At 64.3% G+C, this 60948-nt stretch overlaps 3 protein-coding genes across 4 annotated transcripts; 1 reads left to right on the forward strand and 2 right to left on the reverse strand.

Moving 5' to 3' along the window:
* Window positions 1-8054: 8054 nt before the first annotated feature.
* TRMT44 (tRNA methyltransferase 44 homolog) lies at window positions 8055-17736 on the reverse strand. Of its 2 annotated transcripts, XM_056132850.1 has the most exons (11): window positions 17339-17736; window positions 16551-16659; window positions 15588-15807; window positions 13390-13458; window positions 12748-12855; window positions 11941-12012; window positions 11442-11548; window positions 10851-11034; window positions 9597-9915; window positions 9054-9170; window positions 8055-8515 (listed from the first exon to the last, which is right to left on the reverse strand). In XM_056132850.1, exons 1-11 carry the CDS (start codon window positions 17730-17732, stop codon window positions 8247-8249), a joined length of 1968 nt encoding a protein of 655 aa, XP_055988825.1. In that variant the 5' UTR covers window positions 17733-17736; the 3' UTR covers window positions 8055-8246. The 2 variants fall into 2 exon arrangements, with proteins under 2 accessions (XP_055988825.1, XP_055988826.1); XM_056132851.1 differs by lacking the exon at window positions 13390-13458.
* Window positions 17737-19022: 1286 nt separating this feature from the next.
* Window positions 19023-33146, forward strand: ACOX3 (acyl-CoA oxidase 3, pristanoyl). Its single transcript, XM_056132812.1, has 18 exons — window positions 19023-19124; window positions 21623-21859; window positions 22002-22241; window positions 23066-23140; window positions 23245-23334; window positions 23713-23856; window positions 24122-24210; window positions 25842-25938; window positions 26692-26874; window positions 27341-27463; window positions 28406-28526; window positions 28863-28985; window positions 29069-29182; window positions 29937-30052; window positions 30775-30949; window positions 31092-31159; window positions 31554-31640; window positions 32059-33146. The coding sequence occupies exons 2-18, from the start codon at window positions 21704-21706 to the stop codon at window positions 32176-32178; spliced, it is 2121 nt and encodes a 706-aa protein (XP_055988787.1). The 5' UTR covers window positions 19023-19124; window positions 21623-21703; the 3' UTR covers window positions 32179-33146.
* Window positions 33147-43569: 10423 nt separating this feature from the next.
* HTRA3 (HtrA serine peptidase 3) lies at window positions 43570-60716 on the reverse strand. The gene is made up of 9 exons (XM_056132963.1): window positions 60323-60716; window positions 53335-53434; window positions 52048-52270; window positions 51434-51628; window positions 51211-51243; window positions 50637-50751; window positions 46149-46197; window positions 44393-44488; window positions 43570-44118 (listed from the first exon to the last, which is right to left on the reverse strand). Exons 1-9 carry the CDS (start codon window positions 60714-60716, stop codon window positions 43953-43955), a joined length of 1371 nt encoding a protein of 456 aa, XP_055988938.1. The 3' UTR covers window positions 43570-43952.
* Between the last annotated feature and the right edge of the window lie 232 nt (window positions 60717-60948).

Raw genomic sequence — 60948 nt, forward strand, 5'->3', positions numbered from 1 at the left:
TTGTGCGCTAATTTTGTGTCCTGCTGCTTTAAGAACTTTTTTTTTTTGGCTTTTCAGGTCACACCCAGTGATGCTCAGGGATTACTCCTGGCTCTGCACTCAGAAATCACTCCTAGTGTTGCTCAGGGGATCATATGAAGTGCCAGGGATCGAACCTGGGTCGGCCACGTGCTCAGCAAATGCCCTGCCCGCTGTGCAATTGCTCTGGCCCCTACAGACTGGTTTATTGTTTCCAAAAGCTCTTTGGCCGAATGCTCCGAGCTGTGTGCAGCACCATGCCACCTGCAGATGGCAAGGGCGGCTTCTCTTTGCCCATTGATTCTCTTCCCCCCCTTGCCTTGCCTCCTCACTACTGCAGGACTCACAGCTTGGTTTGGCACCTTGCAATCCTTGAAGCTGTCTGGCCAGTGTCATCACATGAGCCTGAAGCCTCACTCTGAGGGTGTCATCTAGTGGAAGGGACTCTGTGCATGCTCCCGCAGATGTGTGCCGAGTCCTGGACCAGCTCCACAGCCACATGGAGGGCCACACCTCATGGCCACACTCGAAGCCCTGTGAGCGGAGCGACTGGCTGCTGACATGCAGGCCACGGTGCTGCGTCCCCAGGCTCTGGGACAGAGACCAGGCAGCTGACACGCAGGCGAAAACTCTGCGTCCCCGGGCCCTGTGAGTTAGACAGTGGTACCACAGCCCCCCAGCCATGCTTCCCTGCCTGAACATGGCTGAATCTCCCTGGAGTGGGAGGGGCAGGGGGACCCAGCACGTGGATTTGGGGGGTCAGCGATAGGTCACGGTGGTGCTTTGGGCATCATGGAGGCCACAAGCCACGTGAGGTGGGGACCTGTGCTGGGAGAGTCCATCTCCCAAAAAGCACAGACCAGAGGGGCTGGGGAGACAGATGTTCAGCTGAGCGAGTGGCGGATACGGGAGACCCAGGGTCCGTCCTCGACCCACTGCCCTCTGACAATGGCCAGAGTGACCCTCAAGCACTAGCTCGCCTCCCCTAAAAAATGCAACTCAGGGAAGGGTCAAAGAAATGGTTCTGGTCTACGGCCATACCACCCTGAACGCACCCGATCTCGTAAGCAAAGAAATGGTGCTGGGGCTCCTGGCATGGCCCTGCCTGTGTTCGGTCCTGCATCAGTCCCCAGCACTCCGCTTCCCTGCAAGCCACAGCAGCCCGAAGCAGCACCGTGTCCTGCGCTAACCTCCAGTCACCCACCCCACTGGCAGAGAACCACCGGGAGGGGCTCTGGGCCCCACCTAGGGAGCCCCCAAAAAATGTATTTTAAAATGCAATTTAGAGAAGGAAGGGAAAACGAGCCCTGCCACCAGGCACTGAGAGGGCAGCGGGCCGAGCGCCAGGGGGGCGCAGGGAGGCGGGGTGGCCAGACTTGAGGGCAGCTGGGGCTCCAGGCTCCCAAGGAAGCTGGGGTAGGTGGGAGCTCCACGGGTGGGGGTGAAGGGGTCCCTCGGGTGAGGTTGGAGTCGCTGCTCTCCTCAGCTCTCGTCCAGTGAGGCTGCCCGGGAGGGCAAAGCTGGGAGCAGTGGGGCGACCCCCAACCCCTTGGAAACTCACAGATGCCTCCTGCAGGGACCCTCACTCTGCTGAACTGGGGGGCACTCCCATGCCCATGCTGAGTCCCCACTCTACAGCTCTGGGGCATCCCCATCGGCCCTCAGCCGCCCGGGTAGTCAGTGACACTCAGCGAGGGACACACAAGGTCCATTCAGAGCCTGTCTTTGGGGGCCGGGAGTGATATGCAGCAGGAGGGCGCTTTCCTTGCGCGTGGCTGACCTGGGTTTGATCCCTAGCATCTGATAGGGTCCCCTGAGCCCACCAGGAGTGACCCCTGAGTGCAGAGTCAGAAATAAGCCCTGAGCACCACAGCTGTGCCTTCAAAACCAAAACGAAAACCAAACCAAACAAAACAAAACAGAACAAAACAAAAGAGCCTGTTCAGCACGGTGGACGCCGCCAGCCTGTGGTCCTTGGAGCAGAGTCGGGGGTGGGAGCAATAACCCAGCAAGGCACGAGTCCCCCCTGCAGCAGCCACGTGGACGGCAGTCCGGGAGTGCAGGGGTGCGGGTTGTGGGCTCCTCCCGCCGCCTGGTGGGTGGACTCTAGCACTGACCCTGGTCACATGCTGGGCCACCTCCCCTGCTGGCTGCTCCCTGCCTCAGCCACTGCCCAGATGTCTCCCTCCAGGCTGAGCACAGCACGCCCCTCCTTCTCCGGATGCCTCCTCCGATGCCACAGGAGAACCCTTGACCTTTCCCAGAAATGCTTCCCCAAAGAATGCTCAACTGCTTTGAAGTGCTCCCTCTTCGGGCTTGCTCCCTCTTCCAGGAAGCCCTCCTGCACTGGCCCATCTCCCTGTGGGGAGGAACCTATCCTGCAGGCTGAGACTTGGTCCTGCTGTGGCTCCACAGGCAGGCAGCACCCCAGGACTTACCGATGCATGGCACAGGGGACAGAGGCTGCTGTACCAAGCCCTGTGACGGGCCTCTACTTGTTGCTTCCACGATGAGCCTCAGCACTTGTGAGCAGCCCCGAGGGTGTCTGTATCCCTCCAGGAGGCATCTTGCACCCTCCTCACACACTGGCTTTGTGATCTGGAGCTTGGTCCTGCCACCACCCAGACCCTGCTGGGCACATGCTGGTTGGCTCCAAGAGGAGGGAGGGCAGGGGAGAGGAGGAGGGAGAGGAGACAGGGCCGTGGGGAGCAGACAGCATTGCTTGAGTCTCTCAGCAGCAGAGGGCTTCCCCCACAGGGACGAGAGGGGCGCAGGGGATGGGGCACACATTCCACACCCCATTCCGACCAGACAGGGGTGGTACAGGAGGTGCAGCTCTTGGGGGACAACACCCCCACAGTTCTTGACACTTATCCAATTATTTGTTTTCAGTTGCGGGGCGACACCTGGCAGTGCTCAGGGCTTAGTCCTAGCTCTGTGCTCAGGGCTCACTCCCGGTGGTGTTGGGGGCCATGTGGGATGCTGGGGATCGAACCACTCGGTGGGCATGCAGGGCAAGCCCACTTGTGCCCACTTTGAGATTCAGGGTTCACTGGCTGCAGGGTGGCAGGCAGAAGGTCGTGGGCATCTGAATGCTGCAGTCGGTTTCAGCCAGCAAGGTTCTGCACCTGTCGGGGACCCTGCTCCCCTTGGGCAGTTTTATTTCAAAGGACTCTTCTTCAAAACGTCAATATGGTCTTCAATTCTATCGTAAATAATCATTTAAAATGTACAATTTCCATCATAAACATATTGTTGTTTGGGGTCAGGGGTGTTTCTCATTGGTGGAGTACAGTCTGGCATCCTGAGAACCTGGGCTGACCCCCAGGAATAGCCCTGGGGGACCCAAGCTCCCGCAGGTGGTTGCCACATGTCAATGTTTCCTGTCCCGTGGGAAGCATCTGTTCATCTGACCCTACACTGTGTTGCATGCTTCTGACCACGCTGGCAGAACCCCCAGGAATGCGGGTTTGGTGGCGCACCCCTTCTGCCTCATGCGTGCCAGCAGGAGAGTGTCAGGGCATGGGGCACAGTCCTACTGTTCCTGTGTGGGAAGAGACGCGCCTAGTTTTCCCTTGCTCACTTTCCAATGTGGTGAATTTTCTGGGTTACTTATTTTGTTGTCATTTTGGGGACCAAACCTGGCGATGCTCAGGGTTACTCTTGGCTCTGCACTCAGAAATCACTCCTGGAGGTGGCTGGGGGACCATATGGGGTGCTGGGGATGGAAACCAGGTCAGACCCGTTCAGGGCAAGTGCCCCCCTGCTGTACTATCTCTTCAGCCCCTTCATGGGTCACTTTTATCTTTTTATTTATTTATTTTTGCTTTTCGGGTCACATCTGGCGATGCACAGGAGTTACTCCTGGCGGTGCTCAGGGATATGGGATGCTGGGAATCGAACCCGGGTCGGCCGCGTGCAAGGCAAATGCCCTACCCGCTGTGCTATCTCTCCAGCCTCAACATGGGTGACTTTAAAAGTTGTGCCCCAAGCTGGACCCCCACGTCCTCCATTCCTTGGCCATATGTCACCACGCTGACACACACCAGGCTCTGCTCCATTTGCTAACATTTTGCTTAAAGTTCGGGGCCTCAAATTCCTAAGAGATGAGTTTGTGGTTTTCTGCAAGCATGTCTGGCTGGGAATTGGGTGATGCTGGAGCAACATGAAGAATTGCTCGGCCTTGCCTGCTTCCCAGAGGGGCCAGGCACACTTGGCGCTGCCGCTCATTCCTTCTGGTAGAATCTGCCAAGGGCTCCGCCTGGGATGGCTCCCTTCAATCTCCCCAGCAGAAAAGTGGCTTTCCTTTGGAGTTCCCTGTGTCCAGAGGCAGGTGCACTGCCTGACACTGCTGTGTGCATCGTGGTTAGTCTCTGCATGTGTCACATCTCCGCTGCTGCGTGCATCGTCACAGTGCTGGGCTCACTCGCTATTTCCTGTACCCCGGGGCCCCTGTGCTGCACAGTCCCCTGATTGGGACATGCAGTCAAGTGGATGAACAGGCAGGCCTGGTGCAAGGGTCCTCTCTCTGGCAGAGATGTTGGGACATGGGAACACGTCACCAGACCAGCACAGACCTCTCCGCTCATTCTGCTCCAACACTGTGTGTACACGCATCTCTTACACCCCAGAGTGGCTGCTGCAGCTGCAGCCACCACATATGCATTCCAGCTGGGAAGAAGGGAAGAGCAGGAGTGAAAGGAGTGTGTGTGTGTGTGTGTGTGTGTGTGTGTGTATGTGTGTGTGTGTGTGTGTGTGGAGGGGGGTGACCCCGCTGTCTGTCCTGCTTCAAGGAACTCCTGGGGACCTTGCAACCTATGCTGTAAGCTTGCTCCCAGGCCCCCCAGGACTACTCCTGCGTGCACGTTAGATTTCTGCAACCCACACTTTGCCAGAACTGAGGCTCAAAGCACAGCCCCCACACACCTTGCCGTCGGGACACACTCCCGGCGTCCTGTGGGGAGAGCACCCCGGCTGGCGCTGGCACCGTCCCACAGAGCCCGCGGACTGCTGCCACCTCGCCTGTTTAGCGCCCAGAAACCCAGAGTCAGGACCAGCGGGCGCAAGACTCGGCGCCTTCCGCCCTCCTCTTAGGCCCCAGACGGGTCGGCCCCGCCCCCTGCTAGCCCGGCCCCGCCCGCTCAGCCCCGCCCCGCGCGCTCAGCCCCGCCCCGCGCGCTCAGCGCTGCTCTCCCGCCAGCCTCGCGCCCCAGGAGCCAGGCCAGCCTTGGCGAGCGCGGGCGTGCAGAATCCGGCGCATTCCAGGCAGCCATCCCCATGCCACCTTCCTTGGAAGCCGCCCGCTTCCCTTCCCGGCACTCCAGGCACTGCAGCCAGGCGGTCTCCAGGTGGGGTGCGCTGACGTGGCCTGGGGCCGCGCAGCTCTTCCCTGGCCCGGCCGGCGGGGGCGGGAGGGCCGGGCAGGCTCCCCACCTTCGGGCGCCCCTGGAGTCCACACACCCCTACGCCCAGGGAGCCCCCATCCCCCTCGGCGCCCCGCTGCCCCAGCCCTGGCGCTGGGGAGAAAGGGGTTAAAATAAGCTCCCAGAGGCCGGAGCCAGGGCGGCGGGCGGGCGGGCCAGCGAGGGCAGTTTGTCTTGCACGCGCCGGGCCAGGGTGGGGGCACCGAGCAGAGCCCCGCCAGGAGGAAGGCCCCCAGACCGGAGCGGTGCCCGTGGGGAGGGCTGGCCCGTTGGCCGCGGTGGAGCTGCACTTCCAGAGTTCGTGCGCTTGCAGAGGTGGCCGGGACGGAGCCTGGACGCTGGGAAGCCGGCGGGGCGCCTGGCCAGTCCCTGTCCTCCGGGATTGGGGGCGCGCAGGCCGGGCAGCAGAGCCGGCTCAGGGGCTCCAGCCGGCTGCCCCCGCCACCGTGCTGCGGCCCTGGGGACCACCGTCCCCAGCTCCCCTTGCGCTGTCCCTGGAACACCCCAAAGCCTCCCAACAAAAACTGTCTCGGGTTCATACCCTGGACGGGCAGCACCCCCAGGCAGTGCCCAGGGCTGCCCCTCGGGAAAGGCTGGGGGCGTCGGGTCACCCCACAGCCCACTCCTGCCTGAGACTTGATTCCTCTGGGGGTCTCGGCAGAGCCTCAGACTCACCTGGCCCCGCCCCCGTTTCCAAGGAGACTCAGGGCCTACCTGCCACTCATCAGACTCCCAACAGAGAACTGTGGCATTGTAGGGGGCTGCACAGGGCCAGACAGGACGCCCCACTGCCCTTTCCTGCCCCGGGTGCTGCATCTCCGTGTAAGGGGCCTCCAAGAGGCAGCAGGGCAGGGGTAACTGCTCCCCAGGCAGGATGGAACGCAGCCCTGGCCCCCAGTTCTGGAGCAATGGGAGGGGCGGAGGGGCGGGACTGAGGCTCCAGGCTGAACCCTGTTTGGGTATCATTACAGAAACCAGCACAGCTTCAGAAAAAAAAAAAAAAGCAAACAAAAAAATCAAAAACGTGAGGCAAGAGGACAGAGGAAGGAAGGGGCCCCTGGCAGCGCTGGTCCCCCAGCGCTGAGGGGTCTCCGCTGCAGCCCCATACCCTCTGTCTTCCTACATTCCTACTTTCTACCGGACATTTCAGTCGGATCAGGACCCCCAGGGTGCAGTGTGACCACTGCTGGTGGGGCTCGGGATGGCCTGCAAACACCAGCTCTGGGGGCCTTGTGAGAGGTCCGTGGTGTCGCCACAGGCCAGGACGTGGAAGCAGGTGACCACGCCCTGCATCCTGGCAGGAAGCCTTGGGTCCTCGCGTCCTCACCAGGGTCACTGCAGCCTGAGCCGGAGAGTGGGGGGCAAGAGCCTCAGTTCCTTGCTGGGGTGTCAGCCGGGTTGGGTCACAGAATGCCCAGGCCCGGGGGAGGAGCGGAGAGCAGCACCCGGGAGCGCCCTGGCAACTTAACACACCATCCTTAGGAAGCACAGCAAGACGGTGGTGCTGCCACACCTGGCGGCAGCGCCGGGAACTGACTCCGCAGCCGCCAGCCTGGAGCGCCACCTGCTGGCCACACTGACAGCCCAGGGAGGTTGTCCAGGATGCGCTAGGAGGGGGGGTTGGCTCCACACTGCTGAGGGGGAAACAGTCTGGCCCCCAGTGCTGCAAGCTGGGAATGTGTCCCCAGTGCTGGGATGGGGGGTCTGCCCCCACGATGCTGGGAGCCTGGGTCTCTGGTTAGGCTGACTGTGGGACAGAGGGATGTGGCCTAACCCGTCTGAGGTCCCAGACAAACACCTCGGAGCTGAATGTGAGCACCCCCCAAGCTGCCTCATTCACCAGCCCAGAGCAAGAAAGGGAGTCAGGGGTGACCCCCACAGCAGGTGAGCATCCCTGGGAACCAGCCCTGAGGCCCACAGGCTGGGGGAAGCTGGGGCTTTGAGAGAAGCCTGGGGTCGGGTGCGTCTCACCTGATGGGCCACCCAGGAGGCCAGGAACCCCCAAGAACCAGGAGGGCTGGCACCCCCTCCCCACCCTCCGCTGTCCCTGTGTGGCTTAGGCTGGGCCCGGGTCTGCCCTCTGCCAGCCAGGGGTGCCCCATAGTGCTGGGAGGGATCCCCACTGCAGGAACACAGGGCAGGGCGTGAAGGCAGCACTCTGAGGGCAAGCAGACCTGAGGCCCCACCCACCCACTCATGCCTCCGAAGCAGCCGCCGCCACCGCCTCCTCCAGGAAGCCTGCTATGCCCCACCATTCCTAGGAGAGGCAGCCCGGGTCGCTGGTGGAAACCCATCTTCACACAGGGCCCCTGAAAGTTTGGTTGCAGCTGCCATTGGGGTCTCGGACAGGCCCAGGCAGGACACTGGTCACTCTACCCCAATATGCAGCAGGCACACTGCTGGCTGTAAAGGGGCAGTGCAGTGTCCGACCTCAGGAAGTGGGGGCCCTGCAACCTCACGGGCCCCCAAGCCTGTGCAGGACGGTGCGGACCCCGGCTCTGATCCTCCTATGCCTGACCCCACAGACACAAGGCAGGACCCGCCCCAGCACCCCGCAGCGCAGCCCCAGACCCAGACACGACTCAGACAATGAACGCAGCCCCTGGGGCTAAACAGGCGTGTTTTCCAGAGGAGCCGTCTGGGTCCAGGGGACACATGGGAAGGCCACGGGCCCATTCTCACATCCACCGGGGGCTGAGGGAGGCAGCGGCCACCACCAGGCAGCTTCCCAAGGACAGGCAGGCACGCTGGGCAGACACGTGGACAGCCTGACGGAGTGTTACAGCAGCGCGCGCGCACCACCCATCACGGGGCCTCCTGCTGCTGTCGCCGCTTCCGGGGGTCCTGAGCCGGCCGCAGCTCCGCAGGCCCGTGGGCAAAGGGGCAGCGTGGCGCGGGCAGCACGCAGCCATCCGGGTGGTGCGAGAAGAACCAGCAGAGGCGGGTCTTGCGGGCAGAGGGGAGCCGCCTGCTCCGGCTGTTTTGGACGCTCCCTCCCTCTTCCTCTTCCTCCTCCTCCTCCTCGGGCAGTGGCTCCTCCCTCCAGTCTCGAAGGCGGACTTGCCCGCTGCGCACTGTGGGGCACAGTGGAGTGACAGATGGGCCCTGCAGCGCCAGGACTGCGGGCCAAGGGTGGGAGGGATGCGTGGGGGGCTGTCAGGAGGAGGTGTCGAGCGGGCCTGGGTCACTGTCCCAGTGGGGCAAATCTGCTTGGGCAGCTGAGACCTCCCAGTGTCCCCAGAGACACAGCAGGGCCGCAGAGAAGAGCGCAGAGGACGCTTGCCCCGCGGGCTCCCCACACTGAGCCCCAAGGCTGGGCGTGTGTGCTGAGCCCCCGCAGGGCTGGCACAGACCAGGGGGGCACAGCACTTCTTCATGCCAGAGCAGGGCCAGGGCTTGCACTGGCTCATCTGCGCCTACATCCACCCTTAGGCATGGACAGTGCTGCCAGGTGTCAGGCAGAAGCGCAGGGAGGGGGGGGGGCACGGTGGGAGCGGATGGTGAGGGGGCAGGGCGGGGGGTCGTGTTGAGAGGGGATGGTGAGAGGGTGCAGGGCAGGGCGGGAGGGGATGGTGGGGGTATAGGTGCGGTGCGGGGCCGCCGCGCAGGTACCTGCAAACACCTGGTGGTGGTTCCGCAGCAGCGTCTGCAAACCCCCACACTCCCGCCGCAGCTGCCCCCGCGTCTCCCTGTCTAGCTCACAGGCCACTTCCGCCAAGGGCAAGCTCCCTGTGGAGGTGGGGTCCCCGCAGGAGAGGGCGCCGTGAGCAGCCAGCGCCCAGGCCCAGGCCCTAACCCCACGCGGATGCCAGCGGTTTAAGGGCAGAGCTGGGCCCCGGCCACCCCCAGGAGCCCCCACTCCAGGAGAAGCACGAGTTTAGAAGTAACAGGCTGTGAGCCTGGAGGGGACTCCGCACCATGTGCCCCCCTAGCCTGCCAGGTCTGGGGGACAGGCCCAATCACGCGAGGGGTCCAGACCCAGACGGACGGCCCTGCCAGGGGCGGGATGGAGGCAGCCCTGACCGCAGGCCCAGCTGGGCGGGTGGGGCTCCGGGGGCAGCCAGAGACCCAGCGGGCACTCAGTCCCCCGGGGCCCAAGGACACGATGCCCCTCACAGTCCTGAGGCCGGTGGTGGGTGCGGGTCTGGGGCTTACCCCCGGCGTTCCAGGTCGGAGTCCGGCTCAGGGCGGCTCCTGGGTCCCCTCGGGCCAGCAGGAGCCGGGCCACCTGCAGCACCACACGCTCGGTGAGCTCCCGGGGCAGGGCAGCGCCGTTCCGCACACGCTCCACCTGTTCCCGTGGCGAGAAGGCGGGCAGCCAGCGGCCGGGCCCCTGCGGGTCGGTGGGGTCCGAGGGCAGCGCAGTGGGGTCCGGGGGGCATTCCTGTCGGCTGCGGATGTAGCGGGTCCTCTGCTCATCTATGGCTGCCTCCCTGGAAGCCGGGTAGGTGCGGGCTCTCCCGATGAGACACACCTGTGGAAGAGCAGGAAGCTGCCCCCACGGACTCTGGCCACAGGCAGAGCCCCACGGGGTCGGGCAGAGCTGGGCCCTCCCACCCCATCAGCATGGCTCCCCCAAACTGTCCCGAGGGCAGGTGCCCACGGGGACAGCACGGAGGGTTGACCTACGGCTGGGAGCAGGGCTGAGGGCAGCTGACTGCCATGCGGGTTGAAGTGTTAAGGACGGCTGACAGCCTGACGCGGGGAGCAGGGCTGAGGGCGGCTGACAGCTGGTGTGGGGAAAGCCATGAGGCTCGATTAAGCCTCAAGGTGCCCCAAGCCTCAGGCACCAGAAAACAGACCCCAGAGAGATGCGGCACTTGTCCATGGGTGAGGAGGATTTGGGGCACCAAGCACCAGCGCCAGATGTGGGCACCTGGTGTCCAGCAACTACACAGCCATTTCCGGGACTCGGTGCCGAGCTGCAAACCAGGCCTGGAGGGGCCAGACACCATCCAGGGAGATGCAGGCCCCAAGGAACTGTGGGTTAGCCCGAGCCCGGCCACCTGCTCTCCAGGGCCCAGCAGCAAGTGGAGGCGCGGCAGCTGCTGAGCACTGCAGCTGACCACTTGGCCTCTCTGGACTGTGGTGATCGTTCGGCCCGCCATGCCTCTGCGTCGTACAGCTGTCAGGCCTAGTGTGAGGCTGACGGTCGTTCCCAAACCCTGATGTCACAGCAGAGCATGGCTGCAGAGCACGCTCAGGGTGGACACCTGCATCCTGCATGGTTTAGGCCTCAGGGTGCTCGGCTCCCCAACAGCGCAGGGCCCTGGGCACGCACCTCGCTCTGTCCACGGAAGCAGGGCGGCTTCATGGCGCCCGGAAGGCGTCCCCAACTCCCAGCTCAGCCGGCTCTCAGGGACCCTCAGAGTGGGGGGCTGAGAGCAGAGAGGCCCGCACGGCACGCACCCGCTTGGTGGACGGGATCCGCAGACTGTCCTCCTCCACGTGGAAGCCGCAGACAGTGCCCACCTCCTTCACAAAGTCCAGGTACTCCCGGTATTGCGTCCTCTGGCTCTGCCGCCGCCGGAACCGGCCCACGAAGTCAAAGAAGCAGCAGGGGAGCACAAAGAAGCGGCAGTGGAAGGAGGACCTGGGGGGGGGGGGGGGTGGCGGCAGGGGGGTTTAAGAGTGTGCAGGGGCCGAGGGTGCCAGGAAGATGAAGGCAGGGGGAAGAGTGAGGAGGGGGAAAGGGGGAAGAGGGAGAGAGAGGGAGGAGGGAGAGGTACGGGAAGAGAGGGGGCAGCTGCCTTGCTTGCAGCAGCCCTGGTGAACCCTGGTACCACACGGCCTCAAGCACCCCGAGGTGCAGCCTGGAGGCCCCTGACTTCGGGGGTACTGCAGGGTTCTCATATGAAACTGGCCAGCTGGCCAAGAACTGCCAGGAGCCCCCTCAGACCTCCGGCCTCTCCCACAGAGCCAGCTAATGCTCTTACCAACCCCCGAGACATGCCAGAGACATGCCACCCGCCCGGCCGCCGTGAATGGCTGTTCACCCACCGGGCTGCGATGACGGGGATCCATGGCGTGAGCTCATCCGAGTGGTTCCCGATCAGCCAGTCCACACCCGGGAAGAGCATCTCGTCACCCGGCGTGATGGCGGCCTCCTGGTGGAGCAAGCATGAGGCTGAAGACCACCCCGGGGGGCAGAGCTGCGGGGGTGAGTGCGCGAGTGTGTGGAAGTGCGTGGCGTGCAAGGGCCAAAGGGCGCAGGTCATGAGTGCTGAGTGGGTGTGAACGTGAGAACAAGAGAACGTGCAGGCGAGTTGTGAGCGAACACGAACAAAGGAGCCAGCAGTGGATGCGTGGGAGGAGTGCACACACATGCGACGCAGAGTCGAGAGTTCCACAGTGAGACACAGACGAGACCATGACAGGAGTGTTTGGAAGAGAGCTGTGGATGCAGGTGAGATGCGTGTGGCCGAGGGGGCCGCCCCGCCCGTGCAGGAGGGGCGTGGGGCTGGTGGCTCAGGTGGGCTCTTTCCCACCCTTCCCGCACCTCGAGGCGTGTCTGCGGGCCATATAGGTCCCAGATCTTCCTTCTCCGCACGTCGATGCCACGGCCAGGGTGCTGGGGGCGGGACGAGAAACCTGGGTAAATTGCAGCACCAGCGAGTTCAAAGGCCTCTGCCCCCCAGCAGGGCCTGGACACGTGCATCCCGAAGTCGGGGGAGCCCCACACCAGGCCAGTGACCCGCCTGGATCCCTCCATCACTGCCCGCTGCGCACACCCCTCGGGCCTGGTGTGCTCAGGTGTTCTCCCAGAAGGCGCCGGCCAAGGGTCCCAAGAGGGCATCCACCCTGGCATTCCTGCCAGCCCCGGGCCCGCAGGGCCCACGCCCTGTGCCGCCTACCCTTGCTGGCTCTGCTGACTGACAGGCCCCCAGCGGGCCTCAGCCCCACCTCTCCACAGCTGCGTGCTCCAGCCATTCGCCCAGCCACATGGGGCCACGCTGCCATCTGCTCCCCTGCAGCCTCCCGCCACATCTGTGTGGGCCATCCCTGTCGAGCTGGGTCACCATCCCTGCCCGCCTCATAAGCTGCATGCCAGGTCACCAGTGAAGCCCTGCCATAGCCCGGCCCGATGTTGATGCAGCGTTTGCCCGGGACAAGGCTAGAGGCCACGCTAGAGGTGCAGAAAGGGCAGGGCTGCCCCGCCCCCTCAGTGCTCAGCAGGGGCCCATTCCGGCAGCCCCAGGCGGCTCACCCCCTCAGTGCTCAGGGCAGGGGCCTGTTCCCACAGCCCTGGGTAGCTCACCCCTCAGTGGTCAGCAGAGGCCCGTTCCCACAGCCCCGGGTGACTCACCCCCTCAGTGTTCAGGATGTGGACCAGCAGCCCATTCCCGCAGCCCAGGTCCACGAAGGACTGCTTGGTGTCCAGTCCCTGTGCGGTGCGCTCTTCCTCCCACAGAACCTACAAGAGGGAAAGCGAGTAGCTCCCGGCACTCCTGGGACTCCCCACGGATCACGTGGGCCTCAGGCTCTGCTCCCCCACAGCACCCGGGTCCAGGTAGGGACCCCAAGCCTCCAAGGCAACTCTCCATGCTCAGCCTTGGATCTGCCCAGAGCACCTGCAGCTTCTAAACAGACCCCGGGACCAGCCCACCTGCCATTGCAATGGCACAGCTGAGATGGCAGGGGCTGCCCGGATCAGGGTTGGCAGCTGGCAGGGGAGGCGATGCTGGTCACAGGAGGGAACACTGGGCACCAGGCTGGTCAGTAGGGGGTTGGTGCTGAACAGTGGGGCAGTGCTCGTTACTAGGGAATGCTGGTCACTATGGCCGTGGCACTGCTCAGTGCAGGGGGTGCTAGTCACCGGGGAGTAAGGGGGCGGTGCTGGTTAGTGGGAGTAGTGCTGGTGGACAGGCAGGAAGATGGCCTGCCTCTGCTTCTCCCACCGCCAGCAGCCCCCGACAGCCTGCTTGATGTTCCAGTCACCCCAGCGTACCAAGAGGTAGGTAGCAATGGCCACGTCCTCATACACGAACTTCTCAGGGTCGGTGACTTCTGGCCACACCTAGGACATTCCATGAGGGAAAGAGGCTTGTGTGATGAAGAACCAGAGACTACGGGGACCTGCCTGTTCGAAAGAGGGCGCATGTGTCACTGTGCGGCCCAGGCACCCCCTCATCGCTCTCTGGAGGACAAGGGAAGGGGTCAGGAGAAGCAAGGAGGTGGGCAGCACCATGGACTGGCCTGGCCCCGGGCGAGTCTTGGATCCAGAGGACAGCAAGGCGAGGCCCGCATGGCCAGGGGTGGCTCCGAGGGCCCAGGGCCAGCGTGGGGTAGACAGTGCGGGCTCCCAGAAGGGGCAGTGGAGGCCACGGCCCCAGAAGCACAAGGACTTAATGCAGAACCCAGCAGCTTGGAGCAGAAAAGTGAATGGACCATGCGTTGATCCAGCCCATCAAGTCTGCCGGAGGGGAAAGGGTGTTGCCCCATTCGCCCTCTCCTCTCTGGAAAGAAAGATGGCGGCCACATGGGAGCCTTGTGGACAGCAGGTATGAGCCGGGAGTGTGGGGGCGACTAAAACCTCATGGGAAGGGGGGCGTTCCGGTCCGTCCTTCACGCCCTACCGAGGTCACCAGTTGCCCCCCACGAGCGGCTCTCCAGCACGGCCACAGTCCCAGAAGCACAAGGGCTTAATGCAGAACCCAGCAGCTTGGAGCAGAAAAATGAAAGGACTATGCGTTAATCCAGGCAATCATTTCTGCCCAGAGGGGAAAGGGTGTTGCTCCCTTCCGCCCTCCTCCCTCTGGAAAGAAAGATGGCGGCCACATGGGGGCCTTGTGGACAGCAGGTATGAGCCGGGGGTGTGGCGGCGACTAAAACCTCATGGGAAGGGGGGTGTTCTGGTCCGTCCTTCACGCCCTACCGAGGTCACCAGTTGCCCCCCACGAGCGGCTCTCCAGCACGGCCACGGCCCCAGAAGCACAAGGACTTAATGCAGAACCCAGCAGCTTGGAGCAGAAAAGTGAACGGACTATGCATTGATCCAGGCCATCAAGTCTGCCGGAGGGGAAAGGGTGTTGCCCCATTCGCCCTCTCCTCTCTGGAAAGAAAGATGGCGGCCACATGGGAGCCTTGTGGACAGCAGGTATGGGCCGGGAGTGTGGGGGCGACTAAAACCTCATGGGAAGGGGGGCGTTTCGCTCCGCCCTTCACGCCCTACCGAGGCCACCGGTTGCCCCCCGCGAGCGGCTCTCCAGCACGGCCAGGACTCCAGAACACAGAAACCAATTTCTTAACTATCTGACTTTCAGTAGAAATACTTCCAGGGTCAATAGGTAAAAGAGCAGAAATCCAAAACCAACATTTAATTCTTGAACCCAGCCGTAGAAAGCAAATCACTTCACAATGCTTTTTCAGCATGTCTGATTTGGGGGGGGGGGGGGGTAAACTCTAAATAATAGTGGTGAATCTTTTATTGAAACAATGAATCTAATCAAAGCAGATAGAGTGTTAACTAGAATTCATCTGCCTCACAGGGACGGGGAGGGGTGGGGGGTGGGGTTTTATTGGGGTTCTTCATGGTAAAAAATAAGTATTGGTAAAGGGAAATGTGTTTGATATTTGCATGACTGAGACATAAACCTGAAAGCTTTGTAACCTTTCCCACAGTGATTCAATAAATAAATAAATAAATAAAAAAGAAGGGGCAGTGGAGAGGCAGCACGGCTCTATCTGAGCTGGAGTAGCAGGGCACCTCCCAGGTAGATTCCCCGCCCTGAGGACAACGGGCACCTGCGACGGGGTAGGATGACGGAGGCTTCAGAAGATCAAACTGCAGCTGAGACATCTGGAGTGCAGTGATACACCCCAACAGGCAACCGGGGCCAGGCCAGGGCCAAAAGCAGGAGCCGAGGGAGGGGCGCAATTGGGAGCTGAGAAGTCTGGGTCCGTGGTTTTCTCCCCACAGTGAGCTTAGCTAGAGGGACGCGTAGAATGACCCCAGTGCTCGGCTCTCGGGCCAGCGGGACAGCCCCAGACAAAGGCCGGAGCGCCCACTGCTGGGCCTGGGTCAGGCTGCAGGGGCACGATGCCCGCCGCATGGGTGGGTGTGGTGCCAGGACACTGTGCCCGTCTGTTTTGCAATCTGCTCTCCTGCCCTCTGACCGGCCCGTGTGGGGGGGGCTTGGCAGTCACCTTGACCAGGTCCCTGTACTTGTCCTTCAGACGCCAGTATGTCCGACTGTACGGCACCAGAGGGAGCAGGCAAAGGGTGCCCCTGCCACCACTGCTCTTGCTCTCGGCGCTCCACCGGGCCAGCTTGGCCAACAGTTCCCCTCCGAGCCAAGCCAGGCTGGGACATACGACCCCATCCGAAGGCCACTTTTCTGGACAGAAAATTAAAACAGATATGAACCTTTGAAAACAAGAGAGAGAGGGGGGTGAGCAGAGCCGGTCTCCAACCTTCGGGGGTGCAGGGCCGGGCCCTGAGCCTCACACTGCACAACGCATGTTCCCGCCTGGACGCTGGGGGGGAGGGGAAACGGGGACAGGGACGACACAGGGGCAGAGTGTCAGCACTGAGGCAATCCAGGACTGGGGCCACTGTCCCTCCCTCCTGCCCACTCTGTGGTTCGGACAGAACTGGATCAATGCCTCTCTGCCTCTCGCCTTCACAGCCCTGCCCCAAGTGGGCTGCACTGGTCTGAACAGGGCCGGATCTGGGCCGCACACACAAAGGCTCCAGGGCACAGACTGGAGGCCCTGCCAGGCCACAGCACCAGCCCGGCCCAGCCCGAGAGGGAAACTCACCTGCCCCACTACTCCAGCAGAGGGGCCCACTGTCCTAGCCCACCATTTCCTCTACAGAAAGAAATCACCGTGCCATTCCCCCAGCCCTAAAACTCTCTTTTGGTTTTTTGGCCACATCCAGCAGTACTCAGGGCTTGCTCCTGGGTCCCTGATCAAGGATCACTCCTGGTGAGGCTCAGGGGACCACATGGGGTTGTGGGGATCAAGCCCCAGTCAGCTGCCCTGCTGTGCTCTCTCTGGCCCCATGCCCCGGAAATCTGCCTTCTTCAAACCCACAAGCCAAAAGTGGCTCCTCCGCTGCTCACTCTGGGGCCCAGGACCAAGGGGAAGGCAGCAGGGGGCACTCACCACTGCTCCCCCTCGCGCAGGAGCCGCAGCTGATACACACTGCAGGGCTCAACCTCCGAGTCCCCGTCGGCCTCCAGTGGTATGAAAGTCACACATCCTCCGAGGACATCTGGGGGAGACAAGTACTCCACTGGGCCCGGGAGCACCTTCCTGCGCGGGCACAGCCAAGGGCACACAGCACGGTGCCACCCCCACACCCCTACTCTGCGTCCTGGCCAGGGGGAGAGGCTGGTCTCCAGGCGAGCTGCTGGAACACTGACGGCGCCCCCGCGCCTGCCTGCGTTGGCTGCTGTTCCGCATGTCCCACGGGGTGAAGCGAGACACGGACCGCGCAGGGAAACCACGGGGGGGCGGTGCTGGGCGAGGGGCCCACGGGCACCAAGTGGAGAGCACCGGGGCTGGAGCACTGCACGGCGCTGTCGGGAGGCCCACGCCCTGCGCTGCGCTGCCTCTCGCAGCCCGCGAGGTGCCCAGAGCGGACCCTCGGCCTCCCCATCCCCTCCCCGGAGCGGACCCTCGGCCTCCCCTCTCCTCCCCGGAGCGGACCCTCGGCCTCCCCATCCCCTCCCCGGAGCGGACCCTCGGCCTCCCCATCCCCTCCCCGGAGCGGACCCTCGGCCTCCCCTCTCCTCCCCGGAGCGGACCCTCGGCCTCCCCATCCCCTCCCCGGAGCGGACCCTCGGCCTCCCCTCCCCTCCCAGGAGCGGACCCTCGGCCTCCCCGTCCCCTCCCCGGAGCGGACCCTCGGCCTCCCACTCCCCTCCCCGGCGGCGGCGGCGCGCTCGTACCCTGCACGACCATCTCGCGGCGCGGGGCGGCCAGCGGGAGGCGCGGGGCGGCCTTGGGGATGACGCTGCGCAAGAGCAGCTGCAGCTGGCGCGGCTCGGCGGGCGGCCCGGGGCCGGCGAGGAGGGCCAGGAGCGCCGGGCAGCGGCCGGCCAGGCCCCGGGAGAAGCCGGCCCACAGCGCCTCGAGGTCGCGGCCGCGGGCGTCGCCCGGCGCCGCCGTGGGGCCCGGCCCGGCGCCGCGGCCCAGCGCCACGCTCCGCCGGGCCTCCAGGCGCGCGCCGCACAGCCGCTTGTTGGCCACCTGCGGCCGCTCCAGCCACACGGCCACGGCGGCCCAGAAGCCGCCCGGCAGCCGCGCCGGGTCGCGCACCGCCACCCGGCCCACCTCCGCCATGCCGGCCGGGCTGGGCCGCGGCGCGAGGCGATGACGTAGGCGGGCGAAGGTGCGGGGGCGCGGGGAGATGACGCGGGGCGTCCCCGCCGCGTGGCCTGGTGGCCCGAGCCGCTCCTCCTCCGGCGCCCACACAGCCGCCCTGCCCGCCCACCGGCCCGGCCGCCTGGTCTGCCCACGAGGAGCCGCGAGGGGTGGGGGGCCGTCCCTGCTGCAGGCCGGGCCCGAGCAGACACCCGGGTCGGGGCTTTGAGCGGGGAGGCCAGGAACCCAGAGGCGCCTTCAGGGCGGGCGGCGTCCAGGCTGAGACTGCGTGTCCCCGGCCAAGGGGCCCCAAGCACAAGGGGCTGCGCTCACGCCCGCAGGTCCACGTCGGGGGCCGCGCCCCCCGTTCGCGTGCCCCCGACTGGCCCTCGATCCCGGCTCTTCTCCCAGGGGCGGTGTCAGGTGAACCCTGTCCCCAGGGGTCTCGCCATCCCAGATCCTCTCCACCCCGTCTTCCCCACCGTTCCCCACGCTGCGGCCGCGGGGGTCCCGGTCCACGCCCAGCTGGGATGCGGCGGCGCAGCCCCCGACAGCACCTGGGAGTTCAGTTACACCTGCACCCCGAGGCTCCTAGCTCCCGCCGGCGCCCAGACACCAGTGAGGCACCTCCTGGCGCTCCCACATAACCCAGGGCCCATGGGACTCTGAGCATAGCGGGGGCACAGGCAGTGTGGCAGGTTGGGGTGTGCGCCCACTGCCCTTGCCTCTCTGCCACCTCACTTCTCAGTCTGATACCCCAGTGCAACTCTGGGGCTCACCCCCTGCTGAGACCCCATATCGCCATTCTAGTGGCACACCCATCATGCTGAACGCGGCAGCGGCGTCTGATTTTCACGGGCATTTCCAAGCGCTCCTCGCTCAAGTCTGGGAGGAGTTGGCGGGGTGGGTGCTAAGAGGATGTGTGGGTGGGGTGGCAGCGAAGATGGCCCACGCACGGCGCCTGAGATGGGGAGTTGGTCCCCCCCCTCCCCGATCCCCGGGGAGCCCCGAGTCTCGTGGACAGGCCGGTGCAGCGGCCCCTCCAGGGCACGCTCCTGACCCGTGCGGACAGCCGAGTCCGCGACCGGGACCTGGGGCAGGGTTCCAACTCGGGCGCAGGCCCGGGGCGTGACTGGCGTGCGCATGGCTCCAAGGCCACCCAGCGGGCCCACGGCAGGCGCCACAGCGCACGCGGGGGGCGCGCCGGGGCGGCCCGGGCGCGGGCCGATGATGTCAGGGCGCGGCCCGATGGCGTCAGGCGCGGGACGGGGCCCCGGGAGGCTGCAGCGTCCCAGCTCCTGCAGGTGCTTAAGCGCGCGCAGTGCAGCCCCGCGGCGCGGACACTCCGGGTCCAGGGATCCGACACCCAAGGTGGAGGGGGGCGTTGGCAGAAGGGTGCGAAGGGGAAAGGCGGCCCCACGGGCAGGAGGAAGGGGGCGAAGGGACAAGAGGAGGCGAGGGCCTGGAAGGCGGATGGGGGGCACAAGGGGAACCCGGGGCCAGGGGTCAGGGGGCCGGGCGGACCCCCGCGGCGGGCCAGGCTGGGTTGCGGGCGGGCGCGCCGCGGAGGCGCGGGTTTGGAGAGTTTGGACCCGTCCCGAGTCTGCTGAAGGACAAGGAACAGCGCCTGGGATAAGCCGCAACCAGGACTTTATGTTCTCGTTTGTTCTTGGTTTGGAGGCCACACCCGGCGGTGTGCCCTGAGGGGTCACTCGTTCCCGACTTTAGATCGTGCAGATGCAGATCAGCCCTGCCTGGGCCCACACAGTGCTCCTGGCCTGCGGCCTGGCAGGCTCGATCCCCCTCGGGGTGTCTGATCAGGCCTGTCCATGTCTGATGAGGGTGATGAGGGATTCCCTGACAAGTGCTGGTCCCTCCCTTGGAGAAAGAGAGCACCCTCTGGAGAGCCCGGCAGCTGTGGGACGGGCTGCAGCTCACTCCTGCAGATGGGGGGTGACAAGCTGATGTGGGGCTGTGGAGGAGCTGCCCTCGGTGGTCCGGTGCCCAGGGCTGGCTGTCCAGCTCATGGTGGCAAGCGGAGTTGCAAAACCTGTGATTTCTGCTCCACCTCTCTTTAAAAATGGGGCTGAGGTGGGGGCTGAAGCGATAGCACAGCGGGGAGGGCATTTGCCTTGCACACCGTCGACCCGGGTTCGAATCCCAGCATCCCATATTGCCCCCTGAGCACCGCCAGGAGTAATTCCTGAGTGCAGAGCCAGGAGTAAGCAGTGTAACCCAAAAAGAAAAAAAAAAGAAAAGGGAAAAGAAAAATGGGGCCGAGGGAGCGATAGCAGTGGATAGGGAGATTGCCTTGCACGTAGCCAATCCTGGTTCTATCCCCAGCATCCCATCTGGTCCCCTGAGCCTGCTAGGAGTGAGCCAGGAGTCATCCCGTAGTACTGTCGGTGTGTCCCCCCAAATTGGGCTGGGGGAGTGTCGGAGAGGTAGCACAGCAGGTAGACGCTTGCCTAGCACGCAGCTGAACCGTGTTCAATCCCTGGCATCCCATATGGTCACCAAAGCACCACTGGGAGTGATTCCTGAGTGCAGAGCCAGGAGTGACCCCTGAGCATCACCTGGTGTGGCCCCAAAACAAAAAAAAATGTCAGGGGCACACCCCGAGATGCTCAGGGCTTACTCCTGGTTCTGCACTCGGAAATCACTTCTGGAGAGGCTTGGGAGACCCTGTGAGATGCCCGGGTCAGCCACATGCAAAGCAAGTGCACTCCTGCCTTGCCGGCTCCAGCCCCTCTCTCTAAAACTACCGCTTTATTGAAATCTCACGCACCTACTTGCCATTCACCCTCTAAACTGCCCTGTCCAGTGGTTTACATCTAGTTCTCACCGAGCTTGCCCGGGTCCCAGAACTCTTTCCGGGCCCCCACCAGGCAGCTGTGCTTCCCAGCTCTGTGCTGGCCCCTGCTGGACATTGGGTGAAAATGGGGCACTGGAGTCTGCTCAGCTGCTCAGGACGTGTGCGCACAGAACACACACACACACACACACACACATACACACACAGCCCAGCATCTGGTGGCTGAGTTGTTTCAAACACGTGCTCCTTGCCTAATGTTTGACTATGAACACTGAGCCTGAGAGTGTTGGCCATGTGCCCTGGTGAACCCTGTTTACAGCTGTGTCCTTGGCGGTGAGTTTTTATTTCTTGGCGTGGGCCCTCTGCCCGGGAGCTCTGCAACCTTTCAGCCCCATCGACCTTTTGCAAAGTGGTTGCCATACCTCACCCTCCTCTGGCGACCCAAGGGCTCTGCTTCTCCCCAGAGCCCCGTGCAGGGTTTTCAGTCTTTTGCTCTCGGCTCCAGGATCTTACTGGGTTCTGATGTTGGCGGTATCCCATCTGTGTTCGTGTTTGCCGCGGGGATGTCTTGTTTTATACTGCTTGTTGTTGGTGCTCCTTTGTTTCCTGTTGTTGGGGTTTGTTGTTGCTGGTGCGCCCTGGCTGTGCTCCGGGGACCAACCCCAGGTGGACTCAGCCGCAGGCTCTGAGGCAGTTTCCCGGAGACTTGCGGTCCGCTCCTGTGGCATTTTAGGAAAACAGCTGTTGGAGCGAATTCTTATTTGGAGGCAAAGTTCGGCTTCATTCCTTCCCAGGCAGACCCCAGTTTGCCTTGAGCCATCTGAATCCAGACTGCCCATCTCCATTGGATTATCCAGGGTCCCATAGAAAGCAGTGGGCACCCATGACTGGGACGGGGCTTATTTGCAGACCCGCATGCCCGTCCTGGCCCTGTGCCCCTGTCCAGCCGTCTGTCCTGGGGTTCACTGTAGGAAGTCCCTCACATCTCCTTGGGGCAAGTGGCCCTCTGGGTGGGGCTGGCTCCTTCAGAGCCGTCCTCTGTCTGACCCCACAGCTCCACGTGGCGGCCGGTGACTGTGTGAACACAGAGGGCTGACAACGGTGTGAGCAGCTGGGACAGGACGAGCCTGGAGTCATGGCGCCCATGCCGGACAGTAACACGGATAGTGGCTCCGAGGCCCTGCTGCCAGACCTGCCCCGGGGGCCCCTGGACACCTACCGGGCGCGCGCCTCCTTCTGCTGGAAGGAGATGGCCCTGTTTCTGGAGGGGAAGGAGGCGCTGCAGCTGAAGGTGAGGCCGGCACCCCAGGGCCTTTGGGACAAGGGGGACGGTCAGCTCAGGACTGTGCTGGGCGAGACTGGACCTGGCCTGGTGGAGCCCACAGTGTCGCGAGAGAGGGCCGGCCCCACCCCGCCCTCTCCTGCATCCCCAGAAAACCGTCTTCTCGGTCCTGGAGCGCGACCCCCTATTCGCGCAGCCCCGCGGGGGTAGCAGCGAGCTCTCCCTGGAGCAGTACCGGGAGCTCAACTTCCTGCGTGTCCGCCGCCTTCTGGAGCACAACTTCCTTCGGCCGGAGGAGCTGGCCGAGTGTCCGCTGCGCGCCCTGGCGCTCATCGAGTGTCTGGGCATGTACGACTGGTCCCTGGGCAACAAGTTCTTCCTCCACATGCTGGTGAGCCCCGGCGGGCGCCCTCTGCCCACAGCACTGCCCTGGGTCAGCACCACGGGGTGGCCCTGGGCTGTTCGGGTGGGATGGAGGCTTGGGGAAGGATTATCATCCAGACGGGGCACGTACCCACGGGGCAGCTCCCGTGTGGCTGTGGCCTGCGTGACGTGGTAAAGGTGCTTCAGGCAGCGTTGCAAGCACAAGGGCACAGGTGTCCCATGAGGAAGGAGGCTGCAGCGCACAGGTGAGGACCCCAGAACTGCTCCAGGACAGTACTGGTCTGCGAGGGACTGGGGGCGGCCTGTGTCTCGCCCCAGGGCTCAGACTCTGAGCCACCGCCTGTGCCCCTGGTTCCTGCTGAGAGATAGTGTGGTGGGCAGGACGCAGCCCAGGTTCATCTGCCGGCACCCCATATGGTCCCCCAGGCCCAGATTTGATCCCTGAGTGCAGAGCCAGGAGTAAGCCCCGAGCATCACCGGGTGTGGGCACAAAGCTAAGACAAACAGGAAAAGGAAATGAAGGGGGGGGGCGGGGGAAGCGGAATAAAGAGCCGGCGCCCTGCTCCCACCTGATGGGTGGGGTGGCTGGGGGAGGAGCGAGTCTGGCTCTCCTGCACCCTCCAGTGTGCCGCTCCCTCTGTTCCTAGCCCCCTGGGCTCTCCTGGGTGGGAGTGGGGCCCGGCATCTCTCTGATCCGGGAGCCTGCCGGGAACCCGAGGCCAGGCAGCTGTGCCCGCCGGGCACCTCATCTGAGACCCTGCCCACGGGTTTCTCCCGAGTGTTCTGTGGACGGGCGCTGCCCATCCCTCAGCCTGGCTCTGGTCTGTGCAGGTGTTCACCTCAACCATCTACAGCTCCGGCTCTGAGCGGCACTTGCAGTACCTCTCCAGGAGCCTGCGGATGGAGGTGAGCCAGCCCCCGAGCCCTGCTCTCGGCTGCCCCTCAGGGGAGGCGACAGGCCCCTGGCCGGTCGGCCGTCTCTCCTGAATACGTCTCTGCCTTGGTGGAAGATCTTTGGCTGTTTTGCGCTGACGGAATTGAGTCACGGGAGCAACACCAAGGCCGTCCGCACCACCGCACACTACGACCCCACCACACAGGTGGGTCCCTTCCGAGGGGTGGCACTGTGCGGCGGTTGGAGGGGCCGGTTTACAACCAAGCTGAGGCCCAGGGCAAGGGATGGCGGGGATGCAGGGACCGCTGTGGGGGTCTCGGCCAGTCTCTGGCACCGTGTGGCTCCTCTGCAATGAAGTAGCGGCCCAGCCCCCCACAAGATTCCCCAGACAGTGATGGTGGCGCGGGGGGGTCTTCACCCATGTCTGGATTCTTGGGGCCCCGGCCTTTGTGGCCAGCTGATGGCCTAGCCAGTCACCTGCTGGGCCACCTGACTCTGCTGACCTGGCCGTGGGGCCGCGTGCCCCTTCTCTGGCCCCTCCCCTCCCTGCCATGCTCCTGCCCTGACCGCCACCCCCCTGCAGGAATTCATCATTCATTCTCCTGACTTCGAAGCTGCCAAGTTTTGGGTTGGCAACATGGGCAAGACGGCGACGCACGCGGTGGTGTATGCCCAGCTGTTCACGCCAGGGGGCCGGTGCCACGGCCTCCACGCCTTCATCGTGCAGGTAGCCCCTTGGGGGCCCGCAGGAGGCCCTCGCGCCTGCCGAGGGCCCCTCTCAGCCACCCCACTCCGTGTCCAACTTGGTCACATACCCGAGTCCCCACTCTGTGGTGTCCAGGGTTTGTGTCCCTGGTTGAGGGTCCGCCTGGACCCCCAAGTCCCCCGGCTTCGGAGCTTCAGTCCCACCCACAGCCGCAGCTGGGAAAGACGCTGTGATATCCGCAGCGCCCGAGGCTGAGACGCCATCCCCGCTCCCCTGGACTCCACAGATCAGGGACCCTAAGACGCTGCTCCCCATGCCAGGGGTGATGGTCGGCGACATGGGGCGGAAGCTCGGGCAGAACGGTCTGGACAACGGGTGAGTGTGGGGGAGGTGGTCACGGGAAAGTGCCCGGGGGGCCCAGTCACCTCGAGCAGGGCTTTCCCAGGCCCTGCTGGTCACTGCTGCCGCTGCATGCCCACGACAGAGATTTCACTGTCCTTCCCGCTGGCCCTAGGGACAGCCATCTCCTCTCCGCCTGAGAGCCTGGCTGGGCGCTGGCCACAGCTTAGGTGATGTGGCCCACACGTGCCCCACATGGCTGTATCCAGGGCCTGAGCTGGCCCCAGAGAGGCCCTCAGCACCTGCAGCTTGTGCCCCCACACAGCGACAGCAAAAGTGGGGTACAGGGTGCCGAGTCGGGAGCGGTTGCTGGCACTCCCTGCTGTGCCTGCCGTGCGATTCCAGCCCAGATCCTGCACACCTGGGGATCTCTGGTCAGCATTGTGGGAGTGGCCCTCGTGCCGGGGTTTCGCTCCTCCCTTGCCGTGCCCTGAGACCTCCTGGTACCCGGAAGGCAACGGGCGAGAGGCCTTGGCTGCCGTACAGGCGAGGCGTGGCACTCGCTCAGTGAGCAGCGGGGCTCGGGACACGGGGCCAGTGCGCAGGGCGGGCACTGCAGCGGGTGTGTGTGGTCGCCAGGGCACAGTCCTGTCGGCGCTCTGTCCTCACCATGCCTGCACCCCAGTCGCCGTCTCTAGCGCTGACTGGCTCGATACCCCACACCACACCCAGGGCCCCGCATGCCCAAGGCCTGGGGCCCAGCAGGGCACATGTGGTCACAGGGCAAGCAAGAGTGGCCCCGGATGAAGGGTGGTCTCCACAACTGCCTGGGCAGCATGAGGACCCACTTCCTGGTACAGATGGGTGGGCGCTGGGATGGAGCCCCCCACACCCACGTTCCCCACCCCGAGGCCCCAGGCTGGCCTGGCCAGCAGAGGGTGCTGGACCCCGGCGCTTCCTGCCCTCCAGAGTGGGGTGTGCGCTGCCCCCCACCAGATTGGTTTGGAACAAAGGGAGGAGTTTGTGGGTGCGACGCTCACAGAACTGGGGACGGAGTGTCCAGCAGCTTGGCAGTCATCAGGCACAGCCGAGGAGGGGCTGTGGAGGGTCCTGGGTGGGTTGTAGGCAGGACTCCACTTCTGCCAGCGGGTCTGTGAGGGGCTGAGGGTTTGCCGGTCAGGGCGCCTGTGTGGGGCGCGCACAGAGAGTGGCGACTGCAGGGACAGTGTTGTGATGGGTGGGTGGGCCGTGGAGCCTGCAGGGGGTCTCCTGTGCCCTCAAGCGGGGGCGGGGGTCTGTGCTCTGAGTTCAGCAAGGGGCGGGGGTCCCTGCAGTTCTGGGCTCTGTTGCCTGCTTGCACGTGTGCCCCCCCACCCCGCAAGGCTGCATGGGCCACAGCTGTAGTCTCACATCAGGGTGTCTGCAGGGAGCATGGGGGTGGGCACTGGCTTCCTGAGCAAGGAAGGGCCTGTGTCTGCTGCCGGTGGAAGGGGCCTGGCCTTGCCCGACGCCCCGTGTCCTCTTTGAGCGTGTTGGCACATCCTGGCTTCTGCCTTTCCTGCTCCGTTTTTGGGGGGCTTCTGCCCCCCCAGAAGCCAACCCTTGCTTCCATTCTGCTGGGGCTCAGGGCAAAAGGGGAGCCCCCTCACCTCAACCCCATCTCGCAGGTTCGCCATGTTCCACCAGGTGAGGATCCCTCGCACGGACCTTCTGAACCGCACTGGGGACGTCACCCCTGAGGGCACCTATGTCACCACCTTCAAGGTATGGGCTCTCCTGGGCGGCTCGGTGCATGGAACCGTCCTCTCAGCCAGGGACACGCAGCAATACGCATGAATATGCCCTTCTGCCCTGTGTACTCCTTACCCCAGGGACACGCCCCTGCCTGGGGACATGCCCCTACGCAGACACGCCCCCACTTGGGGACACGCCCCTAGCGGACTCCCCGGGCTAGTATTTGCCCCCACACCAGCCAGTCTTGCTCTCTGTTGAGAAGTGGCTGCTAGGCTGAATGTTCTGGGGTTCCCCCTTAGACCTCTGTCAGCCCCAGGGCGAAGACTTCACCCCGAGGGGGTTTTACCACAGGGTGGCTTACAGGGGGGAGGTGGTAACCAGACTTGGACAGATTGCTCGGGGGCAGGGGGCAGGGGCCAAGAAGTTTGGGAAAGGGCAAAGAGGCATGACCCCACATTCAGAATAAAAAGTAGAGGGTGGCACCCTACAGTCCGCAGGGACCTATAGGTGTTCCCAGAGAAAGTTCTGGAATCTTCCGGAACCCCCAAAGTACATCTCTGTATGGGGTCATGCACTGCTGTGGGACCAGTTCTGCCCAGCATTTGCATGGGAGAAAAGGGCCCGTGGCGTGTGCTGCTTGTAACCTCGCCCCTGGCAGGCCGGCCGTGGTGGGGCTGGGGCCTGCCTTAGCCCCCGAGTGCGTGGGGTCAGCCCCAGCTGACTCGGCAGCACCCTCACCCCACACGGCCCCTTCCGGGTGACATGCTTCTGCTGGTCCCCCAGGACTCCAGGCAGCGCTTCGGAGTGGCCCTGGGCAGCCTGTCCACAGGCCGCGTCTCCATTGTGGGCATGTCTGTGGCGAACCTGAAACTGGCCGTGGCCATCGCCCTGCGCTTCTCGGCCACCCGAAGGCAGTTCGGGCCCTCAGGGCAGGAGGAGGTCCCTGTGCTGGAGTACCAGCTGCAGGTACCGTGGGGGCTGGGTGGGGTCATGGGGAGGCCAGGCCAGCTGGGCGGGCCTCTGGGCTGGGAGGTGCTCGCGTGGGAGCAGGGGAGGGCACGGGGGGGCTGTTGAGCAGCCCGCAGGGGCACGGTGGGTGCAGGGGTGCAGGAGAGGTGCCACCTGGCCTGGCCTCCAGTCCATGACTGAGGAGGGGACCCCAGGGCCGCACCGCGCAGTGGTCACTCCCGTGCAGCCTTGTGTCAGGACCCGGAGTGGGTGGCAGGCTGGTGTCACCCTGTGCCCCTGGGGTGGGGCGTAGGTATCTCCTTCCCCTCCTCAGCCTCACGGGCTGCCCAGGGCAGTGCTGGCCCACCAGGGGCATTGGGATTGAGGCACCCAGCCTCTTTCTGTGGGCCAGCGGGTGGGCCCCAGCTGATACCACCCCTCTTTCTGGGGGCCGGTGCCACGCGGACACTGTGGCCCTTCCCAGCAATGGCGCCTCCTGCCCTACCTGGCGGCTGCCTACGCCCTGGACCACTTCTCCAAGTCCCTGTTCCTGGACCTGGTGCAGCTGCAGCAGGGCCTCCTGGGCGAGGACCGGGGTTCCCGGCAGGTGAGTGCTGGGGGTGGGAGAGAAACAGGCCCCTGCGCTCAGCCGGAGACCCCTAACCCACCTGCTGGTCCCTTCTCAGAAAACAGCCCCCAAGCCCCTGGAGATCAGCCTCCAGCCCCGCCAGCAGGACCCGCCCCCGCCCTCCCCGGGGTATCACCCACGTGGGTAGAAGCTGAGTTCCAGGGTCAGACTCGTGGGAAGAGGCTCGGTGTCCCCTCACTGCGGACTGGGGGTGGCCAGGGCTGCCTCCGCGGCTGGGTGCTCAGCGCACCCGTGAGGGTGGGTGGTTGGCCCTGTCCATGTGGGCAGCCCCGTGGAATGTCGGGGTTTGGGTCTTCCTCACAGGCCCCCACATTGGGTGAGTGGCTGGCTCGGGGTTGGAGGAGCTGGGGGTGCTCACCAGGGACTGGGCAGTGGGCCTGCGCCCTGACATTCAGCTTGGAACAGCCCCCAAGCATGCAGGAGCCCGGGCAGCCAGGTGGCACAGTTGGGCCCGGCGTCAGCCTGCTTGTGCATTGAGGCAGTGGCCGGGACTGGCACATGGGCTCGTAAGGAGCCGGTTTGAAGCTGGGGCACAGGAGCGGCCGTACCGGCCAGCGGGGGGATCCCTCGCCCCAGGTGGGTGTGGGCAGTGCTGGTCCCGAGCACTCCATCGCCCCCTCCTTGGGCAATGCCAGCTCACCGCCACATCTGGGATGTCGGCCGCCCCCTCCGCATCCGTGACGTCCCCACGTCCCCTTCCTGCATAGGTTTCCTATGTGGCGGGGTGGGTTGCACCGCACTGGCTACACACAGGAAACTCCTGACAGGGTTCGAGGGGGCCATATGTGGTGCCGAGAATCAAACTCAGGTCATCGGAAAGCCAGGCAAGCACCCCCCCCACACACACACGCTGTGGCTCCGGCCCCCGTCACCTGCCTGCCCCTTTTCTCCCCTTCCCAGGCTGAGCTCGGGCGGGAGATCCACGCTCTGGCGTCGGCCAGCAAGCCCCTAGCCTCGTGGACGGCCCAGCGAGGTATCCAGGAGTGCCGGGAAGCCTGCGGGGGACACGGCTATCTGTCCAGTACGTGTGCGAGGGCCAGCGCCTCTCTGGCCGGCTGTGGGCTCAGGCTGTAGGGAGCAAAGTCCGTTTCTTCTCTGGTGTCTCTGTGGCGAGGGGCTCAGCGCCTGCCGGCATTCAGCCCTGCGCGGACCCGCCAACTCGGGCCGGTCGTGCGGACACTGGCTGTGATGGCCCCGGCAGCCAAGGACGCCACCCCACGGCAGACCCCCTCTGGGTTGGGGTTGCAGTGGAGGCGTGCAGCAGGCGTGGGAGTGGGTGCAGAGGGGGTGGGGTGGGGGCAGCAGGAGCAGGGGAGCAGCAGGTCGGGCCCCGACGACTGACCACCACCCATGGCAGTGAACCGTCTGGGTGCCCTGCGGGACGACAACGACCCCAACTGCACATACGAGGGTGACAACAGCGTCCTGCTGCAGCAGACCAGCCAGTTCCTGCTCAGCCTCCTGGAGTGCGGCGCCCTCGGTGAGGCTGGGTGGGGCCAGGGCTAGCCAGTTCTGGGCCAGGGGGCAGGGGGCTCCGCACCCACCTCACGCCGTGCGTTCCAGGTGGTGTGCGCTGTCAGAGCCCTCTGGGCTCCGTGGACTTCCTGCAGGCATACCCCGACATCCTTGGCCGGACGGCCACCTGCCCCAGCACCCGCGACTGCCTGGACGCCTCAGGTAGTGCTCCTGTCCCCTCTGGGGCCGAGGGGGTGCCCGGGGCTGCAGTGGCCATTTGCCCCCTCCTCTGGCAGGCAAGAGCTGCATGTCTTCCCCTCACCAAGGCACGCTGGCCAGCAACTACCCGTGTTCCTGTGCTCTTGGGGGACCCGGGGCCAGGCCTGGGGAGACAGGATCCGAGCCCCGTGCCTCTGCAGGGCTCCTGTCCCTCCTGCCAACCCCGGTGCAGAGGTGGCCCTGTGCACCAGCTGAGTGAGCGTGGCAGGGGTGGATGCTTGTCTCAGCAGGCCTGGCACCCGACGCCTCCGTGGTGGTACCTGTGGCCCTCGGGACAGCAGGGTAGAGGCTGGGAACCCATCACTGCTGCCCAGCGCACCACAGGTGACCATGTGTGGCAGGCACAGTTCCAGCTGTACCATAAAGCGGTGCTCACAGCTGCACACACACGAGAGTCAGCGTGCAGTCATGACTCAGTGTAGGCAGCATGGTCCAGCACACACCAACTCAGCCCTCTCGCCGTGACTCAGCACTCTCACTGTGACTTGACATACACAGCCTGGCTCAGTTTCCACAGCCATGACTCGGCACACGTGCCATGTCTCAGTACACACACCATGACAGCACACGTGCCAGGAAGCGCCCCATGGCTTAGCACATTGGCCCGACGCAGTACGAACCCGTGACAGATCTTGCAAGGCTGCTTTCCCCACATGTCACATGAGCTATTGCCCGATGTTTTCTGTTTCACGCGAAGCCGCCCTGGCAGCCTACGAGTGGCTGGTGTGTCACCTGCTCCAGGCCAGTTCTCAGCAGCTGGAGCAGGAACGGATGTCGGGCCGCAGCGACTTCGATGCCAGGAACAACTGCCAGGTGCGCCCGGGTCTGCCCCCGCCTCCTGGGTCTCGAGCTCTGTCCCTAGCGCCGCTGTGTGGCCCTGGCCCTTGACCTTAGTGTGACATCAGGCTTCTGCCGCTCACCTGCTCACTCACTCTGGAGCTGTGGGTGCCAGTCCGAAGGTGCCAAAAGGCTGAGAACCATGGTTGGCTGGTGCCGGCAGGCCAGACATAACGGGCCCCTAGTCACACTGTGCAGCCCTGTCCGAGTCACCGAGTGCCTAGCCATGGAGTCGGGGTGTGGCAGGTGGCTCCTGTGGGCGGGGCCAAGGGCGGCTTCAACTCATGGCACCCACGGGATGGGGCCCCCAGGGGCTGGGGCCCTGAGCCCTTGTCGCCAGGGCCTCAGAGCTGAAGGGCACCGGCAGGAGACCAGGCCAGACAGTGTCCCCACCACTGCTGGCCACGGCAGGGCCACTGCTGCGTGTGGCCTCACTGCAGGCGACAGCAGGGACGGGGTTGGGGACAGGCCCTGTGAGAAGGAGCAGCGGGAGGGGCAGGGGCTGTCCCCACTGCTCACTGGGCACTGTGCGAGACTGTTCCCCAGAGGCTGTGCCCCTAGCCCTGCCCAGCCACCCTGCCCCGTGCCCTGTTAAGCTGTCCTGTCCCCCACGGCCTGGCCCGGCTGTTCTGTCCCCATGACCAGGCCGAGCTGCTCAGTGCCCTGGCCCGGCTGTGCTCTCCCCGTGCCCTGCCCAGGTGTCCCACTGCCGGCCCCTGGCTCTGGCCTTCCTGGAGCTCACGGTCCTGCAGCGGTTCCGAGAACACACGCGGCGGCCCGAGGTGCCGACCGGGCTGAGACCAGTGCTGGGGCGTCTCTGTGCGCTCTATGGCCTGTGGTCCCTGAGCCAGCACATGGCACTGCTATACCGAGGTGAGCCTTGGCCTGGTCCGGCCCCTGCTCCCCCCTGTTGACCTCTCACCTGCTGGTGACCTAGTGGGGGACAGACACTGCCCTGCTGTGCGTGTGCTGTTGGCCCAGGCTCCAGCCCCCCGTGATGGCACTGTGCTTACAGGAGGCTACTTCTCAGGCCCCCAGGCGGGGCAGGTGGTGGAGCGTTCCATCCTGGACCTGTGTACCCAGGTGAGTGCGGGGATCCCAGCTGCACCTGCCAGGTCCCCTAGGGCACCGACAGGCAAGCCAGCCCCTCTTCGTGCTTGTCCGGTGCCCACAGCATGTGACGGGGTGCGAGTGGTAGTGTGCTCAGAGGGGCTGAGGAGGGTCCTGCAGTAATGCCACGGGTCCCCTCTGCAGGGCGGGGATTGCCGATGACCCTCGCCCTAGCAGGCACTGCCTCTGGTGTCGGGGTCCCAGGAGGGGCTCAGACAGCAGCGTGGTCAGCTCGGAGGACCTGGGCATCGGGGTCTCCTGCTGCAGTGCACCGGGGCTGCAGAACATGGTACCCCAGAAACACCGTGTGCAGACCTCACCCCTGGGTGCCCTGCCGGTGGCTCCAGCCCAACTTGGCTCCCAACAGCTGAAGGATGACGCGGTGGCCCTGGTGGACGCGATCGCCCCCCCTGACTTTGTCCTGGCCTCCCCCATTGCCAGAGCTGACGGGGAGGTGAGGGTGCTCGCGGCTGGTGGGGGGGCTCAGCAAGTGTGGGGGGCAGCGAGGGGTGTGTCCTGGCAGGTGGTGGGGTGCTGTCAGATGAGTTCCCACAGTGAGGGGCACACAGGGATGGGGAGGGGAGGGTGCTTCCGGGCCAGCCGCCCTCTTCCTGGTATGGGGCAGGGGTAGACCAGGAGTTCTTTCAGCCCCCCGGCCCCCCTCAACACCCCAGGCTGCCCAGTGCCCCTCTCCCCTCAGCGTCTGCCCGCCTGCCTCCCCGCCAGTCTCCGAGGTGAAGGTTCCCTTGGAAGTGCCAGTGGTGCCAGGGCTAGGCTGGCCGGCCCCAGGGTGGGTGTGGAGGGCAGCTGCGGATGAGGAGGGCCCGGGCCTCCATCTGCCGCCTGTGCCCACCCGCTGCCCTGTCCTGCAGCTCTACAAGAACCTGTGGGGGGCTGTGCTGCAGCAGCCAGGCGTGCTGGAGCGGCCCGCCTGGTGGCGCGAGTTCTCCGTGTACAAGCCTGCCGTGGGCAGCCTGAGACCCAAGCTGTAGCTGCCATCAGCTGTCCAGCGAGGAGACCAGGCCAGCGCAAGCAAGGCTCCGATGGCGCCCAGTGGGGAAGGCCGCGCTGCTGTGCAGACCCCTGGTGCCCCTGCCCCCACCTGGCCTTTGGGTCTGCAGAGCATTGGCCACTCAGGGCCAGCTTGGTCAGTGCTCTGCTCTGTGCCCCAAAGATTCAGAAGGAAACGCAGACCCAGCCTCTTGCTTTCTTGTCAGGAAATGGTACCACCGGGAGACAGTGCTCCTGATGGGGAAACGTGTCAGGCTTCATCACTAACAGCGAGACCAGCCTGGTCACAGCCACCCTCCACAGCCAGCTGAGTGAGCGGGACATGGGTCCCTCTCTGAGTGACCAGCACACAGACCAGCTCTCAGTGACCGGGACACGGCCCCTCTCTGGGTGACTGGCACACCGGCCAGCTCTCAGTGACTGGAACACGGCCCCTCTCTGAGTGACCGGCACACGGCCCAGTGTCCAGGTGTGGCCAGAGCCTTCGTCCCCACCGCAGCAGCCTGGTTCTGAAACCACAGCTGTGAAGTGTCGGCTCCTGAGCCGTGGAGGGCGGCCACGGTTCCCTGCGCTTCTCCAGGCCAGCCTGGACCCTGTGTCCCCCTCAGCCAGGTGCATCCCCGACTGGCTGTTGCGACCCCAGGGGCTTCCTGTGTGATTCAGCCACATTGCACGCCCCCCATGCCTGGCAGCCTCCCATTCTGGGTGTGGCTGTGCCCGTCAGGGTGTCTTGACCTTACTGTGGATGGTGCCCCCAGCTCTCATCCTGCAGTGCCAAGCGGGCACCCAGAGGGCTAAGGATGGTAGGCACCAGTGCCAACAGCTGCAGCCTGAGCCTCTGCCTGGGTGTGTGGGTGCATGGGTGGGAGGATGGGTAATGAGTGGGCTGGCACATTGGGGCTGCGAATGAGACCCTCTCCCAACCCGCCTCAGTTTCCCTCTCTTCATAAATGATGCCATGAGCGAGCTCGGACACATGGGCCCACTCTGACTCATGGGGTGGCAAGGGGACACGAGTCTCACAGATGCCACAGGCTACTGAGAGGCCGGGCACAGGGCCCCATGGGCTGCCCCGTGCCAGGGACCCCCTGCTGGCGGCGCTGAGCCTGAGACGCTGGTCTCCAGCTGACCCCCAGGTCAAACACCAGTGCCTTGCCCCAGGAACCAGAGCCTCCCCATGCCACGGCTTCACGTCCAGTAGTTCCTGGGGGCAGGGTCTGCAGGGGACTCGTGGGGGGGGCTACCAGGACCCAGACCCTCTCCAGAGCCTGTGACGACTGGCACAATTCTGCCTGGACACCACGACCCACCGGCTGGAGGGGTGGGGGGAGGAGCAGGGCACAGACAGCTAAGGGGCAGCCCGCCGGTCACGCTGGTTTGAAGGAGGTGGAGGTTCTGTCGGGCCACTTCAGAAGGGCCTGACCTGGCAGGGACAGGGAGCCCAGGACAAGGCATGGGAAGATGCAGAAGCACCCCACTGACTGCCCCTGGGGTGCAGTTCTCCAGGGTGCAGCCCATCGTTCCACAAGGGACTTTATGCTCAACCCTTTGCCCACACTCCTTCCCAGGGTCGCAGGCTAAAAGCCACCTCTGTCAGGAAGCCTTCCCAGCTCCTTTTTCCCAGGTGGAACTTGGTGACACTTAGCTCTAACATCTATGTAACAGATACATCCAGGCACTCACTCCTGCCCTGCGGAAGGGGGCTTACCTCCTGTTCCTCCAGTCTGATGGAGAGAAGCCACGGCCCCAGAGCCAGCCTCCCCCACCCCGGCCTGCCGGGGACACAGCTGGGGTTCACAGGCTGGGGCGGGGCGGCGGGAACAAGTGCTCCCAGCTGTTGCCAGCCATTAGGAAGGAAGCCAGAGCGCAGGAAAGTCCGAGCAACACCCACCGTGTTTGGAGTGTGGGTTCCCGCTCACTGGCTCATGTTTTTCCGGGAACACAGATGCGCTGGCCCTGGGCCCCTCCTTCCAATGACCCAGCTGGGTCTGTGCCAGCTGCCCCCGCTCGCCCTGGGTCATCCTGCAGTTAGGCCCTGGCTGTGATCTCCCTGCCCCTCTGGGAGCAAGAGGGCCCCCCCCCCAGGCAGCCTGGGACTCCCAGCACCCCTTGGTGTGGCCCCCTCAGCCTGTCCACCCACTGCGGCGTCCTTCCAATGCAAGCTGTTCCCTGACGTTCCCCCTGAAGTTCCCCATCACTCCATGCCGGGTCCTCCAGCCTGCAGGTAACTTAGGCACCCTGTCCGACTGTGCTGGCTTCCCGAGTCCCCAACCTCGGAAACTGCCCACCGGCCCCCTAGGCTGTAGCCTCGTTGGTCGTGTATGCATGTGTGTGTGCATCCCCTGTGCGTCTGTATCTGCACAGTGAGTGCATCTGTGTAACAGTGCCTGTGTGTGCAACAGTGTGTATGCATGTGTACAATAGTGCGTGTGTGCCTGTGTAACTAGTTGCAACAGCGTGTGTGTCTGCAACAGTGTGTGTGTGCTTTGTGTAGACAGTGCTTGTGTGTGTGGACAGTGTGTGTACGGAGGCTGTGTGTGCTTGCATGTGTGTGTGGACAGTGCTTGCATGTGTGTGAGCAGGGCGCGTGTGCTTGTATGTGTGGGCAGTGCATGTGTGCACTCAAGGGTGGTAGCAGTGTGTACCTGCAGCAGTGTGTGAGCCAGGATGTCCGTGCATGTCTGACCATTGGTGCAGAGAGGCGGCTGTGCTCTGAGCATGGCCAGAGGTTCGTTGCACCTTTGAGCCTGAGTGGACAGTGCAGGCCTCAGCTGGGTGCCCTGCGGCCCCGCCTGACTGTGCTGGCCTTGATCTCTGAGGGCAGGTGTTCTCCAAGGTGAAGCCAGCGCGTAGGGTCTGCTCTGTGGCACAGGTCTGGGGGTGCAGTGGGACCAACAGAGACAGGGGCCACCTTCTCCCTGGGCACTTCAAGGTGCCTTTCACGACCCCTTTGCCAATTTCTGAGTTGCTGTGGCCCTTCTGACCTGAAGAAGAAACAGCTCATTGGCTTGAACCCCAGGAGCACTTCTGGCCTAGGAGCGGCTGAGGCTTGGCCAGAGCAGCCTGCAGGTGCGGCTGGGTTCAGGCTCGTGAGGCCTGCCTCCTGCCCCCTCCCCCCCCCGCACCTCCCCTCCAGGCAGTCTGAGGTTTGCCCCTGAGCTGGGGTGGGCTCTGGGGACTGCCCAGGTTGGCCCCAGGAGACTCACCTGCCTCTTCCCATGCCCCACAGCCCTCACAGTGGCTCCAGAGGCAGTGCCTGCTGTAGGCAGTTCAGGGCGAGGCATGGTGGCTACAGCCTGGTCAGGAGGCCCAGAGGAGTGGACATGATGTTCTTGTCTCAGGCGCTGCATGTACCTGACCCGGCGCCAGCTGGCAGTGGGGGCCTCCCAGTAGGCAGCAGGAGGGACCCGCCTCACCCCGCCCCGGGTGCAGCACACGGGCTCAACCAGAACAGACAACAGTGCGGGGGAGTGGGTGTGAGGGTATGTGTGTGTGTGTGTGTGTGTGAGCATTTGTGTATATGAGCATGTCTGTTCTAGTATGTGTGAATGCGTATGTGATGGAGTGAGTGTGTGTGTGTATGATCACGTGTGTGCTGGTATGTGTGAGCATGTGACTGGGAGTCCTGTGGGGGAACAGGCTAGTGACCTTCTGGCTGCCCACCCACTAGTTCCCCTGTCCCTCTCCCAGGCTGCAGGTGGCCCCCAGTCCCTTCCTGCTCACCCTGCCCTCTCGGGGCCAGGGGGATACTGAGGCACGGCCTACCTCCTCCTAGCCTTGATGACTGTCACAGGCACACATGGGAGCAACTGAGTCTGTTGGTGTCAGAGCAAGCGGCATCACCCCCACAGAGGCACCCTGTCCCCATGACTCCACCATCCCCCTCCCTGGTCCCGACTGGTAGGACCCAGGAGGCTGTGGGGGGGGGGGGCCGGGAACCCCCTGCAGCCCAGGACAGGTGGCCAGTGTGGCTTTGTCCTGTGGCAGCACAGCTGGGGGTGGCCGGGCTCCTTGGCAGGAGCAGCTGGGGTGCACCACGCCCCCCCAGCAGCCACCCTGAGGGAGGGGACAGCAGCACCCACAGAATCCCCCATCATGCCCTGGGGCGGTTCCCGGGGCAGCGGCATGATCACCCACAGGGAGCCCAGAGCCTTCAGAAGGGTCTGGAGCAGCTGAGGGTCCTGGGGGTGGCAGCAGCTCCTTAGAGCCCCCCTAAAGACTGGGCTGGAATTTGGCCCAGGAACTGGGGAGTCACATGATCCCGGGGCAGGGAGACGGGGGACTCACAAGGGGCACAGGTAAGAGTGTGGCCCTGGTGTGGGGTCCCCACCTGCCCTGAGTGTGCAGGGGTTTCCAGCCCTCAGGTTCCCAAGAACAGAGGCAGGCTGTGAGGGGAGATGTGTACTGTGGGGGACAGGGCGGGTGCGGCCAAGTTCCCCATGTCCGGCTCCCTTGCAGACAGCACCCAGCCCCAGCTGAACCCCCTCACCGAACCCTGCAGCAGGAGAGTCTAGGATGGGGCTGGCTGCGGGATGGGAGCCCCCCAGAGCCCATGTCTGCCTGCAGGGGGATCTGGGGGACCACATGGCTCACACATCGGTGGGCAGACTGGGCACACAATACCGCTCCTGGGACTAAGTACAGACCCAAGACACCCTGTTCCCTCGGGATACCCCCTCCAGGTTTGTCCCCAAAGGTGAAGGAGCTGGTGCTCCAGGTCTATGGGCCAAGAAACAGGCATCAGGGACCCAGGAAATCAGCTCGTGTGTGGGAAGATTTCCTGGAGAAGGTGGCACCGGAGTCAAGCCTCAAAGGCTGGGCAGAAAAGGTGAGGTCAACCCTCTGGTCATTAGGGTTTCTGGCCCTTCCACTAGGGCCTCTGTGGACCCGTTTAAAAGATGGGGGAATGAAAGCCATACATGAACAACTTTGTAACTGTGTATCTCAGTGATTTCATTAAAATTTTTTTTTAAAAAATCAATGTAGCACTGTCCTCCCTTGTTCATAGATTTGCTCAAGCAGGCACTAAGGCACTAATAACATCTCCATTGTGAGACTTGTTACTGTTTTTGGCATATTGAATACATCACGGGTAGCTTGCCAGGCTTTGCCGTGCGGGCGGGATACTCTCGGTAGCTTGCTGGGCTCTCCGAGAGGGATGGAAGGATCGAACCCGGGTCGGCCGTGTGCAAGGCAAACACCCTACTCGCTGTGCTATCGCTCCAGCCCTGAACACCATCAGGAGTAATTTCTGCATGCAGACCCCTGAACACTGTGGATACACCTCAGTCAGGTGTGGGCCTGAGCACCACAGGCAGGGTGCAGCCCCAGGTGGTACCAGAGCCACTAGAGCAAGTACCACAGCCATAACAATGGCCTCGACAGGCTGGCAACTGAAGCAGTGCAAATTCGAATGAACAAACTCTGAAACCTGATGACACCAGGTGGCCAGCACATCCAGGTGTCATTGCAACAAAAAGTGAGAGGGGAAAGGAGAAGGAAGAGAACTTCAAATTTAATTGTATAGGGGGCGGGGGCCATAGAGCTCGTCCTGGCAACTCTCCGCTTCTCAGACCACAGTTCAATGCAAGGAACAAGAAAGCGGTTTGCTTGAGCTCTGTGGTGCCAGGAACTGAGGCCTCCAGGGCTGCACCCAGTGATGCCACAGATCCAACAGTCAGTAGGGAAAAATAAAGATGGAGGTTGCTGTTGAGACACATTTTGTTTAGTTTGGGGGCCACACCCAGTGACGCTCAGAGCTGACTCCTGGCTCTGCACTCAGGAATCACTGCTGGTGGAGTTCAGGGGACCATACAGGATGCCAGGGAACAGACTCGGGTTGGCTGCGTGCAAGGCAGATGCCCTCCCACTGTGCTGTGGCCTCGGCTCCATCCTGCAGGGAAGGGAAGAATGTCTCCACGGGGTCAACCCCCACACACAGCTCTTAAAGGCAAGAACACAGCTGGAGAGACAATCCACTCTGGGACCTCGGGGCCACTCCTGGGGGCTCCCCACACAGCCACCCCAGATCCACTCCAGCACCCGCACGGAACCAGGCATAGGAGGAGCCGGGACAGCAGCCCGGCCCTCCCCATCCCTTCTCTCTCTGCATCTCTAGTACAAGCTAGGAGAGTGGGGAGGGCACGCCCTTGCACACGGCAACCTGAGCCGGACCTCCCGCACCCCGTAGGGTCCCCCAAGTCCTGCCAGCAGCGATCCCTGAGCTCAGAGCCAGGACAGCAGTGAACCCCAAGCGCTTGGTGTGCCCAACGATGAAACAAGATACACAGGAAGCAAAGAGGTGCTTGTTCTTCCTAACACCGAGGGGATCTCGGACTCCACACCAACAGCAGAGCTGTGGCAGAGGAAGATGACAGGTTTCTTTTTTCCTTTGCTTTTTAGGTCACACCCAGCGATGCTCAGAGTTATTCCTGGCTCTGCACTTGGGTACCATCCCTGGAGGTGCTTGGGGGACCATATGGGATGCCGAGGATCGAACCCAGGTCGTCTGCGTGCAAGGCAAACACCCTACCGCTGTGCTATCTTTTGGCCCAGAGATGGGTTTCTAGGCTCAGCCAACCCCTGTCCAGCAGGGCAAGGGGCAGGGTCTTGCGTGGATGGACCTGCCCACCTGGGGACTGGTGCTACTCTGGAGGGTTTTTGCCATGACCATGGGGCCTCCCTCTATTCTCAATGCCCTGCGGCACCCTGACTTCTCTCTCAGCACGAAGAGGTATGTGGAGCATTCTCAGGAACACATTCTGGTGGTGAAACCTCCAAGCTTCGTCATTCCTGTCCACGGCAATGCACCCAGAAAAAGTTCCTCATGTGGTCACAAAGCAGGGTTCCTGGATGGAGCTGTGTGCACCCAGAGTTCAGCAGCCTTATGAGGTCCACCATTGGGGGTGGCCCTGGCGGCCCTGCACAACACCTCCAGACCAGGCTGGGCACCTCTAGCCACAGTCAAGGCCCCTGAGCACCAGCAGCGCTGCTCTGAAATCCTGCCCCCATGGTACATCCCACCCACCGCTGCCTTCTGCAGAACGAATCTCCTCACACCTGCAGGTCCTGCCCCCGAGAACAATGGGACGTGAGTTCAGGGGCGGGGTGAATGGATGGATGTTGGGGCCTCTCTGGTTGGGCCTGGGCTCCCCATTGGACCTCTGGGAAAGAGCTTTCTTGTTGGGGCGCAGGCCGCCCCCAGTCAAGCCCTAAGAAACCGGGCCAGGGGCTGGCCAGAACAGAACCTCCCATACCCTCCTGGGCTCCAGCACCCACAGTACAGCCCCGGACATCCTCAGCGGCACCCGAGCAGCAGGTGTGCTGCGGCCCTGGCCATAGTCCCGCCTCCAGCCGCAGCCCCGCCCCCAATCACAGTTTCTGCCCCCAGCTGAAGCCTCGCCCCCAGATTCCACAGCCCCGCCCCCAGCTGCAGTCCCGCCTTCAGCCGCAGCCCCGCCCCCAACCAGGGCCCCGTCTCCAGCCGTATTTCCGCCCCCCCACAGCCCCGCCGCCAACCACAGTCCCGGCATCTAGCTGCAGGCCCCCGCCCCCAGTTCCACAGACCCGCCCCCAACCGTGGTCCCCGCCCCCGCCGGAGCCCCGCCCCCGACTAAGCCCCACCCCTAGCCTCCACGAAGCCCCACCCCCAACCTCCACAGACCCACCTCCAACCCCAGTCTGCCTTCAGCCACAGCCGCCCAATCATAGACCCCGCCTCCAGCCACAGTTCCCGCCCCTAGATGCAGCCCGCCCCCAACTACAGTCCCGCCTCTAGCCGCAGACCCCGCCCCCACCCTCCACAGACCCGCCCCCAACCACAGTCCCCGCCCCCACCAGAGCCCCGCCCCCAGCCTCCACAGACCCGCCCCAACCAGAGTCCCCGCCCCCGCCGGAGCCCCGCCCCCCGCGAAGCCACAGCCCCAGCCTCCGCAGATCCCTCCCGACCGCAGTTCGCCTTCAGCCGCAGCCCCTCCAATCATAGACCCTGCCTCCAGCCACAGTCCCGGACCCCAACCACAGTCCCCGTCTCCAACCCCATCACCTCCACCAGTAACCACTGGCTTGTGGGGTCAGCCTCGGGCTAAGCAGGCCCTGGTGAGCACGGGCACTCAGGGACCCGCCCAGATAAGTGTGCTGTGCCCAGTTGGAAACTACTGGGGGAGCAGGGAGAGGGACACAAGTAGGAGGACTGGGATGAAGGTGTTTTCTGGAGAAGCTCCAAGACCTCAGGCCTCCCTTCCTGTCTCCCAAGGTCAGAGCAAATGTCACCTCCGTTAGGAAGCCCTTCTAAGGCCTTCCAGGCCGGGTGGGACGCCCTGTCTCAGAGCAGGGATCCTGCCCAGGACTCACCTGAGGCAGGGATGGAGGGCTGTGGCCTATTTAGAGGCGACATGCAGATGAGTGACGTGTATCCAGTCAGGGAGTGTGCTCAGCGGCCCTCTGGCTGGATCCCACCCAGCACAGCCAAAGAAGGTCAGTGGGCCCCAGGGCTCATTTTGGTGGGCTTAGTGGGCAGGCAGTGACATGGAGGCCCTTCGGGCTCTGGGCCTCCACCATCCCTTCCAGAGTTTTCTCCCCTTGCCCTCCCCCGCACACTCTGGGTCTGGGTCTCTAGAGCAGTCCCAGGCCAGTGGGACCCCCATCTACCCCCTGTGTCCATGTCAGGGCTCTCTCCTCTGCGTGACCCCCACGCTCACTGTGGGGAGATGCCAGCACCCTGCCTTTGAGGGGCGTGGACCCACCCTCAGCAGGACCCCGAGCACAGGCTCTGGGACACAGTACATGAGAGTTCTGGAGCCCTGGGGGAGCCTGGAGGGGTGGGGCCCTCCCTTAGTGGTGGCGGGGCTATCACTAAGACAGGACCCCAGGATTGGCACCCACACTGGGCATCAGCTCACTAACCCTGCAGAGTCAAGTGCACCCGAGGGTCTTACACCTGCCCTGGGGGTCTCTCACACCCATCCTGGGGGTCTCACAGCTGCCCTGGGGTCTCTCACACCACCCTGGGGGTCTCACAGCTGCCCTAGGGGTCTCTCAACCCACCCTGGGGGTCTCACAGCTGCTCTGGGGGTCTCCCACCTGCCCTAGGGGTCTCACACACATCCTAGGGTCTCATACCCCCTGGGGGTCTCACACCTGTCCTAGGGGGTCTCACAGCTACCTGGAGGGTCTCTCACACTTGCCTGGGGATGTCTTACACACCCTAGAGGGTCTCAACCTGTCCTAGGGGTCTCAGACCTGCCCTGGGGGTTTCACACCCACCCTGGGGGTCTCACACATGTCCTGGGGGTCTCATACCCACCCTGGGGTCTTACACCTGCCCTAGGGGTCTCTCACACATCCCAGAATCTCATACTCACCCTGGGGGTCTCACACACCCTAGGGGCCTCATACCCATCCTGGGGGTTCACTCCCACCCTGGGGGTCTCACACATGTCCGGGGTTCTGCACGAACATCCACAGTGCCTATGAGACCTGGTGTTGGGGTCAGAGAGCTAGGCCAGTCGGCCCTGCCTGACACTGACCATTGGGTCAGGATGTCCCAATCCCAGCCCCAGGGGAGCAGGGAGGGACTGTGGGCCCAGAAGCCCTGACCTAGACCAGGGGCTCCCAGGGCCCCCCCAGCTCCCAGTCCCGCCCACACCCTGTGAGCGGATGTTTGTCCCACAGCAGCTGTGGAAGCAGCTGTCCGCCTGGCCACCCTGTGCTCCCCGGAGGCCGCCCAAGCCCCATGGGCCTGTCCCTAGTCGGTCTCCGCCCCTGCCCCATGGGCCTGGCTCAGGCGCCGGGGCTGTCCTCAGTCTGAGCTTCCAGGAGTCCCGAGTTTTGGGGGACGTGGGGCAGGAAGGGGGTGCACCTGTCCCAGGGCTGACCTCTTCCTCCCCCATTCACAGCTTCTGGGCGGGCGGGGGCCGCATCTGACGGTTGCACAAGGTTGGGGTGGCAGCTGGGAAAGTTGTTTTTCCCGCAAGCCTGGGGACAGCCATGCCTCAGCTCCCACCTCGGCCACACGCCTGCTGGGGGGTGCGGAGGGGACATGGGCAGAAGGAGTCCAGCCGGCAGTGGCCCCCGCCCAGCACCTCCAAGGCGCGATTCTACCAGAACAGCCCAAGGCCAGCAGGGGGAGCCGCAGCGCCCCAGGCCGGTGCAGGAAGCCGGGAGGGGTTTGGGGCCCCGGAGATGGCCCCTCCCGCTGGCGATCTCCCTCCTGAGACCCCGCCAGGAAGGTCCTTGAGGCAGGGGGACAGGTAATCCCGCCCGGGGTCCACCCTTCATCCTGCCTGGCCCCCCACCCCCACCATTATGAAACTGCTTCTGCAACGGCAGGCGCAGGCCCGGGCTTTGCCCTTCAGCCCCTCCACCCTGCCCCTGCCCCGGGAGCACCCCCAACACACCGCAGGACCTGCCGAGGCATGCCGGGAGATTGGTGGTGGACAGCCGGACCCAGGGAGACACGAATACCCAGAGGGCGGGCCCTGGACAGGGGCTGTGTCCGGGCAGCCGCGCCCCGAGGGTGGCACCCATCGAGGCACAGACAGAGCCCCATAAGGACCTACAGGGAGCAGAGGCCAGGGAGCACTGCACAGAGGGTGTCCCGGGCGGGGAGCACCGGACATAGAGCGGACCTGGGGAGCCTGAGGCGGGTCAGCCAGGACACAGCACCTGCCCCTCCTCTCCTGCACTTCTGGGGTCTGCAGGCTCAGTGGAGGGGGCATCCATCCCCACGTGAGGCTGCAGGCCATCGAGGAAGGCTGGGGGTCGCCCTCCCTCCTCCTCCTCACCCCACATACATGCACAAATGTGCACACATGCGTCACACTCTCCCTGTGCTAGCCAGGAGCCAATGGGGCATCTGTGTCAGGGGCTTGTTCGGAGCCCCTCACTCTGGGCGTGGTCAGTGGGGGGCACATCTTCAGGGTGGGGTCTGCCCGGTCACTGGCACTGTTCAGCATGGCGCAGCTGGGGGGCACGGGGAGGTGGGGTGTGACTGTGGGATGGGAGGCCGGTGCTTGGGTTTGGCCCCCCTGGGTGGCGGCTCGAGGCCAGGCTGTGACTCTTCCAGAAGACACGGGTGGGGGTTGGGCTGTGCAAAGCCGCCAGGGACCCCTGACCTGGCACTCAGCCCCCAGCCCCGCCCCGCCTTACCCCGTCCCTGTCTCTGCGCTTGTGCGTGAGGGTGCGTGTACAGAGCAGCCCCGCCCCATGCGCCTCTGCCCGGTGTGAGGCTTCCCGGCCCCCCATCCCTGGGCCCCAGGGGCCTCCCGCACCAGGGGCGGCCAAGAGGGGCGGCCCGTGGGGACAGCAGGGCCCAGCTCAGGCGGTGTCCGGGCAGTGCCGTGGGGGTCCCGGGGCTCACTGCGCAGAGCCTGTGCATCTGTAAACTTTAATTCTGTACAGTAGAGAAACATACAATCCGAGCAGACACACCCCCAAAACTTCCCGCTGCTCTGGGACCCTCATCTCTGTCCACGCAGCCCCGTCTCGGCTGGCCCAGCCATGGGAATGGGTGCCAGGGTGCCGGTGGGCAGGGGCACAGCTCAGCAGGCATCTGCGGGAGGAATGAGGGCCAGGTGGGCTGGGCATAATCCCGAGAACTCGGGGTGGCCTGGGCGGGGGGCCGTCCTCACAGGCACCGCCATGGGGGCTGGATCCCAGGGCCTAGCAGGGGGGCCTGCCACATCCGGCGGAACGGTCCCCGGGGCTGGGCCAGCTCTGTCTCTGCTTTGTCCTCAGCTCACGGATCTGGGAGGCGTCACAGGACCACGTCGGGCATGATGCTGAAGAGCAGGTCCTCGTTGCCGCGCCGCACCTCCAGCAGGAGGCGCTCCTCGCTCAGTACCGCCTCCTGCAGCTCACTCGGGTCCCCCAGGGTGCGCCCATTCACCTTGACGATCAGGTCGCCATCCTGGATGCCCGCCCTGTGGGGCACAGTGGTGGGCTGGACGGGGCCGCTCGCCCAGGGCGTGATCTGGAAGTTCCTCCACCGCAGCAGAGAAGCCAGGGGCATTGTGTGCTTGAGCTTGTAGGCAAGTGTGCACAGGCATGTATATGTGTGCATGTGTGTGTGGGGGTGTAATATGACCATGTATGTGCGTGCATGTGTATATGTGCACGTGTGTGTGCGCGCATGTACATGCATGTGGAGGGGACATCTGGCTGCCCAGCCCCCCTCACCCTCCCGGCCCCTCCTACCTGCCGGAAGGGGAGTCAGGAGACACCTCCTGCACGTAGATGCCGCTGCTGACAGCAGGGAAGTCCGGGTTGCTGGTCCTGAGCTCCTCCACCAAGCTGAAAGCAGGCACCGCCTGGTCAGGTCAGGGCCCTGCCACGCGCTCCTCCTCCCCCTGGCCCCCGGGGGCCTGACCTCAGGGTGTCACCACTGGCTCTTGTCTGTTCCCCACTGAACACAGGCTCCCCAAAACACCCCTCGGCCAGGCAGATGGATGCCCGGAGGCAGGGAGAGCACAGATGCAGCAAATGGGGGGGACACAGGGAGGACGGGGAGGCAGAGGGAGGCCGGAAAGAGGAAGGACAGAGACTTGCAGGAGGCACGGACCAACCCTGGGTCAGGAGGGCGCGGGCACGGGACAGAGGAGGGTGTGGATGGGAGGACAAATGTGAGGAGGAAGAACGCTGGCTCATGGACGAGGGTTGCGTGGACAGGCAGACGGGTGCGGGGCATGCAGGGCCTGAGAGGAAAGTGGACAGGCAGGGCATGCGAGAGAAGCGGGTGGACAGAGGGCGTGCGGGGTGTGCGAGCAGGGCAGACAGGCTGTGGCACCGGCTACAGTCCACTTTTAGACTGAAGCCTAGGTCAACAGCTACTGGAACAGAAGGACGGTTTGGGGGCTGAGTGGTTGGGGGTGCAGCCAGTGCACCCTGACTCCTCTCTTCCTCTTTCCAACCCACACTCCTGTCTGCACTTTCCTCCCTCCTGCCTCTCTGCCCCAGGCAGGCAGTGTTTGGGGTGTCCACTCTCTCGGAGGCCCGTGAGGGGGGCGAGCTCCATGAAGAGGACACAGCCTGTTCTCCAGGAGCCCGAGGTCAAGGTCGGGGGCAGAAACAGGCAGCCCCCACCTTGAGATCAGAGCACGCACACTGGGAGCGGAGCACAGCCCCACCTGTAGGACAAGGCTCCTCCCACAGGGCACAGAAGAGTGTTGCCCCAAACTCAAGTCCACCGGGATCTCAGACTGAGACTGCGCTTGGAGATGGAGGCTCTGCAGGCAGGGGTCACAGGCTAAGGATGGACTGAATTCCGAGACGGGTGCTCAGAGACAGACACAACTAGCAGCCACTAAGTATCGAGGCAGGAGGGTGCTCCTGGGGAGGGTGGGAGCACCGCCCGGACACCCAGCCCCAGCTCCTGGCCCCAGCACGGTATTGTGGCAGCCTCCTGGAGGGGCCTAGGTTTCCTGGAGGGGTTTCCTGGGAGGTGTCCTGAAGGAAACAGGGATGGAGTAGATGAAGGGAGAGTTTGGCTGGGCAGAGGGCTGATGGTGGGGGCAAGGGCATGGATGTGGGCACCCCTGGGCTGGAGAGCAGGGCTGGGGAACCTGGGGGCGGGGCTGTGTGCGGCTAGGGGCGGGGCTCTGCGGCTGGGGGGGGGGCCTGTGAGTCTGGGGCGGGGCCTATGAGCCTGGGGCGGGGCCTGTGAGTCTGGGGCAGGGCTGTGTAAGGCTGAGGGCGGGGCTGTGTGAGGCTGGGGGTGGGGCTATGTGCAGTTGGGGCGGGGCTGTGTGAGGCTGGCGGGGCCTGAGTGGGGCAGAGCTGCGTGAGGCTAGGGGCGAGGCCTCTGAGGCTGGGGCAGGGGCCATTTGAGGGTGAGGCGGGCCCTGTGAGCTGGGGTGGGGCCGTGTGCGGTTGGGGGCAGGTCTTACAACTGGGGGCGGGGCTTTGAGGCCAGGGGCGGAGTCGGGGTGCAGGGCTCAGTGCTTGGCACACTCACCTTGGGGTGATGGCTCGCATGCGGATGCCAATGAAGCGCTTCTTCCAGTCTGGAAGCGAAAGGACAGAACAGATGAGCAGCACTTTCTGTCACCCTGAGCGCCAGGTGGGGGATCACCCCAGGATCGGCCGGCAGCAGAACCCCTCGGCCCTGCACTGTTTAGGCGATGCCCACACCCTGGGAGAGGCACTGTCCACTGCATCCAACTCCGGCAGCTCTGGCTTCTGCTTCTTGAAGGTACCACGCCCCAGCCAGCATCTGGGGACCCCCTCTCCCGAAGCCATGGCTGGATGGGTGGCCCAGTGAGGGGGCCTGCAGGTCCAGGTGCCCCCACCCCTATAAGGAAGCCCATAATGCCCCCTCCCCCAAGATGGGGTTCTGAGAGGGGCTGGGATGGAGTCACGGGGAGGTACAGGGAAGGGGGCACAGGAAAAGGGGCAGTGTCCTGACCACAGTCCTGCCCTGGGCCTTCCCATCTGCTGTCCTGGAGGTCCCCCTTTTATAATGACCTGGTGTGGGGGGGTCACCTTCCTAGAGCAGCTGTGGCATGGGGGAGACACGAGGAGGGGCCTGGGGGTCCTGCTCATGGCATAGGGACAATCTGGATATTCTCAGCTCTGTGGGACTGAGCCCCGGGCCCGAGGCCTAATGCCCTGTCCAGGTGGACAGTGTTGAATTGGGGCCGACCAGGAGGATGCCCAGATGGGGCAGGCATCCCGCACACTGTGCCCTGCGGTAGGAAACCCAGTCTTCAGGCAGACTGAGGGGAGGCAGGCTCAGGAGGGTCAATCCTCTGTCCCAGTCCAACAGCACAGGTGTGTGGGCTGACCTGTCCCCACGGAAGCCCTCGGGAATTTGAGCGTGTTTAAGATCCCAGTAATGGATGGAAAGGAAGGCCAACAAGTAGGACTGGACATTCGCTCCTAGCAGGACTGAGCATGGATGGAACATCTTGCCCTACCCAAGACTTCTGTGAAAACGGGGAAAACTTCAGACCAACCTTCCCCCTGATCTGAAGGAGGCAAAGACACACTTCCATTCACCATTTATATTCAATACCCTACATGAGGGGCCAGCCAGGCAGGATAAATAAAAGGCATCAGATTATAGAAGTGGGGCTGGGGAGATAGTACAGCAGACAGAACATTTGCCTTGCACATGACTGACCCGGGTTCGATCCCCGGCATCTGCTATGGTTCCCCCGAGCACCGCCAGGAGTAATTCCTGAGTGCAGAACCAGGAGTAACCCCTGAGCATAGCCAGGTGTGACCCAAAAAGAAAAAAAAGATACAAATTATAGAAACACCTTTCCTCACTGACTGTATAAACACATGGAAATTCTGATGGAGGGAGAGACGGATAGAGACTTCCCGAGAGAAGACAAATGGCTAATGACCTGTGAAACAGTGCTCAGCATCACCCACCAGGGAGATCCCAACTCGAACAATACTTGAGACTTCCTCACCGTGAGGAACAGAACACCCCTTGTTGGTGGGATTGGGTAAAGGGCCCTCACCCACTGCTGGTGGGAATGTTGACGGGCTCAACTTTTTGGGAAAAATGGAAACTTCTCGAAAGACTAAGGATGGATCATATGGGCCAACAATTCTACACCCCAGGGCCACAAAACTATTCAGAAAATCCCTCTGCACTCCTGTTTGCTGCAGCACCCTTTGCAGCTCTGGCGGCAGCCTGGGTGCCCAGGAACAGACGGGTGGGCGGAGGGGCTGCACACGCATGCACGGAAGCAAGACGGAAGCCATGAAAGCTGCTGCGATGTGGGAGGACCATGCGGGGGGTTAGTCGGGAGGGGCAGACACGTGACTGCACTCCTCTGTGGGGTCTAAGGAAACAGACGGGGCGTGACCAATGCCCATGGGCAGGAGTGCAGGACAGGCTGCCAGCTCTGAGAACTGGCATCGAGCTGAGCCTATCAGGTAGGTTGTGGGGACAGAGCACGGAACCCACATTTACAGTGTTGTAAATCATGATGCCCACATAAAGAGGAGCCCTTTGGGCCCCAAGAACCGAGTCAGTGGTTACTAGTTACAGGGTCTTTCGGGACCAACATTCAACATGGATCCTATGTAAACACGTATTATCTCTATGTAAGTAGCACACTGCCAAAACCTGAGGTTCAGAAGATGTGGCATTTATCATACCAGCAGGCCCATGGGAATGCCGCCATAAGGGTATACAGGGTTTGGTCCAGGGTGGACACCTTGATCCCTCAGTGCCCAGAGTCCTGTGTGGGCCCAGAGTCGAGAGCTGCTGATGTGTGGTCACACACCCCACACACAGCCGGGGGTGACAGGGTGGCACGAACCGGGAAATGGCTCTCAGGCTCATGAGCAAAGGCAGGGGTGGAGGATGGTGGGGACAGACATGCATGAGGCCACAGCCGTGGAGAGCGTGGGGGTGGGGACACAGTGAACAATGACAGGCAGACAGCTACAACAGGACATGCAGGTTTTATTTTGGACAAAAGTGCCGAGGCAATTCAGAGACAACTGCAGTTTTTTCTTCACTGGACAGATGATCCCGGAACCACTGAACATCCAAAGCAGAAAAAAATAATCAAAGATCCCCTCCATGCACTAGGAAAAGGGGTTCACACACACTCGGCTGCCAATCTTAGAAAGGGGCCAGGGCGCTGGCCGTGCAGGCAGCTGACCCGGGTTCCATCGCCGGGATCCCATACGGTCCCTGAGCACTTCCAGGAGCGATTCCTGAGTGCAGTCAGTAGGCTCTGAGGACTGCTGGGTGTGGCCCCCAAGCAAAACTGTATCCATCCATAAAGCATCGACCCATGGACCTTGTCATCCTTCCGCCCACCCACTATCCACGCTTCTGCCCATCCTTGCGTCCATCCTTGCATCCATCCATGCAGTCACTCATTATCCATCCGCCTACCCACTCTCCCACTCCACACCGGCTCTCCCGCCCCCTTTACTCCTGGTGTGACGCCTTCCCGATGCCCATGGTCTTGGACTGGCGCCCCCACGCTGCCTTCACTCACATCAGCAACTACTGGGACCTCGCCCTGTGCTTCTCTCCCCGTGCCCCAACCTGCAGGCCCCGCTGGCCCCCCAGGACCAGCCCCTTCCATCAGACAGGCCCCACCGCAGGTGAGAAGGCTGTTGGCCTGCACCTGCTTCCTCTCCCTCGCAGCAGGTCTGACCTTAGACCAGGCCTGCAGCTTCCCAAAGACTCCGCCAGGGAAGAAGTGGGGGTGCACTGTCCAGGCCAGGCTATCACTGAGCTCCCATGAGCTCTGCCCATTAACTCACACTAAGGCTGTGCCCATTAACTCACACTAAGGCTGAACCCCAAAGCCCCTCCTCCGAGGGCCCAGCCACCAGCCTGGATGCCCTGGCACACGCAGCTGCTCTGCTCGTTCTGGCAAAGTGGGTCTCGCACGGCCGCATCTTTATTACGCAACACAAATGCCGCCCCCGACCCGCCCAGCAAGGGCTCTGCAGGGTCCACGGCTGCCCGTGCTCTGGCTAGTCATGGGATCAGGGGGGTGCGAGGGGCTGGTGCCCACGAGCTCTGGACTGCCAAGGGGGCGAAAGCAAAACGAGGTGCCCACACAGTGCCAGTGCCAGAGGCGAGTGCCACAGCCCTGGAGGCCGCGCCCAGCCCGAGGCACAAGGGCACCAGTTCCCCCCGGCCATCAGGGGAGAGGGCTGAGAGCACGAGAGCACGTGGCCCCCACCCTTGCTGCTCAGGGCCCAGTGCTCCAGCAGCCCTGGGCGGGGGGCAGGGCACGAGGAAGCCACGCCCCTACTCTGGTGGGCCACAGGCCCACTGCTTCCGCAGAGGCATGGGGGCAGGCCTGAGGTCAGGAGTGGGGCCTCCTGGAACTGCTCAAGGCTCTCTGGGGCTGGACGCAAGCTCGGTCACTGGGGGTGGACGAATGAGTGCTGCAAGCCTGGGGAAGAGCAGAGGTGGGCTAGGAGAGGCCAGCGTGAGGCATGACGGTGGGGTGCAGGCAGGGGAAGGGAAGGGAAGAGGGGTAGGCGTGGGCAGGACACTGGGTGATGGTGGGATGGTGGAGAGAGGGAGGGAGGGTGAGGACTGCGAGTGGAGGGAGGGAATATATGGGTGGGACTGAAAGGGAAGGAGGGAGGAGGAGGGAAGGGGAGGGAATGTGGATGGATGAGTGGGTGGACTGAAGGAAGGAAGTGTGAGGGAGGGAAGGAAGGAGGGAGGAAAGAAGGATGGAAGAAGGGAAGTGAGGGGGGGAGAGGAAGGAGGGAGGGAGGACAGAGGGGGGAGGGGAGGGAGGGAGAGAGGAGGGTGGACAGTGTGGGAAGGGAAGAGGGGAAGGAGGAGGAGAGGGAGGAGGGGAGGAAGGAGAGGGGAGGGAGGAAAGAGGGGAAGGAGAAGGGAGGGGAGGGAGGAGGGAGGGTAGCAGGAGGTACGTCTTCAGGGCAGCCAGGGTGGGGTCAGGAGGTCAGGGCAGGAGAGGGGGGTGCGTCTGACCTTTGCCCTGCTTGTTCTGGGCCTCGGCCAGGAAGAGCATGATGCGGTCCGAGGGAATGGCAAAGGAGATGCCGGCTGCCACCTTGAGCGTGTTGATGCCGATGACCTCACCGTCCTGGGGGGTAGGGGGGCCAAGCTTGGCAACCAGTCTGAGATGCTCCTTGGACCCCCAAGGCGCCCTGAAAGGCACCACCTCCCTGCCCGCTGTCTCCATCCCTCACAGATACTCCTCCCCCAGGAAGCCTTCCGGGTCTGCACTCCCCACCTCCCTCTGGGCTCCCCAGCATCAGGTGTGTGACCAAGTGGGGCCAGTCTGATGATTCTTGTCTGCGGGTCTGGTCACCTGCTGCCTTATCTGGGAACCTCCTGGACTCAGAGTGAATGTGGCCTTGGGCAGCACTGTGCTGGGGGCAGGGACTGGGGGAGGCAAAGGGGACACTGGCCACCCTTCCCCTTGCCCGGGAGGACACGGAGCCCTGTGTGGGGCTTCTCCAGGTGCCAGTGTGCTGGATTCAGCCCAGCTTCAGCCCTGCACGTGGCGGGGATTCTGGACCCCGGCTTTGGGGTCACTTACCAGGTTCACCAGGGGACCCCCCGAGTTCCCATACTGCAAGAAAAGGAAAGTGCGTGTTAGCTGTGACCCCTCCCCAGGTCACAGCTGCGCCCAGCGCCCAGTGCCTCCTCCCCCCGCCACCCCCCCCCCCCCCCCCCGCCCCCTCAGGCTGGCCTCTGAGCTGTCTCCCCCTCCCCCGTATGGCCCACAGGAAGCCGCGGGAGCCACAGAGCTCGGGCCTCACGTTGATGATGGCATCCGTCTGGATGTAGTCCATGTCCGAATCGGGCAGGCCCAGCTCCCGGCCGTCCCGCTGGTTGGTGCTGACGATGCCTGTGGTCACCGAGTTCTGCAGGGCAAAGGGGCTGCCGATGGCCACCACGAACTCCCCTGGCCGCAGGTCCGCTGAGCTGCCCAACAGCAGCGCCGGAAGCTTTCTCTGGGGGGCGGGCACCCGGGAGGGAGGTCAGCAGATGCCCACCCCAGACTGGCCCCGGGAGGGTGGGACAGACAGACAGGCCCAGGCAAGGCGGCCATAGGGACCAAGCAGGTGCGGGAAGGCCAGGGCCTTGAGTCAGCTGACCACTAACGGGACCTCGTGGACATGTGAAGACCAGTGCCGCCGCCAACATGGTCTGGGGCTGGGACCTGTCCCCCTTGCCCCAGTTTTCCCTGGTCCCATTCCATCCCCCAGGGGCAAGGAAAGCGGGCATTTCTGTGCCCTGAGACCCTCAGGATCACAGCCCCCTCCCAGTCTGGGGACTGAGGTGTGGCCTGGTCTCTGTGCCCACCCCATGCAGGCAGCCCCCTTGCCCCCTGGACAGTGTGCTGTGTGTCCCGGCAGGCCGCGGAGCTCACGTTGGGGTGGATCTTGAGAGTGGCGATGTCGGCCTTCTCATCTATGTGCTGGATGGTGGCATCGTACGTGTCCCCACTCTGCAGCTGCACCTTCAGCTGCTGCCGGCCCGACACGGAGTTGCTGGTGCTCACCACGTGTGCGTTGGTCACGATGAGCCCATTGTCTGACACCAGGAAGCCGGAGCCGCTGGTCACCGGTGCATTGTGGCCAAACAGCGGGTGTCTGGGGGTGGCACGGAGCCTTCAGAGGCCCAGCAGGCAGGCAGGACCCCGGGGGCAGATGGAGAAGCGGGGATGCAGGGGGCATGACACGCTCTCCCAGCAGAGGCCGGAGCCCCTCGAGTGCTGAGCTGGGTGCTGGGCAGGCAGTCTATTCCCTGGACACAGGACAGGTGAGAGGCCTGCCAGCAGTGCCTGGGGGCTCACCCCAAGCCTCAGCTCCGCCCCCAGATCCGAGACTAGGGCTCAGCGGGGGTGGGGTCAGCAGCTATGGGGTGGGGAGCAGGAACGCTTCTGCCCCAGGGGACACGCAGGCCCATATTCTGGGACTGAGGCCACCCCACGCAGGGTGGGGCCCCAGTCTGCAGGCAGGGAAACTGAGGCCCAGGCACCCTGGCCTGGCCAGGAAGCCTGGGGCCACCTTCCTGTTAGGGGTTACGCAGAGGCCCGGGCGGCCCATCTGTGTCTGGGATCTGCTGGCCGCGGGGGCGCAGGCGGGCACCGGTAATTAGTGGCCTCGGGCGAGGGGGCGACAGCAGCACACCTATCATTTCACCCCAGTGACGTGGGCGGCCGTGGGAACAGCAGCGAGGGCTTGGAGGGGCAGCCACTCTGTGGCACTGGGAGCCAGGCCACCGTCACGGAGAGGAAGCACCGCAGACCAGCCTGGGTATGAGGCCTTGGGGTCTACAGCCCCGAGACAGGCCGGCCAGGCGCTGGTACGCCAGGACACCTCCTGACCCTACCTCTAGGGGCCAGCGTTTCCACCCAGCACTCAGGCCCCTGGTCCCCCACCCCTGCCCCCATGTGGGAGAGGTCGGAGGCAGGCAGGAAGCGAGAGCAGCGCCAGTGAGCTGGGTTCCCAGCAGGGGTCAGAGGGGGATCCCAAGGGCAGAATGCCAGGGGGCCCCTCTTGAGGGGTGCGGTGAGACCCCAAGATTCTGTGTGCACGGCGGTTGGGTGGGCAGCCAGGGCGGCCGGCAGAGGCGCAGGGGTGTGCTCTCCTGCCCAGCAGCGGTGGTGCCTGGAAGGGCTGGCAGGGGTCAGGGCTCTCGGGAGGCCACGCACCTCAGGAACAGCTCCACATGCACAACAGCTGGCGCAATTTTGTCCACGACGTCAGCGATGAAGTTGAACTTGTAGCGCGGGCTGCCGGGCTGGAGGGCACCTGCACTGGCAGAAGGCACGGGCTGCATGAGACCCAGCCCACCCCCAGCAGGGATGCTGCACCGGGGCGCCCACCTTGTGTATGGTCGCCCACCGTACACACACAGGCGCCCACCTAGTGCATGGACACCCACCCCGAGCGCAGATGCCCACCTCATGCGTGGACGCCCACCCCATACGAGACACCCACCCAGTGCGCTGACACCTGCCCTGCGCGCACAGGCACCCACCCTGTGAGCAGACATCACTCCCCTACAGGGCTGTCCACCCCGCACACGGGCCTCTGGAAACGGGCTCCACTCACCCCGAGTATGGCCATGGCTCGGGGCTGCAGGGCCTCAGAGAGGCCAGGACACGAGCCGGCCTTGAGCCACCCTGGGCGTGCCCTGAAGACCCGTCCGCTGCCCTTACTCACTGACCCGTGGACAGTGGCCTCCGGCTGCTCCCTGGAGCCATGCCCGCCCCCCCATGTCAGACTTGGCCCTGCTGCCGGCCAGGAGGGTTGTGAACTTCTGCGGAACCTTCTGGGGCTCGGGTTTCTGCGCCGTCAGCAGCAGGCCGCCCACGGGGCTCGGCTCACAGAGACTTGGGCTGCCTCTCTGGACCCAGGATTGCTGGCCCCCACCCCTGACCCCCAGCTGACTGCGGTGGGGTGGGGGGTCCGGAAATCCCACCTGCAGGGCCCATCCAGAGACCCAGGTCGGGTGCCTGGGAATCACCCCTAGGGCGTCACAGCCCCACATGCATCGTGAGGCTGGGCAGGGCAGGGCCGGCCCAAAGGTGTGGACAGGCTCAGCCGCAGTCTCCTTCGGTGTCGCCAGCCCTGCTGGTGGCCCCTGGGGCCTCCACAGCCCAGCAGACCTGAGCCGGGACTCTGGGCCCAAGGGGCGGATTTTCCGGAAGCCAGGAGGCCCACCCAAACTCTCACCAAGTCCAACTTCCCGCCAGCCAGCCCATAGGGGCGGGGTGGGGGATGTAGCCCCCTCCATCAGACTGGGGTGGCCTCAGGGTGATCCGAGCCAGGCCCAGCTGCTGCCCCCACCCCGCAACTCTGCCGCCAGGGCAGGTGCAGGCTGGCCCCTACGAGTGGCCAGAGAGGAGGCAGACCTATCAGCACCCCAGACTGAATCTGATACATGGGGAGGGTTTCCATCTCCCCAGGAGCGCCGTGGCCCCCGGAGCTGGCAGCTCTCCATCAACTCCCTGAGGAGCTTTTGTTTTGGCGCCACACCTAGTGGTTCTCTAGGATCACTCCCAGCAGACTGCAAGGAACGTGTGGGGTGCCAGGGACCGAAACAGGGCAGCCTCGTCGGAAGTGAACATCCTCCCACCGAACTATCGCTGCTGCCTCGAGCGAGAACTTAAAACCAACCTTGTATGAGGAAGGAAGTATGGCAGGAAATCCCTGGGGGTTCCATGTGGACTGGGGGGGGGGCAGGGTGAATACTGATGCTCCCGGAACACCACAGGGCGCAGGCGAGGACAGTGGGTACGGGTGCATCGGTGTATCCGTGACTGGGTCCCAACCCCCCAGGCAGCGACCCACACCCCACACGGGCACCAGCTCTTTCCAGTCAGGGAGGCAGCTGAGCCTCCGTCCCTCCCCCCAGCTGGGGTCAGCAGCATAGATGGGGAAGGGCGGGGTGAGGTGGGGGAGAGCCAAGGGGGGTGGGGTGAGGCTCTGCAAAGAGGTCCCCACAGCCTCCCACCCAGGCAGCCCTGTCTACCCATTGGGGATGGTGGCACCGCCAGCTCCTGCCCTCCCAGACCCTTATGCGGGCTCCTGTCTGCGCCCCCCACCCCCGCTGTCCTGTCCCTTTAAGCCAGTGTTGGTGGGCAGCGGCGGGGAGGGCGGCGGTGGGCAGGCCAGGCTGTGAGTCACCATGAATCAGTGGGCTGAGCCGTGGCTCCCACTAGCAGCGTGGCCCCACGCTGGGAAACGGACTCTGTTTATTTGGGGCTTCGGCAGCCCCCGCCCTCCCCTGTCTTCAAGCCAAAGTTCTGAAGTCAGCACGGCCTTGACCAGAGCCAGCTGGGAGCTCGTGTTTTCAAAAATAAACTCATCCGCAGGCCCCGCGAGTTTCCTTGGGCGAACTTGACACAGAGGAAACCATCAAGGCCAGGCGTATGGAGGCCCCTGGGGGTGTCCAGGGGCACCTAGGTGTTGTCTGGGTGCCCGGAAAGAAGATGGGCACGGCCATGGGGCAGGGGCCTGGTGGGGCTGAGTATTCCTCCTGCCAATGGTCATCCCTGTGGCTCCCCACAGGGTGGGCTAGGAAGGAGCCTTCAGGTGACCCCTCCATCCCAGCCACACCCGTGGGCTCTTAGCTTCCCAGGCCCTCAAAAGAGGACCACAGGCAGGGTATGGGGGTGCCCTGAGCTGCTCTCTCCCCCACCCCGGGCCCACAGGTCTTCCTCAACCCCCTCCCCAAGCCTGTCTGCCCTTCCCACTGCCTGGACACAACAGGGGGGACTGGCCCCACAGACAGCCAGGGGTGCCCCTGGCCACAGTGCCCAGGCTCTGAAGCCGGGGCACACCCGTAGCTCCGTGTCACTTTCTCTGCCTGTCCCTAAGCTCGCCCACCAAGAATCAGACTCAGGCCTGTTGCATCTGGGGGTGGCCGTCAGCTGCTGCGTGCCCAGGGGCCCAGGCTCCTACCGTGGGAAAGCCAGTCTGCAGCCCACAGTGCCCTAGCACCCCAGAAGGATAAGCCTACAGACCACGCCCACCACCACGCCCCTAACCACGCCCCTAGAGGCCACGCCCACTGTCTTCTCACCTATGTCTGTGGCTCTGGCATCTACAGCGAATGGGGATCCCTGTGCTGCCCTTCAACAAGCTGGGCGCCTCCATCCACACACCCCAGGAGTGTCAGCCCAGACCCTCCCTACACACTCACTCACACACACACACACACACACACACACACATCCCACACCCCACACCCCACACAGGCCTTGCAGCCTCGCCCCAGGGGCCCGCACCCCAGCTCACAGAGGAGGAAATGGAGGTGCAGGGTATGGAGCAGACACGCAGGGTCTCAGCACCCAGTCAGCAGTGAGGGGCTCTGTACCTTGCACAAGCCCAGCACCACCTGCACACCCCAGGCCTGGTTGCCCAGAGCACAGGGCTCCTCCACCCTGCCAGCTTGCTCAGGGCACTCACACAAACCCGCGGGAGCTACCTGCCAAGCAGAGGCCTGCCCGTGGGCACCGGGAACCGAAGCCCCTGCCCCCTGCAAGGGGCCAGGATAACGGGCCACAAGTCTGATGGACTGTGTCCCTGAGCCCACGAGGATCCCGAGTGCTGCTGCCCAGTCACTGGGCCTACGACGCGCTCTGCACCGCCCACCATTCACTGCACCAGTCACTGTCCACTCTGCACTGCTCACCGTCCACTGTACCACTTAGTGCTCACCCGAGGTCCACGCTTGTCAGATACCCAGCTCAGGCCACAACTGATGCCCCCCCCCCCCCCGGAAGACAGGCCACTCTCGAGATTCCTGCAGCTGCACCCGCTGCTGCCCAAGATTTCCTGCCACCCCCTCATAGGGATCTGTGCCCACCCCCACCAAGGCAGCCCACAGGCTTCTTCCTCTAGGAAGCCCTTCCTGATTCTCCCTCCCACACCCGTACTGGGCTGGTTGGGCTACGCCTTGGTTCCCATCACCTTCCCTCACCCTGCACCCAGGACTGGGGGTGGGCTGGGTACGGGTGTCTGCTAGGGTGGTGATGCTGGGCGGGAAGCACTTGCAGGCGAGATCACACTGAGCCTGCAGGCTGCTCTGAGTCTGCTCCACCCAGAAGGTGGTGGGTGCCCGGTGGGGCTGGGGCAGGTGGAGAAGAGCCGTCCGGCCTCCTGTGGGTTGTCACGCACGGCGCCTGCGCAGGCCGACCCCATAGATCTACGACGTGACCAGCCAGGAGACAGGTGCTCGGCCCCTACTCCCTAGCGCCTGCCTTGGCCGAGAGCCAGTCCCCGGCGGCCTGGATCCCGGTCCAGCTGTGCCTGCCGTGTAGTGGCCGGGAAGGGGGAGAAGCAGGCATGGTGCCTGCTGCCAGGCCAGCCTCGGGTGCCAAGTCCAGGCCGCGCACAGCCTCGGAGCCAGCCAGAGCATTCAGGAAACAGTGAGACGCGGCCGAACGTGCTCAGGGCTGAATCTGGTCATTAGGTGTGCATGGAGAGCCCTGGCCGGCAGCTGGAGCCTAATCGCACCCTTTCAGGCCTGCTGGTCACTGGGGGAGGCAAAGGGTGCGGCCCGCCAGGCTGGGGGGCCCCCAGGCAGCCCCTCTTACCAAGCTCGGGTCTCCCCTCATGGCCTCGCCACAGAATGGCTCCCTCTGGCCAGTGTGGACAGGTGGAGGCCCCCGGGGTTTCTGAGCAGGCGAGGAGGCTGGGGCCTGGTGTGGTGGAGGTAAGACCAGCAGGGCTGTGGGGCCACCAATGAGACCCCAAGGTGCACTCGTGAGGTTTAGGGCCCAAGACACAGCATGAACAAAGGGCCTGTGGTGAAGGATGGGAGAGGGCAGGAAAGACATCAGGCAGGGCTATGGGGGAAGGCAGTGGGGGCAGGGGACAAGGAGAAATGAGGCCAGCTGGTGGCATTTCAAGGGCAAGCCTGTGGGAGGGGATGAGCAACAGGACAGGGGGCAGGGGGCTTGCTTTGCACAGGACAACCCAGATTCAGTCACCAGGGTGACCTGTAAGGGCAGGGCCAGGAGTAGGCCCTGAGCACTGCTGGGTGTGGCTCCCAAGCAAGCAAAAACCAAAACAATTACAAGGTTGAAAGAGTCAGACAGTTGGGGGTGGGGGGGGCGGGGCAGGGACCCCTGAGTCCCAGTCCCAGCTCCAGGCTGAGGGGAGAGACTGGGAGTTTGAGGAACCAGGAGGGGGCAGGAAGAGGGGGGGCTGAAGGGTGGGGCCAGGGGCCCCCAGTGGGCGGGACCCAGAAAGGCCTGGGGATGGGCAGTGCCTTTGCTGATGGCCCGATTGTCATACTGTCACCTTCCGGCCAGGCTCTGGCCCTGAGTCACTTTTGGCAGAGTTCGGAGCTCAGGGGTCAGATGCAGCCTGCAGCCCGCAGCCCGCAGCCCGCAGCCCGGGGTGGAGCAGTGGACAAGCAGTTGGTGGCCACTTTTTGACCTTGCCCCCTCCAGGGTCCCTGGCCTCCCCAGAACAGACAGCAGAGACTCCTGAGCACCGTGGACCCTGCAGCCTGCCAGTATGGCACCGGCACATGTGATCTGAGAGCACTGGGGTATGAGTCCTCCCCTCTCCACTCCCTGTTCCTTGAGCTTGGGGTGACTGAGGCGGGGCTTGTGGCCCTGTTCTGCTCCGGCCTCGCCTTCTGCAGCCCTCCCTTTCTTCCTGGGACAGCTCCCATGCCTCCCCAGCTCAGCATAGCACCCGACTCTGTCGAGGCCCCCATCACGTGGAAGAGACAGGAAGGCAGCAGGGTACCAGGGACTGTTACACACAGGACAAGAAAATGAATACTCAAAACCTTGTGCCAGCGCTGTGCTGCCTCCCTGCTGACTTACTCCCTGCGAGAGTGCTCCCTTGATGCTGCCCGCCAGCTGGGAATCCTATCACCCTCTTTACACACTTCCTGACTGCTCTGGCCATCCACTCCAGGCCCCACAGCTGGAGTTTCTCAGGAACACGTGAGACCATGTTCCCTGGGGCCTGTCCCCTGCGCAGCCAGACAGCAAAGGGCCGGGTCGGTCAGGATTGAAGGCCTTGCAGCGCGGCCACCTCTGCCCCTGAGCACCCCCAGCACCCCAGTACTATTCTCTCTGCTTTGGGACCACACTCAGCAGTGCTTGGGGTTGCTCCTGGCGCTCAGGGGTCACTGATGGCAGCGCCTGGGAGACCGTATGTGGTCATCAGGGGATCAAACCCAGGTCAGCTGTGAGTATGGAAAGTGCCCTCCTCGCGGTCCCCACGCCCCGGCCCTCCTGCAGGTCTATCCTAGGAACACGAGGGGGTGGGGGGAGACACAACAACACAATCAAACTGGGCACAGGGCCAGGCCCATCCAAGCCTGCCAGCTCAGACCCGTCAGCCTGCCAGAGGTGGGCCTTCTACCCCACGCGAGGGTGTCTTCAGTTGGCAATTATCAGACGGTCCCCAGTGTCCCTTCCCAGGGCCTGGGTCTGGCACCTCAGCTGACTTCAAAGCCCCCAAGCCTGACCGCACTGCGCTGTACCCCGGATTCCCCGGAACCCAGCTCCCAAGGCCTGCTAAAGCCCTGGCACGTGCCCCCTGTTGCAGGTGGGAGGCGGAGTGCCCGGCCCACCGTGGGGCACCAAGAAAGGGATTCAGAAAGGCAGCTGGGAAAGCCGGCCTCGGAGATGCAGGTGAGACCTCCACTCCGAGCCCAGACGATACACAGGCGAACACATGCACACGCACACACAGAAGCAGACACGTAGATGCACCCCCGCGCCGGCGAGCACGGGCGCATGCGCGCGCGCACACACACGTCCCACGAGCAGAAACCTCAGTATCTCCTGCGCTCCCCTCTGCCCCTCCACCTGGGTCTGGCAGCTCAGGCCCGGCAGCACCTACACCACCCTGTGCGCGCTGCTGCGGGTAAGGCTGATTGCACAGCCCCCCGCCAGGGTCCCCGGCGGCGACCCTGCAGGCTGGCCCGGGTCAGCTGCGGCGGGACCCCGGACAAACCCGCGCACACGGGCGCTCCCCGCGCGGGGCCGGCCGACCACGCGGGTTCCGCTCGGAGTCGCGGGGCGGGACCCGGGAAGAGCCCCTCGGCGCCGCGGTGCGCAGCGGAGCCCGGGCCCCGCCGCGGCTCCAGACCCCGCCCCGCCCGCCGCCCACCCGGCCGCCCGCCCGGCCGCCCGGCCGCCCGGCCGCCCGCCGGCTTACCCGAGGAGCAGGCGCCCTTGTGCAGCTGGCGGACGGGCGGCCGCGAGAGCAGCAGGGCGCGGCGGCTGGCGGCCAGCAGCGCGCACAGGGTGGTGTAGGTGCTGCCGTCGTTCCCGCACACCGGCTGCGCCCAGCGGCAGCGGCACGCGCCGCGCCGGCACTCCAGGCTCTCCCCGCACGGCGGGTCCGAGGGGCGCCCGCAGGCCTCGCCCTCGGCGGCCGCGCACACCAGGCAGCACTGGCAGCGGTCCGGGGCGTAGCCGCCGGGGCAGCGCGGGCTCGGGCACCGCGACACGTCGCAGCGCGCGGGGCATGGCGCCGCCGGGGGCTCCTGGGCGGGCGCCAGCGCGGTCAGCGCGGCCAGCGCGGCCAGCAGCAGCGCGCGCGCCTGCATGGCGCCGGCGGGGGACGGCGCGGGCGCGGGCCGCGGGGCGTCGGGTCGGGCGGCGCGGAGGCCGGCGCGGGCCCTGCGGGGACCCCGGGCGCCCCGGGCGGGGGGCGTGCGGCCGGGCGGGCGCCGCGACGCGGGGGCTGGCGGGGGGCGCGCGGCCGGGCGGGCGCCGCGACCGGGCGGAGGCCGCGACTCGGGGGGGCTGGCGGGGGGCGCGCGGCACCGCCGAGAGGCT

The sequence above is a fragment of the Sorex fumeus genome, unplaced genomic scaffold (assembly GCF_029834395.1).
Source record: "Sorex fumeus unplaced genomic scaffold, SorFum_2.1 ptg000095l, whole genome shotgun sequence".
NCBI classification, from domain to species: Eukaryota; Metazoa; Chordata; class Mammalia; order Eulipotyphla; family Soricidae; genus Sorex; species Sorex fumeus.

Excerpts from the sequence above, each read along its gene's own strand:
- TRMT44 (XM_056132850.1), bottom strand. The coding sequence starts at position 17,732 with ATGGCGGAGGTGGGCCGGGTGGCGGTGCGCGACCCGGCGCGGCTGCCG. Across the intron at positions 16,660-17,338 it reads CCGCGAGATGGTCGTGCAGG|ATGTCCTCGGAGGATGTGTG; the intron begins GTACGAGCGCGC and ends TGTCTCCCCCAG. Across the intron at positions 12,013-12,747 it reads ACATCCTGAACACTGAGGGG|CACCCTGGCCGTGGCATCGA; the intron begins GTGAGTCACCCG and ends TCCCGCCCCCAG.
- ACOX3 (XM_056132812.1), top strand. The coding sequence starts at position 21,704 with ATGGCGCCCATGCCGGACAGTAACACGGATAGTGGCTCCGAGGCCCTG. Across the intron at positions 25,939-26,691 it reads CCTATGTCACCACCTTCAAG|GACTCCAGGCAGCGCTTCGG; the intron begins GTATGGGCTCTC and ends CTGGTCCCCCAG. Across the intron at positions 31,641-32,058 it reads TTGCCAGAGCTGACGGGGAG|CTCTACAAGAACCTGTGGGG; the intron begins GTGAGGGTGCTC and ends CCTGTCCTGCAG.
- HTRA3 (XM_056132963.1), bottom strand. The coding sequence starts at position 60,716 with ATGCAGGCGCGCGCGCTGCTGCTGGCCGCGCTGGCCGCGCTGACCGCG. Across the intron at positions 51,629-52,047 it reads CTCTCAAGATCCACCCCAAC|AGAAAGCTTCCGGCGCTGCT; the intron begins GTGAGCTCCGCG and ends CCCGCCCCCCAG. Across the intron at positions 44,119-44,392 it reads CCTGACTCCCCTTCCGGCAG|GGCGGGCATCCAGGATGGCG; the intron begins GTAGGAGGGGCC and ends TGTGCCCCACAG.